This window comes from Lygodium microphyllum, chromosome 19 (genome assembly GCF_053477565.2).
Source record: "Lygodium microphyllum isolate KBCC chromosome 19, Lygodium_microphyllum_v1.1.10, whole genome shotgun sequence".
Taxonomy (NCBI): domain Eukaryota; kingdom Viridiplantae; phylum Streptophyta; class Polypodiopsida; order Schizaeales; family Lygodiaceae; genus Lygodium; species Lygodium microphyllum.
In genome coordinates this window covers 100313472-100385560 of record NC_141153.1, presented here as the reverse complement: position 1 = coordinate 100385560, position 72089 = coordinate 100313472, and the positions used below count along the sequence as shown (strand labels likewise).

Below are 72089 nucleotides of genomic sequence, written 5' to 3'. Positions count from 1 at the left end.
CACAATGATGAAACACCATTCTCTCTTACTTTAGAAAATATATCACACATAGTATCAACCAACGTATCACCTATGGGAAGTTTCTTGAGAGCCATATTTCACAAAGAAAAGTAACTAATCCTAGAAAAGGGTATAGTTATCCAAACTTTAGAGACTACTTGGTGGATCCATTCTCATCTAGACTTCCCAAATGGCACGCATCCACCCTATACCCTTAACATTTGACTTTTGCTTTACTTTTGGAAGAGGAATGTTATTTACAATGTAAAACTTAAGCCTGAACATGATAGTAAGCAACGATGACGTAGGCCATCAACCCTTCCATATTGTGATACCCTTGCTAACAATGGATTAGGATAACTTTGGATTGGCATGAAATAATGATGGACTTCTTTGATTGAAAGATGGTTGCCTTAGATCGACAACAATAAAATTGCATCACCTTTGGTTAGATCAACTTTGGTTGGATGGCTTCCCATTCCATCTTAGAGATTCACTTAATCCAAGCATTGATGATGTTATCAACCGCCCTTGATTGCTTAATTTCTATTTCATAGGGCATAGACATGTTCCTATCCTACCAACTAACCATGAACCATTGGCCGAGTTGACACATGAGATATTTCAATCCAAAATTGAAGTAGACTAGCCCAAGATTGGAGGAGTCCAATTTACATAATAGTTTGCACCCAAAAAGTTTAGCTCTCTTGGTCAACTTTTGGAGCATGGCCCACCATACTCCTAGCTAGAAGTGATTTGATTCCAACTAATACAATGCCAAGCCTTCTCAACTTCTCTTGTGCCACACAAGCACTTTGAACTAACTCTCAATTCTTTCTCATGCAAATTTATAGAAAGGGAAATAAGAGGCATAAACACATTCACAAATTGAAGAACATGCTTTAACATATCTTACCGAGCAATGATAAGGGTAGTCCACCCCAATGCTTGAGCTTACCTTCAATCTTCTCTTTCAAAAAATCAACCTTTGCCTACATGTCAAACTAATCCTTGGATGTCCAAGGTATCTTATCACCCTTTCTAGTCAATTTCCTTAACCTAGAATTTTGAGAGCACATTATCATCATTACTATGGTGAAGCCTAAGCACCTCTATTTTGGCTAATGATGGAGCTATGCACTTCATGCAAATACTGATGAACTTGGAATAATTAATTTGAGGCGTTGCCTTCATCCTCACTAATTATGTTTGGATTATCATTTGCAAAACACTTCTATGGTGAACATAGAAGCACTTGATAATGGCATTCTCTCCAAGGAGCCTCCAAGGCCTTCTTTTGGATCGATGAGTCAACATTTCTTAGTAGGGATCCGTACACTAGTGTAAATTAGAGAGGCGATAGTGGACACCCCTATGGTATACATAAAAGACTCATAAAACTAGCCATTAATACAAAAAACATGTGTGCATTAGACACTATATTGGTAGAATCAAACCATTGAAGTAATTGCTAGATACACATTCAAGAGTGCATCCAACATTGCATGTACAATTGTCGACATCGTGGACTTTTAATGCTAATACAAACATGTAGGTAGACACATGAAAAACTCAAAACCTAATGTACTATTAAACATGCATATAAATGTGCTTAAAACATGAAGAAATATTCAACCCTACCATCACTTTATTTTATTTTTAAGTCTCATTTCAAGACATGCAATGCTAAAGGAGGACTAACAGAAAAAGTGGTTGATAAGTAAGACACAAGATGAGGCCCAAGAGCTTCCATGTGAGAGATGCCATGGTTGAGAGTTATCATGGAGAAAGCATATTTTATTTTTTACACTTCTTATCTACACAGAAGAAGGTAAGTTACTTTTATTATTCTTCTCCTCCTCTTTTTTATCTTATTTTCTTTTGCTTCTTTTCGATTTCCTCTTCAGCTCTCTAAGAGAGAAAGTAGGAAACAACTAAGAGGAAGCAAGTTGAGAGCTTGTGTAGAAATATATTTTTCTTTTTCTTTTTCTTTGGTTTTACAATATGTAAACTAGTTTTTATTTGTCTTAATACTATGCTATATTTCAATTCGGATTTTTAAGTTTAGATTAGTTATAGGACCAATCTATGCGGAGCATTCTACACAAGCGTTATTATAATAATTGACACAAAATGCTGTTACAATAAAAAATGTTTACAAGTGAGTGTAATAGTGTGAGAAAACTATAGACATGTAATTAACTATGCTAGTAAATATGCTAGTATACATACCCTATTCAAAGCTTTGTCCCTTGTGCACAATGCAAAGCTCAATGATATGTATGTCCTTTGTATTTAAACACCTATAATTTTTTAATGCATAGTTTGTAAAATATTATTTAGTTTTGGGTTTTTTCATTTTTATTTTTTGCATACAAATATGGAATGCATTTTTTAAATCATTTTTTTCCTTTAATATTGTTTTTGCATACAAATATGGAGTGCATTTTTTGGCAAGCTTGCTTAAGTGAGCTTTTCAGACATGTTATTAAATAGGTGAGCTTTTACATCCATTCTAAGCCATCTAGAGCCAATAAACATTAAGTAATTAGATCCACTTGCAAATGGGAACATAGGAATATGAAGATACTATTTATACTAGAGCAAGAAATTGTCCTTGGTCACAAACTTTGCATGATATGTGTTTTCATGCAAAAGTAACTTCTTGTTTTATGCATAATTATCATAGAGACAATCACACTCACCTTAATTTTATATAGATATAAACTATGATAGAGATGATTATATATAAGGGCAATAAGTCATAATCAACACTAATGGATTTAGGATTGTAGGAATGTAAGTATGAAGCTTAGAGAAGAGGAAGCTTGAGAGAGCACAACTTAAGGTCTATGGAGAAGCATCAAAAGAGAGGATTTACAAGACTCATTATACCCTAAAAGACTCATTATACCCTAAAAGTCAATATACAAGCCCTAAAATTCCATGGGCACCCACCCCTTTTTACATGATCAGCTCTTGCGGCAAGGTCCTTTTTCCTATTCTTGTCTCTCCTAGACTACGAGTTCTACATGGAAGCTGGCCAACAAGTCACTTGGCCATGGTGGAAGAGGTGCGGACTGCTGTGCCATAGGTTTGGCCCTCAATCTTTGTCTAGCTTCTTCCACCATTTTCTTTCTCTTTTCCCTCAGGGCGGTTTTTCTTTCGGTGGATGTGTCTGTTGATGACTGCTGTTGTTCTTCAAAGTGGGGTGAAGAGGGTTGCGGGATCACTTCTTCTTCAAATCTGCCCATGTCAAATTGTAGTTCAGCTTCACCCCTTTGGCGATCTTCTTGCTATACCTCCTCTACAAACCCCAGTGCATTAATCTCCTGGGGGGTTAGGCCATCCAACAATAGGTACTTGCATTGTTCATCAAGGCCCAACCCAACTACAACGGGTTGTGGTGGCATGTGTAGCCCTATTTGTAGAGCTTTGCATGCTATGCTCACCTTCTGAAAGGTGAGAAGGATCGAAGCTTGCTTGGAAGTGAGCTATGGCGGAGACCAAGAGCAAGAAGAGAGAGAGACACAAATAGGAACTCCAATAGTCACAATGTGTGACCAAGCCTTCCTTTTATTCAAACTGTCACTAAAAGAATAAAGAATAAAGTGACAGTGGCATGTGCCCGCCACCTACAGTGTGCACTAGCGAGTACTATCAGTGTAGTAATACGTAGGCGGCTAGGCGGAGGCGCCTTTACCCCCAACAACCTCCCACTTAAAGGCGAATCTGCCCTAGTGAGGAGTGAAAAAAAAAAGTACAATGTACACACGTACAACACGATGAGAAAAAATGTCATCTCATCCAACACCCACCATCAATCTCCTAAGGAAGGCAAAGTGCTCAGTAGTGAGGCTTTTCGTGAGCCGATCTACATGATTTTTGTTAGTGGAGATCTTGACAAGGTCAATAGACTTGTCCTCCACGACCCCACTTATGAAGTGATACCTCACCTCAATGTGTTTTGTCTTCCAATGGAAGACCAGATTCTTGGCTAGCTGAATAGCACTCATAGAATCCAAATGCAGCGTAGGTATAGTATCAATCCCAAGGTCATGAACCAAATGGCGCAACCATATGGCCTCCTTGCAAGCCTCAGTGGCTGCAACATACTCGGCCTTAGTGGTAGAGAGAGCCGTACACTTCTGAACCTTGGACATCCAAAAGATAGCACCTCCAACATAGGTGAATACATAGCCAGAAGTGGGCTGCTTACTATCTGCATGTCTTGCATAATCAGAATCTGTGTATCCCACAACTCCAGTATCGTGGCAGCCATAGCAAATACACATATATACTTTACCTTTCAGGTAACTCATGATACCCTTCACGACATCCTAATGTTTCTTGCAAGTTGTAGCCATATAGTGTGCCACAACACCAACTGCAAAGGCAATATTTGGATGAATGGCTATCATGGCATACATCAAACTACTGCCCACAACCGATGCATAACGAATCTTGGTGGTCTCGACCCTATGCTCATCTGTCTCTGCGGACAATCGACTTGTGAAACCTTCACATAAGAAGGTAATGGACAGCCAATAGGCTTTACGTCCTGCATGTGGAAACGCTCAAGGACTTTATGAATGTACTCCCTCTGGGAGAGGTAGAGTAATCCCTAATGCATGTCGTGGTTAGTGCACATACCAAGAATGTGAGAGGCCTGTCCCAAACCCTTCATCTCAAAGCTCTTCTTTAGTTGAGATTTAAGAGCATCCAGCTCAGCATGAGCTTTCATTGCGATCATCATATCATCCACATAAAGTACTAAAATAAGCAATGAGCCATCACGGGCTTTGTTCGTGTAAAGACACGGATCCATAGCACTCTTGCTGTAGCCTGTGATTGCATAAAGGCATCAAACTTATGATACCACTCCCTAGGTGCTTGCTTTAAGCCATAGAGACTTTTCTTCAATTTGCACACTAGGTGCGCCCTGCCAGGTTCTGCAAAGCCCTTAGGCTACTCCATGTAAATCTCATCATGCAAATCCCCATGCAAGAATGCAGTCTTGACATCCATCTTATACATGTCCAAGTCAAGTTGCGCGACTAAGGCCAAAACCAAGTGTAGGGTGGTCATCTTGACCACATGAGAAAAAACTTCATCAAAGTCAACTCCATGCTCCTATTTGAAACCCTTAGCAACAAGTCTTACCTTATAAGCTTGCTTGGGATGTCCAGGGGTACTTTTCATCTTGCACACCCATTTGCATGGCAAAGTCTTCTTGCCATGAGGCAATGCAACCAAATCCCAAGCAATATTCTTGTGCAAGGAGTCTATCTCAGACTGCATAGCCCTCTCCCAGGAGTAACTGTCACCCATGCATATAGCCTCATCATAGGTGAGAGGCTCTCCTACATCTGTAACCAAGATATAATGCATCGAGGGCTCAAATCTATCAGGTGGACGTCTATCTCTAGTAGACTATCTCATAGCAGGCTTTGCGGCCGAGTCAACACCCTGGCCATGTGTACTGACTGTTGTTGCAGGTTGTCCAATTGGCTGTGCAGGAGTACGTGGCTGCTCCTGGAATATAACCCTGCATATCTCTACCACCTTCTCAGGCTACCTATGCATCTTGTCTTCATGAAAGACTACATCATGGCTACGGATGACTTTCCATGCTTGCGGATCCCAGAGGTAGTAACCCATCTCGCCTACATCCCCATAGCCAAAGAAAATGCATTTAACACTCTTAGGATCCAACTTAGTATGATTGTCTTTGGGCACATGGCAGAATGCCTCACATCCAAAGACACGTAGATATGCATAAGATGGAGGTTTCCTAGTCCATACCTTCTCTGCAACTTGGAAATCCAAACCACTTGAAGGTGATCTATTTATGACATGCACAACTGTACTAACTGCCTCAGCCCAAAAGATCTGTGGCTACATGGCTAAGTATACTGTGTAGACGCTCCCGGACAGTTCTATTCATCCACTCAGCCAAACCATTCTGGGGTGGGGTATGGGGGGACGGTCAACTGATGCTTAATACCCCTCTCGTCAACACATAGTTGCTCAAAAGCACGTGACACATATTCTCCCCCATTGTTAGTCCTAAGGCATTTCATCCTATGCCCAATCTAGTTCTCAATCAATGCAAGCCATCTCTGAAACGTAGCCAAGACTTCTGACTTAAGCTTAATGGGGTAAGCCCAGACTTTATATGAAAAATCGTCAATGAATGTCACAAAATACTTTGCACCACCCATAGACTGACAAGGTATGGGCCCACAGACATTCGAATGTACCAATGCCAGGGGCTCACTCATGCATGTCCTACCAAACTTATTATGTGTATTCCTAGTCTGCCTGTCTGCCATAAAGCGCTCACATGAATCAAAACATGTGTAGTCAAGGGGGGCGGTAAGTACTGCAAACTAGAAAGCATTTTCATTCCTTTCAAGGACATATGGTCCAAATGGGCATGCCAAAGAGATATATGTGGGATGGAACCCGTTGACAAAACATGGTCGACAGAGGACCCATCAACTACAAGAGGATAGAGGTTGCCAGCTTTGGCACCTCTAGCGAGCACAAGTCTACCATGGGTGATCTTCTAGGCAGAATCCCGAAATGAAAAATGAAACCCATCATCATCAAGCTACCATGCAGACATACGACTGTGTGTAAGCGTAGGTACATAACGTACATCCTGTAACAAAAAAGTACTGCCATTAGAGAACTGCAGCCGTACATCCCTAATGCCAATAATAGCAAGTGACTTATCATCACCCAAGCGAACTGAACTAGAGATAGTGTGGTAGGAGTGAAACCACTCACAGCATGGTGTAACATGAAATGAAGCACTAGAATCCAAAAGCCAGCACTGCGTATACATAGAGTGAATATCGATCAACGATGTAGCATCACAAGAACTAGCTGCAAGTATGTACTCCCCATCAAAGTCATCAATCTTTTCACACTAGATTTTGTAGGTATAATGTTGCGATCAAAGGACTTTTCCTGTACTTTGTATTTCCCCTTCTCTTTGCGCTTCTCATTGCACAACTCATGACACTGTGGGCATATATGCCCCTTCTTGCTGCAATGATGACATGTCACATTAGCATTTCTCCCGCGAGACTTGCTACGTGACTTACCACGTGACCTAGACCTAGACTTCTACGAGTCTCTGCCACGGCCATTCCCAAGGTCATTCTTGCCATTACCATCTCTACCTCTAACAATCAAAGCATGCGACACACACGAGAGACATCCAAGTTCTTACGGTTGATCTATTCCTACGGAAGAGCACTCTCTACATCAGGCAAGTTCAAAAGAGTAGCATGAGCACATAAGGCAGTGCGGAATATATCCCATGACTCACTTAGAGTCCCAAGCAAAAATAATGGAGTTACCTCATCATTAAAGGTAATACCCTGCGAAGTCAAGTTCTTGAGAATAGCATGGAACTGGCTCAAATGAGCAAACATTGTCATATTCTCCTTCATGCGTACATCCATAAGTTGCTTCAACCAATACATCTGACTTGCTGGACTTTTCTTGTCATAGAGGTTCTTAATTTTATCCCAAAGCTGCCAAGCTTTCTGTGCTTCCTCAACCACATTGTAATGCACTTGTTCAATGAGAGACAAGATGAGGGTGGACTTGCATTACTCATCAAGCTCATCCCATTCGTCATCAAACATAGTTTCAAGCTGCTCGCCATGCATCCTTAGTGGCTTTATCTGTGATTTCTGTACCAATACCTGCCAAACTTGGCTCCTCCAATAGGCATAATTCGTACCATCAAGCTTAATGATATTGAAGATAGCACTGTTAGTGGAAGAAGAATCCATAATGCAGTCCAAAACAGTGCAGACAGTTAAAAACTGCTTGTTGTTTTTTGCTATAAATAGCCAAAATACCACCAAAACTAAGGCAAAATGACCAAGAACTGATAGCTAATGATGCTGCCCACCAAGTACAATCAAAAGTACATAAAATCAGGATGATTCAACATGAAAATTCCACATTATTCCATGCATAACTGCTTGCTATAATAAATTATAGCGAGGTACAATGAGAGCAAATTGTAGACAAAATCAATACACCAAGTCAACCATTGACTGACAAAGCATAACCAGCATCAAGTGGGCATAAATCAACATATGATAGTCATATGAACATCGAGCAAACACCCAAGCATGTCAAACGAATCCATCAGTAAGCCGACACACCCCCTGTGTAATAGGGAAAAATGTACACAACACTGGCAAGACCTAACACAAAGAGGTGTATGCTCAGTGAGAGTGCATAGCCCAAATGAGCCCAAGTACATTTATGCGGACCATGACATATCAACCATGCAACATCCAAGTGAAAAAGATCCTAGTCTCAGAAGACTCAAAGCTCAATAGCATAAACCACTTGCTCAATGTCTGTCAAGCATCCAAAGATGCTCCCACTGGCACAAAAGCCATACAGATCAAGCCAAGAAGCTCAAGAAAGGCATATGAGAGTAGCAGTGACGAAAGATCCAAGACCAGACATCAATAAGACATCATGAGCATATAGGCTATGTAGCCTCGAATTAGAGAATCCATAGACATCAACTGTATCCCAAATACAACTCTGGCAAGCCAAGAAATATCCCAAGTAAGTTCTGGGAATCTAGATGTAAGCCGAGAAAAGGCACTAGTAGCAATCGGCTCCAAACAATGTAACTAGCATATAGTAGTGGCATAGGCCAAGCATGTCAAGACTAGTTAGACATAGGTAACATGCGTGTCATATGTACATCCAAGACGGAGCATCAAATGAATTTCAAAGTCAAGCTCAAGCTCAAATGAAGATCCAGAACCAAAGACAAGCTTGATGTTGTACTCCGAAGGTCAATACTTCATTGCATATCCCAAAGACATAGCCCGAAACCAATAGGCATAACCAAACATGAAGTAATAGGCTCAGCCCATTGTTTTTCAATAGTGATTTACTATTCAAAATTGAGTATTTTTAGTAAGAAAATCAGTCCAAAATGATGGCATAACATGTGCCTTGCATCCCCCAAACAATCGAGCATCAATAGGTACCAAACCGGTTAAGTAGAAGTGCCCAAACAAGCATAGCATTAGATGCCAATGTTACTTCAGCATAACATGACTATGGGACTGTTGTAAACAGTCCTGGAATGTAGAGATCAGACCCAAATCCGATGCCAATGATCAAGGAGGCTTCAACACATGTTAGAGACTATTGCCAAGTGCATTGCCAAGCCCGAAGAAGCATGACATAGCCATCACTGAGGAGTAGGTGTGCTACTATGTTATGCTATCCAGATCAACCAAAAAAATGGCACAAATTTGTTGATGTATGCTTCTACTACTGTACACCTACGAGGACTTAATGGTAATGATTAGAGGCTCCAGGGGGTGCCCAAGGAGGCACACAACAAGCCTCAAGTGCCCAAATGCAAGAGGAAGCAAGATACAAGCTCCAAGGGTTTAAGCTATGGTTGCCTTGATTGACTGCAACCTGAGAATTGAATAAAAGCATTGAAAGAACACTTCAATACCTCTGTAGCAATGCCCATTGCCTTGAGGGTGCCTCAATAGGTTGAGAAGGTGCTTCAAAAGTCAGGGAGTGACGGGAGCTCGGGAAGGTCGGCTATGGCTGCCGGGAAGGAGACCCAATGTTGTAGGTATTTGAATGGAGCTAAGAATGCCATGAACCAAGGTCAAGAAGTTGGGAAGCCTTGCTCTGATACCAGTTGAAAGGTGAGAAGGATCGAAGCTTGCTTGGAAGTGAGCTATGGCGGAGAGCAAGAGCAACAAGAGAGAGAGACACAAATGGGAACTCCAACAGTCACAATGTGTGATCGGGCCTTCCTTTTATTCAAATTGTCACTAAAAGAATAAAGAATAAAGTGAGGGTGATGGGTGCCGGCCACTTGTAGTATGTAGTGGCAGGTACTTTTAGTGTAGTAATACATGGGCAGCTAGGCGGAGGCACCTTTACCCCCAACAACTCCTTTACCACCTCAAGGGACTCCCCTTCCTCTGTGTGAGTGGAATCCATCAGAGTATTCAGGAAAGCACGTTATTGAGTATTGAAGCACACTTGGGCTACCTCTGTTCTGCTTTCTGCTAGGACTTTCTTTTTTTCCATGAGAGCCAGGCGACACGCCAAGGTCTTCACTCTTTGTTCATTTTGGCATGCCCACTCTTCGGCTCTCTTTTTCATCTCCTCCATACTTTCTCCTTGTCTTTGTACCAGGGCCATGAGTCTCTACTCCTGGTCTTTCGATTCCCTGCTCATTCTCCCCTGCTCTTTTCTTTCAAGGCTCAACTTTTCGGTCATGGTTTCCATCTCTCTATGGTGTTTCTCCTCTTCTTGCTTCCTTCTTCCCTTATGGTAAACTCTTCCATGCCTCGTTCGATCCGATTTGTTTTTGTTGCCAAATCCTCATGTTGCATGATTAAAAGTTTATATCCTCTTTGCATTTTCACTAGCTCTTGATTTTCATCTTCGAGCCATTGTCACCATCTTTCCTCCTTGTCATCTTTGGCCTTTAGTTTTCTGTTTTAGATCAAAGATCTTTTGTTGCATAGCTATTTGCCTCGTCTTTTCAAGTTGGAAGGTTGCCACTGACTCCTTTTCCACTTCCAACTCGGCCGCCGCTATCTTTCTTTCCTCATTTGCCTTCTCTAGCTGAGAGAACAGTTCAACAACATATTCATCATAGTTTGATGGTGGCATCATAGTAGTAGGGATTGGAGTGGTCGAAGCTTCTACCTTTTGGCGTTTTGGATCCTGCCTAGACTCAGCATTTGTGGCCGGTCTTTTCTGCCCAGTGGCCATAGTCTCCACACTCTTTCCTTGGGCCAGTTCCTTATTAATGAAGTACTATATCCAAGCCACAAAATTTTTTACATCGGCGCTAGGTCGGGATGGTTGGAGTGAGAGTGGTTACTTCACTGGTGGGCACCAAGAGGGGCAGGATGGGATGGATGGGAGCCTTGTCATTGCCTTCAATGACCACAAGTGGTATGACTTCAGGTACATGAGTGCTTGAGCCAGGCCCCTCATCCCTGGGTGGACTTAAAGCCCCTAGGTCATCAAGTCAGCTTAGTTGTTCTATGGACCGGTGAGTTGCTTCGGCCATGTCTTTCTCCTCAACTCCGCCTCCTTTTTCACAGCTCTTCTCTCTCACTCTTTCTATGTTTTCCTTGATTCTTCTGCCAGCTTTTCAACATCTTCCTTCTCTTTCTTCTTCCTCTCTTTAGCCTCTTTTAGGGATTCCCTTTTGGCTCTCTCTAGATCTTTTTTTTCCTTCTTCCTACCCTCATCATGTTTCTTCTTCTGAGCTGTCTTTTTAGTGGGCTTCTTTGCTTTTTTTCCTTTTGGATTGAGCCTCCTGATCCTCCTTCCCTGTCTCAGTTTTTGTCCTATCGCTCGATGGCTCTTTCTCCTGGTTAATCGGTGACCTATATGGAGTCTCATCCTCTCCTTCTTCTCCTTACTGAGCTTCTTTTACAGCCTCCTGGATGATGGCTATCAACACACTTCCATATCAAGCTATGCACCCTGTAGCACAAGGTTTGTTTACTAAATATAGCAAGGCTTGATGGTCCACAAAGAAAGTGAAAGGTGTGGCTAATAAATAATGCCAAAAAATTTTCACGGCAAATACCGTGGCCAGACCTTCTCTTTCTACCGTCAAGTAGTTCATCTCAATTTTCAGTGAGTTGTCTGCTACCAAAGCTCACTGGACAGTCGAGATTCTGTTTGCCAGGTTGGCACAACACTGCCCCCACAGTGAATTTTGAAGCATCAATATGCACGTGGAAGGTAATGGTCCAATCTGGGCTCATAGAATCTGTATTGTGGTCAGAGTCTTTTTCAATTCCTCATATGCGCATTGGCATTCTTTAGTCCATTCGAATATAATCATCAATTTGTACAGAGGTCTAGCAATCAATGCATAATTCAGCATAAACTGCCAATAATACCCTATATGACATAGGAAGCATTGAACTCCCCTATGGTTGGTTGGGATGGAAGATAAATAATGACCTTGAATTTTGAAAAGTCCGTGCCAATGTTGTTCTTTGACACCACGTGCCCTAAGATGCATCTGTGTTTTACCCAAAACTGGCACTTTAAGGGATTTAGAGAGAGACGATATAGGCGACACCGTTCAAAGACTGCTTGGAGTTTATCTAAGTGCTCTCTCTAGGTCGAGTGAACACACAAGTCGTCTACAAAGACTTCTAACTCTTTCTTGAGGATGTCTTTAAATATAGTGCACATAAGGCGTTGAAAGATGTCTAAAGCATTAGTCAACCCGAAGGGTATGACTATGTAGGCAAAGACACCCCACTCAGTGGTGAATGCAGTCTTATGCCTATCGTCAGGATGCACCTACACTTGATTTTATCTAGAGAAGCTGTCTAGAAAACTGTAGGCCTCTTTGCCCGCCACTCTTTCAAGCATGTGCTCAGTGTACGGCAATGGATAGTTGTCCCTCTTAGTGGTAGCCTTCACCTTCTTATAATTGACGCACACTCTAATCTTTCTGTTTTTCTTCATTAAAATGACTATGGGTGATACCCAGTCTGTGTGCTCAATTTCCTAGATGAATCTCGCTCTCATCAGCTTGTTCGGTCAAATACTCTAAACTCTCATGGAGTTCCTTCTTCTTGTTTGGCACTTGGAAAGTGACAGGGTTGGGTCTTCTATGGAGATTTCTTGCCATCATGCATATCGGGTATCGAGGGTGTACCCTTGGGCTTGCCAATCATTTTAATAGCCTGTTCGTACTTTATTGTCTGAGAACGGCAAGCCGATGGCAGTAAGGACATGCATCCAATCTCTCTCATCTTCAGGACATGGGATATACTTAGTCAGGGGCCTGTAGGATTTCTTGATCTAAGCATCACCCTTAAGCATCGCAAAAATGGCATCAAGGTCAACAGGTGTAGTCTTCCAGGAGTCCATTTCTACCCTTACAGCTTCTATTCTATTGCCTAGGAAGCTGAGACCATTCCCTCAATCTTCGATCACTCTGGCATTGCACATCCATTGTCGGCCCAATAGGATATCATAGTCCACTCCCTTCATGCCTATAAAGTCAACTGAGAATTGGACTCTTGCAATTTTCATTGGCCAGTTTTTTTAGCACTCCGAATGGCTTCACTTTCATTCCGTTAGCTAATGTGACATTGAACCTAGCAATCTCGACAAATCCGACTGTTTAATTAAAACAAAGGATTGCGATGCCTCTAGTTGGCACTTCAGGTTGGGGTACTCCTCGACCTTAGCACTTCCCTTTTCAACTGTCTTTGGGGCTGATGTCGATGCATCACCATCAGTGACTTTCTTTCCAGCATGTAGCATTGTGGTACTCTCAGTTTTGAGCGTGAATTTAGCTTCGGGTCTCTTCTTCCTTCGCCTACGGCTCTTCTTTCCTATCGAGGTTGCATCAAGCTTGCTAGGACCTGGCAGTGATATGACGGCTTGCTTCGTTTGTGCATGAGTCATGACATGCAATGGGATAGGTGTAGCCTCCCCATTGAGATTCTCGACACCGAATAGCCCCAATGGGACAGATGGCACATTAGCCAAACTCGAGAATGGTTTTCGCTTTGGACAGTCAATGAAGAGATGAGTGATTCCACACTCAAGACACCTTAGGTCAGTCTTGTCTCTATTTTGTTGCTCCCTTTTAGGATAGTATGATAAGATGTGTCCTGGGTGACCACAAGTCCAACATATGATTGGTTCTTGGGTCTACCCTCCTAGGTCTCTGCCTCGTCCCCTACCTAACGCCATCACTGATACTGGTCGATAGTCCATAAGGACTATGTTGCCCTCATCATCGTGCAAGACGTAAGGGTATACGTAAGTCTCTTCCTCATTTAGCTCTTCCATGTAGTGGATTGGAGCGTCGCTCAGTGAATGGGTCACATAGGGACCAGGTGGTCTAGGTATTCCAGTAGGATTTATGTCTATTCTAGAAATAATCGGCTTAACGTTGTTTGGCACGGGAAGGGCCGATGGGTCTCCCCTTCCGAAGAATTGTTGTAGCCTATTTGCTAGGTAAGGTTGACCGTATGGTTGTGAGTATGGAAGTCTTCTAGGCAATCTACAATGCGCAACATCATGACCAAAGCTATCGCAATTAGCACAAGGTCATGACCAGGGGTCTTGACACTAGACTGGCAAGTGGTTTCCACCACACTACATGCATTGGATGTGTGGGCGCGTTGGTCATCTTAGCATCTCCTATATCTTGGCTATTTCCATTTTCATGTCAGTTAATTCCTCGTTGGTGTTCGTGGTCTTTCCCTTATCTCGGGTACTTATGCCTGATTGCTCACTGGATGCTGAAGCTCTCTCCGAACTTCTAGAGTTGGTCTCTTCTTGGTTTGAGTTCCTAGATCTCCTCTCCTTCAACTGGTCATCTATTCGAATGGCTTCTTTAAACACCCTAGCTATAGCGCGTCTCGTTGCAAGCTCAAGTTGCCTGCCAAGTCTTTATTGTTGGGGGTAAAGGCGCCTCCGCCGTGCCGCCCCGTGTATTACTACACTGACAGTACCCGCCACTGCACACTGTAGGTGGCGGGCGCCCGTCACGTCACTTTATTCTTTATTCTTTTAGTGACAGTTTGAATAAAGGAAGGCCCGGTCACACATTGTGACTGTTGGAGTTCCCATTTCTTGTCTCTCTCTTTCTTGCTCTTGCTCTCCCGCCATAGCTCGCGTGCAAGCTTCGATCCTTCTCACCTTTCAACTGGTATCAGAGCTTGGCATTCTCTTGCTTGAGCTCGACTCGGTGCTTCCCGACCTTCGCATCGACTCGCTTCACGCATTGGATCTCCATCCCGGCAGCCATATCCGATCTCCCCGAGCTCCCGTCACTCCCCGGCTTCCCGAGCACCTTCCTGGCCTATTGAGGCACCTTCAAGGCATTGATACTGAGGTATTTGATCATTCTTTCAGGGTTTTATTTCAGTCTACAGGTTGCAAACAGCAAGGGCAGCCATAGCTTCAAACCCTTGAAGCTTATTCCCCTCATATTGTGCCTTACACTTATCAAGGCTCAAAGAGGCTTGTCATAGGCCTTTGATAGGCCCTTCTTGAGCCCCCCATTACCCCCTTTTCAGCCCATGTGGAGCAGCAGCAAGTTCAGCACCAACAGGGCAGATTGCATCATTTTTTTCCAGGTTGTGAGCACTCATCTACTTCAGCTCCACACTTGGCCATTGCTTCTTGCTCTCTACCTTGATCAAGAGAGCTATAGACTTCATGTTTGATGTCATTCAAGCTTTGGGCATTGGTCTTGATCATTCGGGGCTGATCTCTTCAGATTTGGGACTGTCATAAATTGTCATAACAGGCTGAAAACAGGGCAGCACCATTGGCATTAGCATTTGTTGCTTATACTCCATTCCGGTTGTGCTATTTGATGCCCGTATGCGGTCTACATGATGCCTAGTGCCTTGGGAATGTATGCACATGATTATGCCATGATTTTGGCCTAAAATACTGGCTGATTTGGGACTGTTATTTACTGTTATATAGCGCTGGAAACAGGGCAGCCACACTTGGCATTGGCATTTGATGCTTATACTCTACTCCGGTTACCTTATTTGATGCCCGTATGCGGTCTACTTCCTACCCGGATGTATTGGGGATGTATGCATTTGGTTTGACCATAATTTTGGCTTGAATTCGGGGCTGAAATCTACTGTTTAGAACAGTAAATACATGCTGGAATAACAGTGGGCTGAAGGTACTTTACAGGCTTTGGCACTTACCTACCGATACCGGATGTATGCTTTGAGATTTGGCATGATGTCACTGACATTTGGGGACGGCTTGGAGCATATGTATGAGATTATGGGATGCTTTTGAGCTTCGCATTAGCTCCGTCTTCACTGGCATTTGGACCGACTTGGCATGCTCGTGGACCGCCTATGCCTCATGTCTCTGCTTGACAGTTAGGCTTTTGCATTACATGCTTTGGTTTGTGACATATGCTATTTGGTTCGTGTATGCCATACCGACATTTGGAGCTTGGATTTGGATGTATTTGAGCATTCCCGGCTTACTTGATCACTGATCTTGGTTGCTATTTGGATGTCATTGAGTTGACCGAGAGCTTATTTGGGCTTATGTATTGCTTCATGGTTAATACGACCGGTGCTTCATGTATGTCATGCTCTCTTGGATGCGCTTGATGCATTGACAGGGTCACTTATCACTGGTGCTTTCTCTTGGGTTGTTTGAGCTTCTGAGCTTGCTTTGTACGCCTTTTGTGCCAGTGGGAGCATTTTACATGCTTGCTTGACCTTTGACAGTTGCATGCTATTGGAGCACTTACATGTATTTGGAGCAGTTTATGTCTTGAGCAGCTACATACGCATTGAGACTTTGGGATCATACTCCGATCTTTATGGATATGCATTGATGTACTCTTGGTTCACAGGATGCTTATGAGCTAAGTCTCATATTTGGATCTTTCTTTTTGAGCAGACACCTATTTGTGTCAGGTTTTGGCAGTTACAGGAACACTTTGCCTAGAGTGTCTGGGGGTGTGCCTTTCACTGGCAGATGTTATTTTGACATGCTTCGGTGTTGAGCTCATGTTCTTTTCACTGTCATTGGCCTTGCTTATGTCCGTTTCATGCCGGCTTTGGACCTAGCATTGTTTGCTTGACATTGGATCCTATTTTGGGACAGTTTGCTCTCTAGACTGCATACCTGCAATTTATTACAGCAAGCAGTTATTGGTGGACTGAGGTGTACTTTTCATGCTGAAATATCCTGATTTGGTGTACCGCACCTAGTACTAAGTGGGCAGCAACTTTTGGCACACTTTGCTCGCCCTTTGGACCCCGTTTTGGTCATTTTTGGGCAGTTTCTGCAGTAAAACAGCAAGCAGTTTTGGACTGTTTGGGCATTTCCAGCCTGCATAATGGCGTCATCTTCGCATGATAGTGCCATCTTTAACATTACAAAGTTGGATGGTACCAACTACTCTTACTGGAAGAGTCAAATTTGGCAGGTCTTGGTGCAGAAATCTCAGATTAAGCCACTTCGGTTGAGTGGGGAGCAGCCTGAAACTATGGACAATGACGACTGGCTTGAACTTGATGAGCTATGCAAGTCCACGATTGTATTGTCTCTCACTGAACAGGTACATTATAATGTATTTGAGGAATCACAGAGTGCATGGGATCTATGGAATAAGATCAAGAATCTTTATGATAAGAAAAGTCCGGCGAGTCAGATGTACTGGTTGAAGCAGCTTATGGATCTGCGCATGAAGGATAATGCGACTATGTCTGCTCACTTGAGCCAGTTCCATGCTATACTGAAGAACCTGACTTCGCATGATATCACCTTTGGAGAGGAAGTAACTCCTCTTTTCTTGCTTGGGACTCTGAATGAGTCATGGGATGTATTCCGCACTGCTCTTTGTGCCTCTAGTGCTACTCTAAAATTGGCAGATGTTGAGAGTGCTCTTCTTCAGGAAGAGGTGAATCGCAAAAACTTGGATGCCTCTCGTGGTAGTCATGCTTTGACAGTTAGAGGCAGGAATGACAGGTATGACCGTGGTAATGGCCGAGGCCGTGACTCGCAGAAGGGTCGGTCTAAATCTCGTGGCAAGTCACGTAGTAAGTCGCGTGGGCGCAATGCAAATGTCACTTGTCATCATTGTGGGAAAAAGGGCCATATTAGACCACAGTGTCATGAATTGCGCAATGAGAAGCGCAAGGATAAGGGGAAAGATAAAGTGCAGGAGAAGTCCTCTGATCGCAGCATAGTACCTGCGAAGTCCAGCGTCAAGATTGAAGAAATTAATGTCATGCAGACCAAGGATTCCGATGGTAGTGATGAGTTCATACTTGCAGCTAGTTCTTCTGATGCTTCACACTTGACTGAGACACCTAGTATCGTACTGTATCTGGATCAGTCAGACTTGGAGATAACAGGTCTCTTGATATTGTGGGCTGTGGAGATATTCAGTTGCAGTTTTCCATTGGCAGTTCCTTTTTGCTCAGGGATGTACGTCATGTACCTGCGCTTACGCGCAGTCTTATGTCTGCAGGACAGTTGGATGATGCAGGGTTTCATGTCTGTTTTGGGGATTCTGCCTGGAAGATTACCAAAGGCAGACTTGTGCTTGCTAGAGGCGCCAAGGCTGGCAGCCTCTATCCTCTTGTTGTATCTGGGTCTTCTGTAGACCATGTTTTGGCAGTGGGCTCTATCCCACATGTATCACTTTGGCATGCCCGTTTGGGGCACATGTCTTTGAAGGGAATGAAAATGTTATCTGGTTTGCAGTATCTTCCGCCTTTGGACTATGCACGTTTTGACTCGTGTGATCATTGTCTTTATGGTAAGCAGAATAGGTCTACGCATAAGAAATCGGGTAGGCCATGCATGAGTGAGCCCTTGGCATTGGTGCATTCCGATGTTTGTGGGCCTATGCCTTGCATGTCTATGGGTGGCACGAAGTACTTTGTTACCTTCATTGATGATTTTTCTAGGAAAGTGTGGGCTTATCCCATAAAGCAAAAGTCCGATGTCTTGGCAGTCTTTTAGCGTTGGCTTGCTCTTGTTGAGAACCAGACTGGGTATAGGCTGAAATGCCTTAGGACTGACAATGGGGGAGAATATGTCTCACGTGCTTTTGAGCAGTTTTGTGATGACAGGGGTATTAAGCGTCAGTTGACCGCCCCTTACACCCCCGCCCAGAATGGTTTGGCTGAGCGCATGAACAGGACTATTCAGGAGCGTGTCCGCTCTATGCTTAGCCATGCAGGCCTACCACAGAGCTTTTGGGCTGAGGCAGTTAGTACGGCAGTGCATGTCATAAACCGATCGCCTTCCAGTGGATTGGATTTCCAGGTTGCAGAGGAAGTTTGGGCTGGTAAGCCACCCTCTTATGCGCATCTCTGTGTCTTTGGATGTGAGGCATTCTGCCATGTGCCCAAGGACAAGAGGAGTAAATTGGATCCAAAGAGCATTAAATGCATATTCCTTGGCTATGGTGAGTCAGGAGAGATGAGCTATCGCCTATGGGATCCGCAGGCGCGGAAAATAGTACGCAGCCATGATGTCGTCTTCCATGAAGACAAGATGCACAGGCAGCCTGAGAAGGTGGTTGAGATCCGCAGAGTGATCTTTCAGGAGGAGCCTAGAGCTCCAGCACAGCCAGTAGAACAGCCTGCAGCAGTTCCTCCACAGGGCCAGGGTGTTGGACAGGCAGTTAGACAGGCAGCAGAGCCTGCGGTGAGACGGTCTGCTAGAGACAGACGTCCACCTGACAGATTTCAGCCCTCTATGCATTATGTTTTGGTTACAGATGCAGGAGAGCCTTTCACTTATGATGAGGCTATGCGCAGGGGTGACAGTCACTCCTGGGAGAGGGCTATGCAGTCTGAGATAGACTCCCTACATAAGAATGAGACTTGGGATTTGGTTGCCTTGCCTAAGGGCAAGAAGGCTTTGCCATGCAAGTGGGTGTACAAGCTGAAAAGTACCCCTGGACACCCCAAGCCGGCATACAAGGCTAGATTGGTAGCAAAGGGTTTTAAGCAGGAACATGGTGTGGACTTTGATGAGGTCTTCTCTCCTGTGGTTAAGATGACCACCCTGCGCTTAGTCTATGCAGAAGATGTATAATATTGGTTTGGAAGATGCATTGAAGTCTAAGTAAGCCTAGAGTATTGCCCCATACTTGGGGACCCAAACCTTGCTAGCCTTCTTTCTTGTACATATGACATATATTAATCATTTGGAAGATGGATTGAACTCCAAAAAAGCCTAGAGTATCAACTCACACTTGAGATCCACAATATTCCTAGGTTATTATACAAATATTATGTGAGTACATGTACATACTTAGGTATTACTTACTTAGAAGATGTTACGTAAATATTGTGTGAATGCATGTGCATACTTAAGTATTACTTAGGTTGTTGTGCAAATATTATGTAAGTGCATGTGCATACTTAGGTATTATACTTAGAAGATTGCTCCATTGGATCTTCATAGAAGTGTAGTTGATAAAGCAATGGATCTCGGTAGTCAATAATAAAATGTTACATTCAAGAGTATAAACTTTGAAAGATATAGTCCCTAGAGGATGCAACATCGTGTGGCAATTGGAAAAATTGGTTACTTTCTCAAGTTCCTTTCCACTTTTCTCTCACTACAGTTAATGTGATGACATTGATGTGAATAAGAAGTAGAGAGAGAAGGTGCAAGTGACTTAGTGGGATAGCTCTAACCATAGGCAAGTCAAGCTCCTTAGGTATGTCCTACCATTGATGTGCCTTGAGTAAGTGTGGGCACCAATCTTCACAAGAGATCACCATTGACACATAGAAAGAAAAGTAGTAGTAAGTTGAGTTCACCAAGAGCACTGACAACCATCCATAATAGTAGGGAAAAGTGGGTGGACTAGAGGCCTTGGAGAAGATCTACAAGGAGCTTAAAAGAGGCAAAGTCGAGGTGCTCAGAGAGAAGCAAGAGTTGTAAGAGAAATTGGAAGATACACAAGAAGTGTTTAAGAACTTCATCATTTAGGTAGCAAAGAAGCAAGCTTTAGAGTTTCAGATGAAGTTGGAAGTCTCTTGAGGGCAGGGCTGAGGAACTTGACAAGAAGGAAGCAATGTTAAGAGAAGAATTTCAAAAAACACTACAAACTAAGAAAAACTCTCTATAGGAAGAATTCCAAAGGGCATTATAAGAAAAAGAGAGTGACTTGAGGGAAGAAATTAAGAAATAATTGGAAGAAAAGGAGAAATACCTATGGGATGAAATCCAAAAGACCAGTAGAAAAGGTGTAGCACTAATAGAGGACCTACATAAGGAATTGGAAGGAAAGGAGGTTGCCCTACAAGGAACCATCATTGAGCTTCAAGAAATAAGGATAGGTCTGAAGGAATATAGAATGGAAAATGATACATTGAGCAAGCAAATAGTTGAATTGAATTGCTTTTGTTAACATAAAACAACCTCGAGCTTTCTCAAGAGAAGGTTAAAGTGCAGCATAAGGAGAGGGAACAAGAGCAACACTTGCAGGAGAGAGAACAATGGAAGATCACTTTTGATACCCTACAACAAATAAGAACTAACTAACTATCCCAAGTTATGAGCTTTGTATAAGGGGAAGCACAACGACTACGTGTGGAGATGCTCTTGAAGCTGTCCAATGATCTAGACATTACTTTGTATTGTGAATCCCAGTACAAGATTCGGTTGGACACCTATAAGTTCATCCTCACTTAGAAGTAGGAAATACATAGAAGTGGCTTTCAAAGCTTACACACCCTGAACATAAGACAGACCCTAATGAGCTCAAGACAAAGCTTGGAACCATGCATAGTATCCTAGATAGCATGAACTAGGTCAAGGAAGTCTGCTTAATGATGGCTATGCTGACCAGACAAGACCTCATATGAAACTATTAACCCTCAGATGAACAAGGTGGAAATTCCAAAAAATCTAAAGCTGAAGACAAGACCAAGGCAAAAGTGAAATGGAAGACGAAGGCGCGCCAAGAAAAATTTGGAATCACAAGAAGTGCAAAAAAGTTCTAAATCAAGGAGAGAGGTGCACAAGAAAAAGCGCAAGTCAATACTTTTGTAAAAGAGCGCAAGGCGCAACCATGATTTATTTTGTAAAAGAGTGCCATTTGTGCAAATTGTAAATGGTTAGAGGCAATAGGGAAAGAGGAGGAGAAGGGTTGGAGGAATGGGCCAAGCCCAGACCAAAAAGGGGATGACCATCGAAAGGGAATTAGGGTTAGGGTTTTTGTATGAAAAGTTGAAAAGTGAATGAGGAGCTCATTCTTGTGTATGACCAAAAGTAGCTCTCCTCTTCTTCTTCTTCCTCTTCTTCTACTTCTTCTTATTGTTCTTGCTTGCTTGAGCTTATGCTTGAGAGAGGGAGTGTGAGAGTGTGAGGGAGTGAGTGTGTGAGGGTGGGGGACCATGGTGGAGAAGCTCTTCATCTTCTTCTCTCTTCTTCTCTTCTCTTCACTTGTCTTGCTCGTAGCAATGGAGCTTGAGGATTGAGCTCACTTGAAGCTTGCACTTGGATTGTGGAGCTATTGGAGTGCTCGAGAGAGGAGGCAACTTGATCGGGCATAGAGGTAAGCTCACTGCACTTGGAGAGAGAGATAGCGCATCGGCTATGTGAGAGGTAGCCATTAGTGCTCAGCTTGAAACACTTGAACAATAAGCAGTCCATGGGTCTTGGCGGTTGAGCTCGTGGCGAGTTCGGTCCACATTCCCATCACGGTTACTTAGAACCCCCTTGGATAGGGTTGGCGGCCAACTGGGGTGGTTTGGCACCCCCTCCATGAATTTAACCTGATTCATTATAGCAGATTCTTATGAGAGCTTGGATCAAGCAATCCTTTCACAGACAGTGCTCCTAAAATTACAAGCACAAACAATAATGTGGGCAAGTGCTCAAAACACCTGCTAAGGTGGAGTTCCTTTTTGCACGCTTAGCATTCAACCTTGGAATTTTCTTGCCTCGGCGAGATTGGCCATGATGCATTAGCATCGAATCCTTGATGTTATCATCCTACACTTGAACAATAAGTGGTCCATGGGGCTTGACGGTTGAGCTTGAGCTCGCCTCTACATTTTGGTTCCATTGCCAGGACCAACGGATTCAAGCCTCAAGTGCTTGCGCACTCCGAATCAAGCATTGAAGTAGGGTTTTCCCCGAACCGGTGCTTGAGGTAGATAGGTAGAAAGGGAGGGAGTTTGAAGAGGTATTCAATCTCCTTAGCAAGTAAGTTTTTGGTTTTTTGGATTTGGAAAAGTAGGTTGGAGTAGTGTAGGTGTTTTCTTTGTGATTTGGATGCATCAGGGTAAGAAAAAACAATGAAAAAGAAAAGGAAAATAAGCATTAGGGTTTCTGTTGTCATAACAGGGCAAGAGGGTTTGATTTTTTGGTGATTTATATTTTGGAGTTTCTTTGCTTCCAGGTATACACAATCCTTCATTAGGGTCTATTCTTACATTATGGAAGGTTTTGTGACTCCTCATAACCAAAATCATTAGAAGCAAGTTAATTTTCCTCATTTGTGGAAACTCGTCTGCAGGAGTCGGAACACTGTAGACTCCTATGATCAGATCAGTCGAACAATCCGATTGGTAGAACCGGACTTGACTCCCAAAATTGGACCACCCAAAAATCGAATAGTCCGATGTTGATAATCGGACCTCTGAGGCTCTCGCTTCTGCCCATTTCGTGAGAGGTAGTACGTGGCCACAATGATGTACTTGGCCTGCGAATACTGTGCCGCATGACTAATGGGTCCAATGAAGTCAATTCTCCATTTTTCGAAGGGTTGTCGAGCAATAACTCGGGTTAATTCCATTTGATCCTTGCGAATCGGAACCTTCATCTGCTGGCACTCGTCACAGTGCTTGACAAATCGTGCTGCATCGCGAAAAAGCATGGGCCACCACAGTTAAGACTGCAGCACCTTTTGTGCTGTCGTATCTCCACTAAAGTGCCCTCCAGCAATGCCGCTGTGTGCCTCTGAGAGCACATCGTGCATCTCATGCTCGCAAACACATCTATGCAGCAATCCATCTTGCCCCAGCCTATAGAGTTGGCCTGCAATCAGCTGATAGGGCTGGATCTGAAGGATTAATCGTCTAAGTCGGGATTTTTCTATTGTTCGGTCCGGTAGTCTATGCTCAAGCACTTGGACTATGTCATTTGCCCAATATGGCATTAGATCAGCCTTAAATAGATCTCTCTCACTGGAAAGGTTAAATAGATGGGCGTTAGGTAATTCATCAACAACACATTGTCCAGCGGCTTCTCCGATGGGAATGCGTGACATGTGATCAGCCATGTAATGCTGTTTTCCCTTTCGTAGCATTACGGAGAAGTCAAACTCTAGAAGCAAAAGGAGCCATTGAGCTATGCGTCCTATAGCGCAAGGTTTGTTTACTAGATAGAGCAAGGCTTGATGGTCCACGAAGAAGGTAAAGGGCGTGGCCAAAAGATAATGCCGAAATTTCTTCACAGCAAATACCATGGCTAATCCCTCTCTTTCCATCGTCGAGTAGTTCATTTCTGTCTCAGTGAGTTGTCTACTAGCAAAGCTCACTGGATAGTCTAAATTGTGTTCACCAGGTTGGCACAACACTGCCCCCACGGCAAACTTAGAAGCATCGATATGCATGTGGAAAGTAATGGTCCAATCTGGGGCTCGTAGGATTGGTGATGTGGTTAGAGCCTTCTTCAACTCTTGGTATGCCTGTTGGCATGCTTCGGTCCATTCGAAGACAATAAGCAGCTTGTACAAGGGTCTGGCGATCAATGCATAATTCAGTACAAACCGCCGATAGTATCCAGTATGGCCTAGGAAGCATTGAACTCCCTTATAGTTGCTTGGGGATGGAAGGTCAACAATAACCCTGACCTTCGAGAAGTCAGTGGCAATGCCGTTCTTCGACACCACATGCCCTAGGATGCATCCATGCTTCACCCAAAACTGGCACTTTAAGGGGTTCAAGGAGAGACGATATAAGCGACACCGCTTGAATACTGCTCGGAGTTTGTCTAGGTGTTCGATCCAAGTCGAGTGGACACAGAGGTCATCGACAAAGACTTCTAACTCCTTGCGAAGCATGTCCTTAAAGATGGTGCACATGAGGCGTTGGAAAGTGGCAGGGGCATTAGTCAACCTGAAGGGCATGACTATGTAAGCAAAGACGCCCCACTCAGTGGGGCGAAGGCAGTTTTATGCCTGTCCGCAGGATGCACTTGCACCTGGTTGTACCCTGAGAAGCTGTCCAAAAAAATGTAGGCTTCCTTGCCTGCCACCCTCTCAAGCATGTGCTCGGTGTACCCACGACACGGCGCACCCCCCACCCCACCGCACCCGCCCACGACGCCCCCCTGCACCCCACCTCGAAAAACCCCGCTCCCTCCATGCCACCCCACCACGCCTCCGAAAACCCCGCTCGACCCACCCCACCCCGCGTCACCCCCCACGACACGGCACACCTCCCGCACCCCCCCACGATGCCCCCCGCACCCCACCTCGAAAAACCCCGCTCCCTCCACGCCACCCCACCACGCCTCCGAAAACCCCGCTCGACCCACCCCACCCCGCGTCACCCCCCCACGACACCGCAATGGATAGTTGTCCCTCTTGGTAGCAGCATTCACCTTCTTGTAATTGACACACACTCGGATTTTTCCATTCTTCTTCATCACGATGACTATGGGTGATACCCAGTCTGTGTGCTCAATTTCGTAAATGAATCCCGCTCTCATCAGCTTATCAATCTCTTCTTTGATAGCATGAGCGTGTTTTGGATTCATAGGATACGGTCGCTGCTTGATCGGCGTTGCGTCTAGCGTCATGGGTATGTTGTGAGTCAGGACACTCAGATCTACCCCCTTAAGCTCTTCTAAGGACCAGGCGAACACATCTATGTATTCTCGCAAGAGAGCGACAAGACTTTCATCAGTCAAGTCATTGGCAATGAAGACTGGTCGGGGTGTTTCCCCTTCTTGGGCTAGGTCCACCTCCTTGACCTTGGCTGGTCCCTCGATTGGTTCGCTTGTTTGCGCGCTTGGCGTTTGGCACCTAACAGGACTACTATCCTATCCCCTTTTTTGAATTTTGTAAATCGTTTAGGGAGGTCCTACGGTTTTCGCTGTTCTTCCATTCGTGTATCCTTGGGTTGTTTTGCCTTTTCTTGCCTTAATCGTATGTGCCTCAAGTGGACGGGTAGGTCCCCCTTGGTATGTCTAGTTGTGGGCGGCCTAGGGATTTCTGGATCACTATCCGAACTAACCTCCAATTCAGAGTCAAACTTTCCGTCTTCGCTAGAAGAGGTGGTCTTCCCCGGTGGGCGCAATTCAGATGGTGATTCAGTCCTAAGTACTGATGTCATTCCTGGCTGGGCTAGGCCTGCTTGCTCAAGGTATATGGCTCCTATGTGTTCCAACTAGGCGCGATCACACTCCATGCGCATGTCCTCACTCCATCCTGAAGATACTCTTTTTCTGCGGCTTGGAGTCTGCTCATATTTGCTCTATTTCTTGTCCTTCAGTGTCGTATTCCACGGTATCTACCTCACCCTCACTTTCATCACTGAAGGATTGGCAGTCTTCGTATTCATCGTTAGAATCCTCTTCATCAGACTGCTCGTCGTCTCTTAGGGCTTGGTATATCTCTTGTCGTTGGTCAGGAACTAAGGCCTAGTTATACATGAGGTTTAAGTCATGCACTCTGGTCCATTGCCACTTGGATTCATCTAAGAGATCCTAGAGTGGTTTGAAATTTGCAGCTGGATTGCCAACTAGCTTGTCCATTAGGTATTCCAATATCTCCTGGAGTTCCCTTTTGTTGGTTGGGACTTGGAAGTTGACGGGCTTCAGTTTCCCACGACGGCTTCGTGCCATCATGCAGATTGGTACGGAGGGTGTGTTATTAGCCTTGCCGATTGTTTTGATGGCTTGCTCATACGCCTCACGATCTGAGAACGGCTGGTCGATTGTAGCGAGGACATGCATCCAATCCCCCTCATCCTCTGGGCATGGGATATACTTGGTCAAGGGCCCATAGGACTTCTTGACCTGAGCATTACCCTTGAGCATAGCGGAGATGGCATCTAAGTCGACTGGTGAGGTCTTCCTGGTATCCAACTCTACTCTCACGGCGTCCATCCTATTGCCAAGGAAGATCAAGCCATTACCCCAATCTTCAATGACTCTAGCGTTGCGCATCCAGGGTCGGCCTAACAGGACGTCGTAGTCCACTCCCTTCATGACTATAAAGTCAACGGAGAACTGGACACCTGCGATCTTCACTGGCTAATTCTTAAGCACTCCGAATGGCTTGACTCTGATACCGTTTGCTAGTGTGATATTAAACCTAGCAGTCTCAATAGGTGGGTTTCCCCAAGTTTGAAGCATTGTGTGGCTAAGCACACTAACCTTAGCTTCCGTGTCTACAATTCCCTTTCTTGTTGTGTCACCTAGGGCTACAACCGATAAGACCGCATGCATCTCGGAACCCTCCCAGAAGGCATTGACGTGTAAGGATTTAGGCATATCGTGTAGCGTCAAACTCAGTATTTGCGTCTCTGCATCATGGTCATCATGAGAGCCTGCCGTGACCTGCTCTTGTGACCCTTCAACCCAATGCTTAAGATCTTGCCATAGGGTGGGATGCTGCCTAAGCAGATCTCGCAGGCTAAGTGTTACAGGGGTAGTCATCAACGTGGTCAAGAGATCATTGGGTGGTCATCTCTCTCCTAACCTGACTTGTCCTGGCCAATAACCGTGACTGATCTGCAGCCCTGTAGCATCAAGGCTTGGCCTTAGCAGCACTGCTTGTTGTGTAGTTGCTTCTCCCGACTTTGGTTGAGCAGGTGAGACCGGTGTGCTTATGCTGGAGATATCATCGATCTCGTCCTCTATGATGGGCTCCGCGTCTTTTAAATACTCTTAAGCTTCCTTCACCCATTCCTTCACCTTTTCTATGGCCTCTAACTATCGCTCCGGATGCGGGTATTCCCCTACCTTAGCACTTCCCCTTGCGGCTATCTTAGGGGCTGAAGTCTTTGCCTCTGCGTCAGAGACCTTCTTTCCAGTAGGCAGAGTTGTAGCACTCTTCGTTTTTAGTGCGATTTTAGCATTTGACCTCTTCCTCCTCCGTCTACGGCTCTTCTTTTCTATCGAGGCTGCATCGAGATTGCTAGGTCCTGGCAGAGAGATGCTAGCCTGCTTCGTTTGGGCACGGGTCATGACCCACAATGGGATAGGCGTGGCCTCCCCATCGAGGTTCTCGACACCAAACAGCCCCAATGGGATAGATGGCACGTTGGCTGAACTAGAAGATGGCTTCCGCTTTGGGCAATCAATGAAGAGATGAGTGATTTTGCACTCTGCACATATTTGGTCAGCCTTGTCTCTATTTTGCTACTCCCTTTCAGGGCAGCATGATGAGACATGTCCTGGGTGACCACAAGTCCAACAAATGATTGGATCCTGCGTCTGCCCTCCTAGGCCTCTACCTCGCCCTCTTCCCAACGCCATCAACAGCACTGGTCGATAATCCATGAGGACTGCATTGCCCTCATTGCCATGCGAGACGTAAGGGATACATAGATCTCTTCTTCAGTTGGTTTTTCCACGTAGTGGACAGCGTCACTCGGTGGATGGGTTACTAAGGACCAGGCGGTCTAGAATGCATATAGGATTTATTTCCATCCTAGGAATTTCTGCACCTTGGACATCCAATAAACAGCACCTCCAGCATATGTGAATACATAGCTAGAAGTGGACTTCCTACTATCTGCATGTCCTTCATAATCAAAGTCAGTGTACCCCACGACTCCTGTATCCTGGCTGCCATAGCATATTCACATATCCGTAGTGCCCTTCAGGTACCTCATGATACCCTTCACGGCATCCCAATGCTTCTTGCCAGGTGTAGCCATATAGCGTGCCACAACACCAACTGCAAAGGCACGGACAATCAGCCTGTGATACCTTCACATAAGAAGGCAATGGATAGCCAATAGGCTTTACGTCCTGCATGCAGAAGCGCTCAAGGTCTTTATGAATGTACTCCCTATGTGACAAGTAGAGGAGTCCCTGATGCCTGTCGCATCTAATGCGCATACCAAGTATGTGAGCGGCCTGTCCCAGATCTTTCATCTCAAAGCTCTTCTTGAGTTGAGACTTAAGAGCATCTAGCTCATCATGAGCTTTCCCTGCTATCAGCATATCATCCACATAGAGGACCAAAATCAATAAAGAACCATCACGGGGTTTCTTCATGTAAAGACATGGATCCATAGCACTCCTGCTATAGCCCTGTGACTGCATAAAGGCATCAAACTTATGATACCACTCCCTAGGTGCCTGTTTCAAGCCATAAAGACTTTTCTTCAATTTGCACACTAGGTGCTCCCTGCCAGGTTCTGCAAAGCCCTTAGGCTGCTCCATATAAATCTCATCATGCAAGTCCCCATGTAAGAAATCCATCTTGAAATCCATCTGGTATAAATCCAAGTCAAGCTGAGCAACCAAAGCCAAGACTAAGCACAGGGTGGTCATCTTAACCACAGGAGAAAAGACCTCATCAAAGTCCACACCATGCTCCTGCTTAAAACCCTTTGCTACCAATCTAGCCTTGTATGTCGGCTTGGGGTGTCCAGGGGTACTTTTCAGCTTGTACACCCACTTGCATAGCAAAGCCTTCTTACCCTTAGGCAAGGAAACCAAATCCCAAGTCTCATTCTTATGCAAGGAGTCTATCTCAGACTGCATAGCCCTCTCCTAGGAGTGACTATCACCCCTACGCATAGCCTCATCATAAGTGAAGGGCTCTCTTGCATCTGTAACCAAGACATAATGCATTGAGGGCTTAAATCTATCAGGTGGACGTCTATCTCTAGTAGACCGTCTCACGGCAAGCTCTGCTGCCTACACAGTTGCCTGTCCAACACCCTGACCATGAGCATCTACTACAGCTATAGGCTGTCCAACTATATGTGCGGGAGCTCTCGGCTCCTCCTGAAATATGACCCTGCATATCTCAACAACTCTCTCAGGCTACCGATACATCTTGTCTTCATGGAAGACTACATCATGACTGCGGATGACTTTCCGCGCCTGCGAATCCCAAAGATGATAACCCATCTTGCCTGCATCTCCATAACCAAGGAAAATGCATTTGACACTCTTAGGATCCAGCTTACTTCTTTTGTCCCTGAGCACATGGCCAAATGCCTCACATCCAAAGACACAGAGATGCACATAAGAGGGAGGTTTTCCAGTCCATATCTCCTCTATAACCTGGAAATCCAAACCACTAGAAGGTGATCTGTTTATGACATGCACAACTGTACTAACTGCCTCAGCCCAAAAGCTCTGTGGTAGGCCTGCATGGCTAAGCATACTACGTACACGCTTCTGGATGGTTCTATTCATTCGCTCAGCCAAACCATTTTGGGGGGGTGTAGGGGGTAGTCAACTGACGCTTAATACCCCTCTCATCACATAACTGCTCAAAAGTACGTGAGGCATACTCACCCCCATTATCTCTCCTTAGGAATTTTAGCCTATACCCAGATTGGTTTTCAACCAATGCAAGCCATCTCTGAAACACGCCAAGACATCGGATTTCAGCCTAATGGGATAAGCCCAAACTTTCTGTGAAAAATCATCTATGCAAGTAACAAAATACTTTGCACCAACCATAGACTAACAAGGCATGGGTCCATAGACATCCGAATGTACCAATGCCAAGGGCTCACTCATGCGTAGCCTACCAAACTTCTTATGCGTAAACCTAGTCTGCCTGCCATAAAGACAATGCTCGCACGAATCAAAACATGCATAATCAAGGGGCGGTAAGTACTGCAAACCAGAAAGCATTTTCATTCCCTTCAAAGATATATGGCCCAAACGGGCATGCCAAAGAGATACATGTGGGATAGAGCCCACAGACAAAACAAGATCAAGGGAAGAAGCGGATACAATCAAGGGATAGAGGCTGCCAGCCTTGGCACCTCTCGCAATCACCAGTCTGCCATGAGTGATCTTCCATGTAGAGTCTCCAAAAGATACATGATAACCTGCGTCATCAAGCTATCTAGCTGACAGGAGACTACGTGTCAAAGCAAGTACATGACGTACATCCTGCATAACAAAACTGCTGCCAGAAGGAAACTGCAGCCTAACATCACCAATGCCCACAATATCAAGAAAGTTGTCATCACCCAAGCGCACAGAACCCAAAACAGTACGGTATGAATGAAACCACTCTCGGCAAGGTGTCACAAGAAAGGATGCACCTGAGTCCAAGAGCCAACACTATGCATACATAGAGTGTATCTCTGTCATCTGCGAAGCACTAGAAGAAGCTGCAAGGATATAATCATCATCATCAACATCCTCAGGCTAGATAACATTGATCTCTTCAATTTAAACACTGGACTTTGCAAGCACTATGCTGCAATCAGAAGACTTATCCTGCACTTTGTCTTTCCCCTTATCTTTACGCACTTCATGGCATTGTGGCCTAATATGGCCCTTTTTCCCACAATGATGACAAGTAACATCTGCATTCCTGCCACGGGATTTGCTATGTGACTTCCCACGAGACTTGGACCGAGATTTCTGAGAATCCCGTCCACTGCCACTGCCATGCTTTCCATATCCATCATTCTTGCCTCTAACTGTCATAGCATGCGACACACGAGAGGCATCCAAATTCTTACGGTTAACCTCTTCCTGCAAAAGAGCACTCTCAACATCAGATAATTTCAAGGTAGTAGTAGAGGCACATAATGCAGTGCGGAATACATCCCATGACTCATTAAGAGTACCAAGCAAGAAAAGAGGAGTAACATCCTCTGCAAAAGTGATGTCCTGCGAAGTCAAGTTCTTGAGTATAGCATGGAACTGGCTCAAGTGAGCAGACATAGTCACATTCTCCTTCATGCACAGATCCATAAGCTGCTTCAGCCAATACATCTGACTCGCTTGACTTTTCTTGTCATAGAGATTCTTGATTTTATCCCACAATCGTCATGCAATCTATTCTTCCTCGAATACATTGTAGTGAACCTGTTCTGTGAAATATAATACAATAGTGGACTTGCTTAACTCATCAAGCTCAAGCCATTCCTCATCTCGCATAGTTGCAGGCGGATGCCCGCTCAACCTCAATGGTTTGATCTGTGATTTCTGCACCAACACCTGCCAAATCTGGCTCTTCCAATAAGAGTAATTCGTACCATCAAGCTTAGTGATGTTGAAAATAGCATGATCAGTGGACGAACTGCAGGCTGGAAGACTGCAGACAGTTTAAAACTGCTTGATGTTTACTGCAGAACATGACCAAAAAATCACCAAAATCAAGAGAAAATGGCGAGAAAAGTGGAACCAAAGCTGTTGCGCACCAAGTACTAGTGAAAGCATCATTTCAGAATGTTTCAGCATTAAAAATCCATGTCATTCCATACATATATGCTTGCTGTAATAAATTATAGATTTCAGTAAATGAGAGCTAACAGTGCCAAAATCGGATCCCAAGGCAATCAGATACTGCCAAGATCAAAGCCGGAAACATGCAGGCATAACATAAGCATATGACGGTTGATAAGCATGAATCCAACACCCAAGTATGTCATACAAACATCTGCCAGTGAGTAGGCACACCCCCCAGTCAACGAGGCAAAGTGTTCCTGCCACTACCAAAACTTGACACAAGTAGGTGTCAACTCACAAAGATACGGATCCAAATCTGGGACTCAGCTCATAAGCATACAGTGAACCAAGACATATAAACCATGCATCATCCCAAAGGGTAAGAAATCCCAAAGTCTCAAGTGTCTGTAATTGCTCAATAGCATGTAACTACTTAATACATAAAGGCACCGCCTGCTCAATGTCTGATAAGCATTCAAGAATGCTCCCACTAGCACAAAAGCCGTATGTACGAGCTCAAGAGCTCAAACCAAGGCAAGACACAGTGCCAACGACATAAGTCCAAGACAATACATCAATAGTACATCCCGAACATGTAGGCAGTAGAGCATCAATATGTAGCATCCATAAGCATGTAAGACATCAAGTACATCCCAATCCAAACTCTAGGATTCACTACTCAAAACTGAGTATTTGTAGACCCAAATGAGTGCCAAACTGATGGCAAACCATCAACATAGCATCCACCAACAATATGTAGGCATCCAATGGCATACGGGCATCATCAAGCTATCACCACTCACCATAGGCATGAGATGCAGGAGGGCTACTCTATATTACAGCAGGTATACCTGTAAACAGTGTGAAGCTCAGCCAAGATCTGAATGTAGGGAGCTTAAAGCTCAATGCCAAGGGAAGGGAGCCAACACAAGGAGTCAAAGGGTAATTCCCAATAGGTAGAAGGCTACCCAAGAGCCTACAACAAAGCCAAGGGATGAAGACGTGCTGTGGGAATGGCTTGGACTACTGGTGCAAACTTTTCTGCCAACGTGGACAGATTTGTAGCCCCTCTTGGGCTCAAGGGGCAGATAGGGTGGGCCTCAAGGGGCCCGAAGGGGCCAATGGAGGGCTTGAATCAAGCCTAAGTGGTAGAGAGAGCTTCAACTCCAATGAGAGGCTCAACCAGTGGCTGCCCTTTTCCTGCTGTCAGACTTGCAAACTAAAAACTGAAGTAAAAACCCTGTGGAGAATGAGGCAATACCTCTGATGTAATGCCCTGAAGGTGCCCAACAATACCGGGAAGGTGCTCGGGAATCCGGGGAGTGACGGGAGCTCGAAGGAGTCGAATATGGCTGCCGAGAAGGAGACCCAATGCAAGTGGGGAGTCGATGGGAAGCCGAGAATGCCACGAACCAAGCTCAAGAGTCGAAAAGCCGAGCTCTGATACCAGTTGAAAGGAGAGAAGGATCGAAGCTTGGACTCGAGAGCTATGGCAGGAGAGCAAGAGCAAGAAAGAGAAAGATAAGAAATGGGAACTCCAACAGTCACAATGTGTGACCGGGCCTTCCTTTATTCAAACTGTCACTAAAAGAATAAAGAATAAAGTGACGGTGATGGGTGCCCGCCACCTGCAGTGTGCAGTGGCAGTGACTGTCAGTGTAGTAATACATGGGCGGCTAGGCAGAGGCGCCTTTACCCCCAACACTTATCAAGATGGTTGTATGATTATCACAAAGAGGCACTTATGACAAGGCATGGCTACAAAATGCACTTGAAACTCATAGTGTGCAATTGCAATGTGCAATTGAAATGGAGTGATGAGGAGGTAGGTGGATGTTTGAGGAGACCTTCAAAGGTAAGGACATCATACTTTGACATAGAGACACACTCAACCCCATGCACCCGTCTACCCAAGGTAAAGGCTACATATGGGAGTCACTTTGATAGAGGCTACAATTGGAAGTCCACTTGCCGCTCTCAACTTTCAAGCATTATTTTATGTGGATCTACATAAGGAGGATCAAAATGATGCATCGTTTTATGTTAGTATATATGCATATCAACCTTGCATGTCACATCTATGGAGGATCAAAATGATGTATTGTTTTATGTTAGTATATATGCATTCAACCTTGCATGTCACATCTATGTGGCTATATGTTGCTTTGTGTCAAAGGGCACCTCTCACACCACTCATGCAAAGGAGGAGGGTCATAGCCATATGTGAAGAATCATGCACTACGCTTTAGCATTGGAGATGTGTTCTTGGTAGAGAACTTTAATGCACCTACAAAATGTGTGCTTATTGTCGTTCTTTGAGAGTGGGTAGCACATGTACAAGGATGTAGGACCAAAGAAGCTAGGACTTCAAAATCTCCCAAGCTATAAAGGCAATAGAGGATGGAGACCATATGTTGAAATTAGGAGGGGCACATGGAATTCCCACTTTTAATTGCATCTCTAGATGGACAAGATCAAGAGCGTTCACTTTCTTTTCACATAAGCATGCACATGATAGGAGACCAAGAGCGTTCACTTTCTTTTCACATAAGCCTCCACATAATAGGAAACCCAAAGCACAATCACATGATATATATGTGTTGTACTATTTGCTGGGCTCATTATCTCTCATACAAGACATAACGTTATACAATCTCATCGATCATGCATACCTCTCCCTCAACATCTCACGTACCGCCATCAAGCATCACTTATCCAATACCATTTCACTAGAGAGACCATGCATACATCTCCCTCAACATCTCATGTGCCACCATCAAGCATCACTTATTCAATACCATTTCACTAGAGAGATTGCCCCTAGCTAGCTATGCTAGCCATCTATATATATTTTTCTACAAAACATGGAACTAAATTTGCAACTAGAGGACTTAACATGGTCCATTACAAGACTCGATCATGTATTTTCTCCAACCATTGATCACACTTCCAAGCAACAATGGCCCATAAGGAAAATTGGTACAATGGTGAATGCCAAGAAACCTATCCCCGCCCCACTTGAGAGGAAGCCTAGGAGAAATGTACACATTGCCATCACTTGCAAAGAAAGAAGCAATCCTACGAAGTGAAGTCAGAGCATGAGTTGTATGAGATTTTTCCAAGTTCTATGAGATTTTTCCATGCAAGATACAAAGAAGACCTAGTAGATATATAATCCCCCACTGCCTTAAAAGCTTAAATATATATTATGTCACTATAGTGCAGCACGGGCATGCCACCTTCCTCTATCAAATACTTGCAACCACCTCTTCCTTAACCGTTAGCAAGCACATCCATCAACTCCACCTTCTTCATTAACAACATGATTTAAACATCATTCATAGGTTGTGGAATGGACAGATAGAGAACTCTGATTGGAAACTCGTGGAGCATCTCTTTCATTCATGAGAACACCATAGACATGTTATAGAATGGACAAACACATGACCATGATGGCCTATATGGTAGAGTACTTGCATGCACAAGGTGTGCTCACAAACTCTTTATAAAGGTTTTGTCACAAGTAGTTAGTGAACACTATGGTACAATCTCGAAAGTGGGTAATCCGATGATTTTGAGTAACTACAAGGCCATTATGGTTGACCATGTTGCAACCAAGCTTTACAAATAAGTATTGGAGCATCAGTTGAATAGGTAGGCCAAGACATCAATAATGAGCACATGAATAGCCAGATCTTTGCAAGGGTTCTTGTTTGCCATATTTTCACACTCAAATATCACCTTAGACCATACTTTTCACACTCCAAGACTTGATTGACAAGAGTAGAGCCCATGGGAGGAGTAATATTACTACTTTGTGGATTTCTGCAAAGCCTTTGACATAGTGTCATGCAAGAGTCTAAAGCGAAGACTATGGGGCATGGGGTACCAATGGAAATCACATAGAGAGCATTGCCTTTTTATAGTCAGAGACTATATCCAAGGTCAAGGACTTACCGTAAGGAGAGATGTTTATTTAGGGGTCACCTTTATGAGATGGCACTTCACCATAAGGATAGATTGACTAGTAGTTCTGTTGCATTTGTAACCAGGGAGAACGAGTGTATACACATCCTATTGAGGGAAATAAAGTCCTATTTAGGAACCGTCTTCGTGCTAACAAGCATGAGAATGACAATACAACTATAGTTAGAAATAATTTTTTCCATATCAAGCACTACCAACATCAAGCCTGACTATCTACATACACTTCTCTTTATTTAAAGCACATACTTTTTAAGGTCATTAATGAAGTGATGAGTGCAAAAGATGGCCTCACATCAACAAACATGAATCTAACTCCATACATCTGCACTAACAAATCTAGCTCCATACATCTCACATCGACAAACACAAATCTAACTCTATACATCTCCATTAACAAATCTAGCTCTTTAGGATTTTCTTTCTAGGTGGATGTATGCACGCATCTACACTTGTCCAACAAGAGCCTTCCGCAAACATACTCTTTTGAGTGAAGTTTTACATTTTTCCCTTCCTCACACATCTAAAATGAGTACGACAATTACTTTCATCTTTGTACTTCATGTTGGTTCTATACCCCATTAGGGGCTTCCCTCAGTAGTATACAAAAGTGATATATGACAAAAAATAGAAACTGCATCGTGTGCATGGGTAACACCCAACAATGGATGACAATAGTATAAGATCATACACAAAGCTAGCTTTTTGGGATCTCTCATCCAACAAGAACAAAAACAACTTAGTAATCAAAGACCTTTGAATACTTTTAAAACCTTGAAAATAAGATATTAATTTCTACAATTGTAACCCACAAGAGGACCCGTTCAAAAAGAGATTAGGGCTATCAAATTTCCCGAGCATAACTTGGACTATAGCCACTCATAACTCATGATATCCATGCAAGCCAAACACCTTATTACAAACATGAATACTAACTAAGAAATGGGCCAACAAGTTACGCTTTTACTGTCGCTACTCTCCAAGGGTGAAGGGCAAACTCAAGCCATGGTGAAGGCTAATACCAAAGATAATTATTTTACATCAAGTTGGTGTGAGTAGATGTTACAACACCATTTACATTAACTTTGTGTTCATGTATGCGTGCACAATTGGTCAAGTTTCTCAAGTCTCTCGCCAATCGTACATGCGTACAAAACAACCACCCCATGTCAATGCATTGCTCATGCTCATACATTCTTCATTGTATAAATAATCGATTTTCATGAGAATGAACACACATCCTTGCCACGAGATTAACCAACTCCATTTGCAAGGAGTATTCGATTTTGATGCTTTCCCCACCCATCTTATAAGAAGAAGGGTGTGTTTTATACCTATGTTGCATATAAAGCTCCTTTGGGTTGGATGCAAGCTCCATGCTCAATCACACAAGATAAGCCTATATGGCTCACGTTGCCCAACACTTTTTGCTCTTTTAATGCTCAAGCTATGCCAAAAAGACTCACCCCCCCTGTTCCTAAAGTACCAATACCCACAATAGCTTGAAATGGCACACACAAGCTTTGAAAGAATTCTTGAGAACACAATTAATCTTCTTAAGGTCAGTACGGCAATATGAAGGGGAAAGTGTACTGATGTCCCCAAGATGTGTGAAAATAGCAAGTGAAATGCCAGAAGCAAATATTTTCAAATCTGTGTATCCTACACGTTGAGGCAAAATCCAAACTTGTCACTGCATGTAGTAAAGATTTTCAGTTCTGCATATCCTACACATCGAGATAAAAATCCAGCCTCGTCACTGCATGTATAAAATAAAGCACTTTATTCATGTAGCCCACCTAATTTGGCCTATAGTACTTTATGCTAACATCCTAAAAAAGTCCATACAGCCTACGCATTCATACTAATTTTAGAGACTATAATAGTGCTAAGCACCCTACAACCTTCCATTTTTCTTCGACCATTTGAACTCAAATGAACAGCCTAACTAATGAATTTAAGTCTCTATACCCTGCACATCTGCAATAACCCACCTTTCAAAATAAAATGCACAATAAAGCACCTATTATCACATAACCCAGATAATTGACCACCAGGATCTTGGAATTTAAATTCAGCACATTAAGTACCTGACTTTGTCAATGTATAAGTTATAATAAAATACCTCTAACTTATAACCCACCTAAATTGAACACCAAGATCCTAAACATCCTTCCTAACACTTGCAAGTTCACGCTGATCTTTGAAAGTAGGATATAGTCCTAAGCACCCTGAAACTTTGACTTCACCCTTGACCCACTTGAAATCAAAACAGCACAAGGTTGAGATAACATGCAACTTATAAGTTGATACTGTCATTCAACAGAACAATATGGTGCAAACTGAATGCTAGAACAAGCATCATCGAACATAGCAAGTACCAAGTAAACCTCAACTAGCCACAAATAGTAAACACAAAATGATGCATTCCATTGCCAATGGGACTATAGAATAGCCAATTGAGCTCAGCTTATATCCTCCATCATGATGCAGGAAAAATGGGAGTGTCTTTGTGCCCAAAAAACGCAGTTCCATCCATGGTAAAAGTTACCATAGCATAGCTAATTGCCACCATGATGCAAAAAAGTTTGTGAAGTCTCTCTAGGCCACAGGAAACACAGTTCCATCTCTTCTGTTAAACAATATGCAATTATGAGCTTTTTTCAGCCATAACCAAATCCTGACCAAATTGCCACATATCCCACCAAATTTGCCTAGGCCCATGTTAGCCCTGTCAAAACTAGGAGCCTTAGAAGGCTTTTTTTATCTCTACTTCAAAATTAGTTGGACAGACCAGGGGCAACATGTCCACATTTAGCACTTCAAACTGAATTTAAAAGCTTGAACTTACCTTGAATTGTGGCAAAATGTCACATGTAATATTGCGATGTCTCATGCATACAAAGACGCAGATGTCCACTTTCAGATAAGCCTTTGCACCTTTACAAAATTGACATAATGTGGTATTACACTAATATAAAAAATCATAATAATGAGAGCATTTTATAGGCATCCAAGGAACAAAATAATGGGATTGGCTCTAAGGGCCTTGAAAAATAGTCTCCCCTACAGGCATTCAAAATTTCCTTCAAGCACAGGAAGTTATAGAGCCCATCGTTCCTCAATGCCAAAAAAATCATGCTACAGCCGGCATATGTCAGGGTTACAAGATGCAGATAAACCAGGACTGAAGTCTGCAGGGCTCCATTCCATGAAAAGGTCAGCCCAGCCTAACAGCTAATCATTCCAATGCACCATTGATCACAAAACAAAACTAATATCTGTACACACCAGCTCCACCAGAAGATGGGGGTGGAGGTGGCAAACGTGACGGTGTTCTTTTACTTGAACTTACATCACCATTCTGTTCTGGATCACTAAAGCGACGGCTGTGTCCACCATTTGATCTGTCAGAAATAATATTTTGATCCAAAGAACCTCGATAGCCATCAGCTCCAGCCTCTTCAAAAGCAGAACGCCACTCTTCCTTTGCCGCCCCGCCACTGCTTGTTGGCACTACTAACAGTATCAACCAATATAATGTTGCTCAGCTGGGATCATCACTGCTTACACAATTGGATCACTAAAATGGTAAATACTCACTGCCATTTGCAGACCATCCTGAAGTAGTGCCAGCCCGAGCTTCATGAACACTGAGTTGTCGAGTAAGCCGGGATAGTAGTGAAGATTGCCTCCTGTATCGCTCCCGCCGTTTTTTGACATCCTGGTCTTCTTGCAGAAGCTCCTGTACCTTCTCATTGGACTGTGCACTGTTTTGAACAAACGAATAAAGTAGCTAAAATGTAGTTGCATGCCATTCTCTGCACCTGAAAATATTGTCAGATCTATTTTAATCTGTAGCCTAAAATAAATCTCTCAAAATATACCTGATGGAACTATACAGCTGATTCAGCATAGCATCCTTTGCTCTTTCAACTTGACACAAGACTACAGCCTGTGAAGAAACTAAAGGCATTAGAATTTTGAAAAAGAACAGCTAAAATTCTACATAAAATTTGCAATGGACTGCAATGGACTGCAATGGACTTGCCACTTCAAACAGCAGTGTATTTGCATCATCACCTTTGGCACATTTGCTGCCAAACTATTCAATACAGCTTCCACATAATCCCTGGCTTCTTGAGCCATAAGCCTTAGATCTTCATCCGGATCCACTGGCCTCCTCACAGCAGTGTCCTGAAAATGTGAGGAAACCCAAAAAATCAAGCTTTTTTTTGTGTCTGTTCCCATGCCAGGATTAGCTCTAACACAAATCCTACCATTGAGAATAAATTTCTCAGTTTTTCAAGCTATCTTATTGCACTATGATGCGAGCTTTTCCATAATGCTGAGTATGGCATGCTTCAACCTCTTGAATTAAATAGCTCCCATCTCTGTATCATATGTTTCCCAAGTGCAAAAAAATGTACCATTTTATGTGTCATATACTTTCTGTGCAACATATTGTTACAAACTATAATCATTGATAATTCTTGATCTCAATTTGTATCCTGCACTTGGAAAAGTGTGTGTCAAAAGTTAAAACATTGGGTACCACATTCAAGAGTAACGTCTGCACAACCTAAAGTACTCCAGACTAATGGCCTATTCAAAAGGGGTTAGCATTTTATTCTTTATTTGGTTGCAATGACTTCCCCTGAATGGCTTTTGATGCAGCTTGATGGAGATTTATAAAAGGCTCCAGAGTTAACAGATATTCAGGAGATCGATGCATTGAATCAACTGGAGAGTTTGAAAACTCTTGACGGACCTAAGAAAGAGTTTCCTCACATTAAGTGTCGATGTCGGTATTCAGAAGTATGTTTGTAACTGGTAAGGCCTTAAGAAGCATACTGGGAGCAGCCTTAGGAAGTGTGTTTTCTTAATCAAGCAGGTGCAACATTTGTGCTGCAGTCTCAACACAGCCAATGAGTCATCACGTGAATCAAACAGGTACTGGGCTAGAATTAGCTGCAATATATGATTTTATTAAGCTGAGGAAAGGTTTATTGTCAACCCAGTATCTTGTTGTCACTTTAGGATATTTGACAGACACAACATAGACAGTGTAACTTTCACATGATCTGCCAGACTCCATGCTCAGTTCCTGGTTATTAAAAAACAACTTGCCAAATCCCAGATTAATAATGAATCCACAAGAAAGCAATCAATGAATTAACCCTCGAGTATATTACATGCCCCAAAAAAAGTAACTTCAGCATCTGCCCTAATGAAAGACCTCTTCGGTGATTAACTATGCAAACAACAACCAAAGCTAATCTCTTTGCACAAAAAGAAAACCATTAAGGAGTTAACCCTGGAGTCTATTAGATCTAAGAGCAAAACTATCTTTAGCATTGGCAAAAGCTGATAAAATGCCATTTCAGCATTCAACTCTGCAAACGAAAACAACAGCTAACCTCTTTGCCAGTGTGCATGAAAAGAAAACCTCTCAAACGGACCACCTTACATGCCAACTCAAGGAAGTTAAGAATCAAAAACAGAAATCAGATGACAAGGAAGAAAGCTGTTTGTGAAAAATGTGACAGACCAAAGTATTAACTGAAAGCAGAGGAGGGTTCTTTTAACAGTGTCATGAAGCTGCAGTGAACTTTATTTTTGACTAAGTATGCAATCACTACCATCAACATGTCAGCTTCCTTTTATTACAAGCTCCAGTAAAGAACACCCTTAGATCAAATATCAAAAATCTTTATGTGTGCAGCATAAGAATCATCTTTAATGCTGGAAGCATATAGAAGGATTTACAATAGTCTTACCAAAGACCCCTCTGACAGGCTGGTTCTCATGGTGGGACTTGTCTCATTTGGACCCTTGGCAGAAGAAACCCCTTTAGAGCCTTGTGCAGTGGAGGACAGCTTGCTCATCCATTCTGTTTTCTCAGTCATGTTTTCTGCCTTCAAAATGATCACATGGTGTGCTGCAACACAACCCAGAACTTTGACATGTAGCTCGGTCACAAGGCCTTAATGATCAATTGACATGTAAACCATACCTTTCACAACTGTCTTGTATGAGACTTTGTTGCTAATCTTGAAAGCAAGGCTTGGGCCTTTCTCCGGTCCGTTTGCCCGTTTTGAGCTTTTAGACTTTGAAGGTGGTGCCTCATCTACATCATCTTTGTCTGTAACTTCTTCGACAATACATTCCTGGCATGCAAATTGTGAACATGAAGTTCAATTGCTAGAGATGACTGTTATTATGTCAAGTTTAGGCCAATGCTTGTCCCCAGCACTTCAAAACAAGTATCAGACGTTTCGTGCAAACAATAACACCACCTCCATATTCCCATTTTTTCACATTTAAACAATAACACCTCCAACAATAGCTAGCAGGGTACAGCTCCAATTAAGGTGACATGCATATTTCTACTGATGCCAACTGTAGCAGAACCAACTCATCAGGTTAAACAACATGGATGACTAACCTCCAAGTTGATAATACCTCGGAAAAGCTTCTCGTCTGAGTTTTTTGTGTAACCCAACTGTGCCAATAAACAGCAGATATTTTGATGAGACTGTGACCAACTCACAAAAGAGACTGTCGCATGAAAATTTGATACCTTTCCTGTCTTCTCATTCAGGACAAACCACCGCTTGCTCCATCCATTGGTCTTTGAGCTTCTCTTCAGCAAATAGCCTTCACATAATATTTTGAAATGTTTCAGCAACCTATCTAGAACAAAACTAATAGAAGATGCTAATTCATTAGCCATATCCTAGGCAAAACATCCTCAACCTGTGTATGTGCCTACCCAATAACACAAAAACGAGTCCCAACAAACCGGAAAAGACAATGAAACCCTTTCATCAACTTAGAAACTCCAGGAAGCACTTACTGAAAAACCATAACACATTGAACTCCTTGTCTAGACTCTAAACACATTGCTTACACCACCAATTAAAATACACCCATAAACTTCCTAGACAGAAAACCCAAATCCAAATTCTGTGCTTAACTTCTCCTGCTAAAATCTGAATAGCAAAAATATTTTGCCTGGGCTCAAACGGTACTAAGACAGATACTGTGTACTAAGAGCCAGCATATGCTGTACGGTACTAAAGAGGGCCAACTTTTGGCATCAATATTATAATAAAGTCACATTTTTTAAGCCAGTGAATTCTAAATGGATGTTTTGCTGCATTGCACAAGATCCAATCGTATACCTGCAGTGAGCTCCCCAGCAGGCCCTGCACTCTGCAATGATGAGGTCTCTTTTGCATCTTTATCTGATGATCCTTTATCCTTCATAGACTTCAAGCTCCCACCTGTTTGGGGTGGCGGCGTAGTTGACTGAACACAAGAACTGGTCAATTACAAAAGACTTGGACCAGAAACACATGTCTCACAGAAGAATTCAGTTCTATGGGCTAGTAGATTTATTGTTTCTTCAGAGCAATACCAAAGATACACGATAGTTAACTTATACAATAGAACCACCAACCCTGTTAAGTAGCGATTGTTCAGATTCCTGTGCTTTGCGGGAGCTTCTTTGTTTCTGTTCATCCTCCCTCCGTTGCCTGTCAAGCCTGTATTACATGGACTAAGGTTATAAAGTGAATTTAGCATTGTTCTCCACTGTACACTCGTTTCTGCTGTAGAATCACTCTTCAATTATCAACAACGATTAAAAGAGAAGTTGAATTATTGTTGGCCTCTCTGCTGTAGTTCAAGGCAATACGAAGATTCTGTTGCAAAAATTCTGCATGAATATCATGTGCTGGAAAGCAACCCCAACTTCTACTCTTCCATATTCAAACTCAATATGTATTTCTCAGTATTTAACATACACACTGCTTCTCATCATTATAGAAAACGTGCTGTCCTATGGGCTATGTTCAAGCATTTGGCACCTGATAACAAAGTCTTAAAATTAGTTTTGACCCAGTATACACTACAACACTTGAGTATATGCTGCCTCCCTGCAAAAGCCAAAAGATGCATGCTTTCAACTTTTGAGCTAGCATCTACCTGCGCTGTACAAGCCGAATGAAATGTTGAGGCGGTATGAATGCACGTTCCATGTCCACTAATGCAACTACCATCTTCTTTGATTCCGCACGATATTCATCAAGAGCTGCAGTGGCTATACTAACAACCTGGAAAAAAGCTACGAATATCACGATTTTTCCACCAAAACAGCTCTCACAAATAAAAGATAAATGCTGGAAATGTTCACCTCACGCTTAAATGGAGGAAACCTTCCAAGTCCAGGAGTGGCTGATGCAGCTGACGAGACAATATCAATGAGGATGCGATGAACCTGCAGTAATCCAGGAAAAAATCTCTCTCTCTCTCTCTCTCTCTCTCTCTCTCTCTCTCTCTCTCTCTCTCTCTCTCTCTCTCTCTCTCTCTCTCTCTCTCTCTCTCTCTCTCTCTCTCTCTCTCTCTCTCTCTCTCTCTCTCTCTCTCATCGGAGATTTTACTGCATGCACAGGTTCTGAACAGACAATGACGTATGGCACACACGATGCCATGTATCGCGAGATTGCCCTAGAGGACACAAACATGTATTGAGAGATTGCTCTAGAGGACACTAGAGAGATAACAAAGTATGGCACACATTTCATCGCATTGGGGAGTGCACACAAGATGGTCATTTTTAACAGCATAATGCAATGGAGGGCTCACATTTTGGAACCCCAAGGGGTAATTGAATACAATAGACTATTTGATGGTGTCACACTCTTTGTTGACATATATCATTGACTCTACTCATTCAGGCAGACATATTGGTTTAGTAGCTGATCATACATATTTGAGTTTTACAACGGCACAAGGTTGCACCAAGAGCTCACTTGCCACTCCAGTTTCTAGATACCCTAGATATCAGTTTTTGCAAGAGAGTGCTCATGTATATAGAACTGCATTATTTGATGGATTGTTTACTATGGCCATATTGCTCTCTAGATGAGATCATAACAAAGTTGGGAGAAATTTGGCATGCATCAGCGACACATGCCTTCCCTCATACTGTAGCTTCTTCCACCCCACCACAAAATACTGCCCCACAAAACAGTTGGTATGATGATGATGTGTTGTAAGATACAAACAAAGTTAAAGCGTGAGATAACTACTAGGGATACTACACATGCAAGCTCAATTAATCTTTTGATGCCTAGTGCGAAGAAAGAAACAAGCGTATTTGGCTGTACTAGAGGTAGAGATATACCAGCTGTTTTTAGGGTGAGACAGCAAGAGGGCATGGGAGATTTTTCAAGAAAAGCAACTAGGTACCCCAATCACAGCACCAAGGCAGGTACAACTCTGAAAAGAACCTATATGAGGTAGAAGGCCAGCCCTCTATGTCTCCCCTGCAGGGACACGTCCTTCTTGCAGTTCATACTTTACTATAGGGATGGCGATAGAGGCAATCCATAGATTGCGAGCTAGAAAAGCACAAGATCACAATGGCCTGGTTGGGGCACATTTTATACATGCAGGGTCACGTCCATCTTGCAGTTCATACTTTACTATAGGGATGGTGATAGAAGGCTGATCCCCCTATGTCTCCCCTGCAGGGTCACGTCCATCTTGCAATTCATACTTTACTATAGGGATGGTGATAGAGGCAATCCATAGATTGTGAGCTAGAAAAGCACAAGATCACAATGGCCTGGTTGGGGCACATTTTATACATGCATGTGAAACTCTTGCTCCTTTGTTGAGGCACATTTTTAATCGAGTCATGTGTGAGGACTGTCTAGCAAGCTGGACAGAGCATCCCATTGTACCACTCTTTAAGAATGAGGACCCTATGGTACCCAAAAACTACAGAATGATCATGATAAGTCATTACTTGGCCAGGATGTATGGCTGCATTTTAGAGCATGAGGTCAATACATGGGTAGAGAGACATGGGTATAGAGCATGGGGGCAAGCACACTTTAGGAGGGGGTTCGCAATGCTCGATCATATATTGACCCTTGTTGCTTTCCGAATTTCTGCAAAGCATTCGACACTATGCCCCAAGCCAGGTTCATGCAAAAACTACAAGATGGTGGCACTCCAAAGGATCTACAATGGGGGATTTATGACTTGTATGATGAGTCAATGACAAGGAGGGTGCATACTTCCAAAGGCCTCTCCAATATGATTGACAATATCATCAGAGTAAGGCAGGGATACCCACTTTCACCTACTCTCTTTGGTGCTTATGTTGATGAGCTCTTAGATCATGTGGATAGATTAGGGGGACCAGGTGCAAGCTCAACTACCATATTGATACCCATCTAATTCTTATTGTATGCAGATGATGTGGTATCGATCATGCACTCTCCCAAGGTTTTGTAGAGACACATGGATGCATTGCAAGTGTTTTGCATAGATAGAGGATTGGCAGTGAACCTTCAGAAAACCAAGGTGGTGGTATTTAATACCACACAAGCTTGGGTGATCCGAGTGGGACATCAATTTACTATCAAAGGGGATGTAGTTGCGTACACTAGATCCTATGTATATATCGGGGTCACATTATCCAATAGGATGTGGTTGAGTATGCTAGATCCTATGTATATTTGGGAGTCGCATTTATAGGACCTGCATTTCATTGCAAGATGCACCAACTACTAGGTTGGATAAAGGGGCACTTGGAGCACTTCAGTGAAACTGTGCATATGCTTAGTTTCAGGAATCCCAAACTAAACTGTGGTCGTTTGATACATTGATTACTTCGATCATTTGATATGAAGAATGCTGTATAAGGATGCAGAAATATACACGGGTGCAAAGAGAATATCAGCGTATGTCTCCACCTTGAAGATCTTAGTCTCCGTCAGCCCCGAGAGCAGTCTCCACAGTTTGCAGCCTGAAATCTGTGAAAACAACTGATTGAGACTGCTAAAATCAGGGCAGGCTGGGAAAAACACGAAAAATAATGCAGGTCGGCTGCATTAAATGCGGCCGACTGCCTGCCATGTGTCACCTGCACCTTGCTGACCTGCCACATGTCATCTGCCCTGCTGCTTGCGCTCTTGCCACGTGGACTGCCTACTGAAAACTGCACCTGCTTGTCCAAGGAATGTCACTCTCTAACACCTGGGCCGAGTCCCAGAATCGGCCCTCGGTCCTTGTCACTCGGCCCACTCGCCCAAACCCTAGTTGGCCCTTGGCCTGTCTGAGGCAACTATCCGAGTCAACCCACTCAGCCATCCGAGTCAAAGCTTTTTGCCACATGGCACATCTGGCCTCGGCCCGTCCGAGCTACGCGTCCGAGTCTCAAATTCGGCCCTTATCCACGCCCGAGATTCGGCCCTCGGCCAAGGGCCGTTCGACCCATCCGAATCATCCTGTCCAAATCCGCCATTCGGCCCGTCTGAATCAAAATTGTCCGAGTCAAATCCGGAAATATCTATGGTCATGGAGGCATTATTTCAATCACTAACTTTTCTTACAAAGAATATGGGAGCTCCCTATATATAGACATCCATGATTGGCATTATTAAAAATGGATGCGCTACTACCACTACAGTACAGCTTGGATTGCCCCTACTTAGATCTCACTCATAGAGTGAAACAAAATTATTAGGCCAAATATTATCAAGATAGATACAAATCATACATAGTCGCACCCTTTGGAGCCCCCTAGTACGAAGATGGCATAACATCAGTGTCATTTCTTACATGCGTCCATAGAGGGAATCGTTGTCACACCATCCATCTCTCCCTTGGAATACGTAGTGCTATTGGACAAATACAAACACCATCACACTAGCTTAGAATTGAGGTAGGGCCATATATACACATGTTTGAGGATGCATGCATCTATCAATTATGACACCAAGAGGTTGTGTCTAAGGAGCACTTTATTTGCAGATATATTGTATTGTTTGAGAGGAAAGGGAGATTTCATTGCCTTTTCCTAGAGGAATTTGGGCCTCTCCGCAAGGTGATGGAGTATGAGGATCAAAGTATGGCTAGGATTATTCTTATTAGAGCCCTGAATACATGCAGAAGCTTCTAAGCAATAGGACTGTTGTGAAGACTGTTCCTGAGCTAAGAGTGAAGGTGCAGAGAGTTGAGAGCAGTAGAGTGAGAGAGTGAGCACGAGACTTGATGTTTTTGGTACAAAGACTTGTGTACCACATTTTAGGTTTTGAATATATATAAAGTACAACAAGTGAAAGGGTGCGTTCACACCCGAACACGGTAAAAGGCACGATGAACCTTTATTCCCAACAATCTCCCACCTAAAGGCAACGTGCCTGAAGGTAGAGGAAAGAATCAACTAAGTCTATGTATGTATAAAGTTGAAAGACACATATACTATCCAACCCCCATCATCTGACGACAATGAGCAAATCGCTCCACTGGAAACCCTTCATAAGGTCTACAGGACTATCATATGTATGTACCTTGACAAGCTCAATGCCTTTGTTGTTAAGTACATCCCTGATAAAGTGATACTTTACCTGTATGTGCTTTGTCTTTGCATGAAAGACAGGATTCTGTGCTAGCATGATAGCACTCTATCACAGTGGAGCATAGGAACCTCTGTAATCCCAAGCTCTCTCACCAAACGTGAGAGCCATAAAGCTTCTTTGCATGCCTATGTGGCAGCCACATATTCTGCCTCTGTAGTAGACAATGCAACACACTTTTGCAGCCTAGATATCCAAGAGACTGCTCCTCCTGTGAACATGACACGTATCCTAAAGTAGACTTCCTGCAATCAGGATGGCCATCATAGTCTGCATCCGTGAAACCGACAACAAATGACTTCTACTTACCAAAGCAGATACACAAGTCCTTTGTGCCCTTAATGTATCTTATGATACCCTTCATTGCTTCCCAGTGCTTTTTGCCAAGATATGCCATGAATCTGCTAACCACTCCCACCGCAAATGCAATGTCAAGACGTGTAGCAACCATAGCATACATCAAGCTACCAACTGTTGAAGCATAGGGTACCTTGGTCATTTCAACCTTTCCATCATCTGATGTAGGGTTGTCATTTGCACTAAGTTTTACATATGGAGGCAATGGTACATTCATAGCTTCCCCCCCCCCCCTCTTTCATATTGAAACGCTGCAGAACTTTCATATTATACTCCTGCTATGACAGATAAAGAAGACCCTTTGATCAATCTTTGAGCTATTGTGTAGACTCTGCTTCAAGGAGTCCAAGGCATGAACATCCTTGCCTGCAATTAGCAAGTCGTCCACATATAAAACCAAGAGAAAAAGGCTGTCATCTACTGCCTTCTTGATATATACGTAGTGATCAACTTGAGAACAATGAAATCCCTAAGATTGCATGAATATATCAAATTTGTGATAACATTCTCGTGGTGCCTACTTCAGCCCATACAGACTTTTGTGAGTTTACATACCATGTGCTCTTTTCCCTTTGCAACAAAACCGTTAGGCTACTGCATATAGATTGCCTCGTACAGATCACCGTGTAAGAATGCAGTTTCTACATACATCTGTATGAGTTCCATGTCCTCAAATGCAACCAAGCCCAAGATGGTTCGCAAAGTAGTCATTTTGACTACAGGAGAAAAGATTTCATCAAAATCAATTCCATGTTCTTGCTTGTACTCTTTAGCAACCAAGCGTGCCTTGTACTTTGGCAAAGAACCAAAAGTGACTTTCATTTTGTAAACCCATTTGCAAGATAGCACTTATTGTCCTTTTGGTAAATGTACCAAATCCCAAGTGCCATTCTTCATGCGAGATTCGATTTCTAATAGCATTGCTTTTTGCCATTTTTTACTATCTTGTCTGTCACTTGCTTCCTAAAAGCATAACAATTCACCACAATCTGTTAACATGACATGATCAGCCATATAGTTTACTCCAAGAACAAATCTATTTGGCTGTTTTTGCACTCTGGTCGACCTACGAACCCAGTGGTCAATATTTGCTGGTTGTTCAACCTGCAAATCTGCATTAACAGCTTGTTGTTCTGCAGGTACAACTTGTTGTATCACTAGTTTAGGCATGTTCTTACTGAATTTGTGGGACATCATGGGCAAGATCCTGCTGATCATTTACAGCATCATTCCCTACATTTTCAGGGACATTTTTTACAAGCTGCTTTCTAAAGTGCATTCTTTGCTATCCAATTGGTACATCCTCCCAGAATACAACCCTTCGAACCTCCTCTATTCTTTCAAGATGTTTGTGCATGCGATCTTCCCGGAAGATGACATCATTGCTGCGTACTACTTCTCTTTTCTCGCGATCCCATAATCTATACCCCATTTCACCTTCATCACCATATCCTAGGAAATAACATTTACAGGACTTTGGCTCAAGTTTGCTACGTCTTCCTTGTGTATGTACACAAATGCCTCGCAGCCAAACACTTTCAAGTGTGCATACAAAGGTGGCTTGCCTGACCACGCTTCACAAAAGTCTTAAAAGGCTTTGGACACATATTCCCCACCATTGTTAAAGCAAAGGCATTTTAACATCTTGTTAGCCTGATTTTCATCAAGTGCCAAGAACTTTTTACATTTATCCAAGGCCTCGTCTTTTTGACGAATTTGATAAATCCAAACTTTGCGTGTGGCATCATCAACAAAGGTAATAAAATACTTCTTTCCCCCTAGAGATGATCCTAACATTTGACGTACATCTGAATGTACTAACTCTAAGGGTGAAGACTTTAGAGAGAGATTTTTTGTGTGACATTTGAGCATGTTTACCATAAATACAATGATCACACTGTTCAAAATCAGCAAACCTCAAAGATAGTAAATAACCCAAACGAGAGAGCACTTTCATTCCAGATTGACTGTGTCCCAATTGACTATGTCACAAAGAAACACTTGGCTACTTAGTTGTGGCGACAACATGGCCACGTACACTGGATATATGCAAAGAATACATAGTATCACTTTCGGACCCCCTGGCAACAATGTGGGAGTCCTTACATATTTTCCATTTGCTATCCCCAAAGATGGTGTGATAGCCTTTATCATCTAGTTGCCCTATGCTTATCAAACTCTTCTTGAGTTAAGGTACATGTTTCATATTATGCAAAACAAACACGAAGCCATGCTAAAATTCCAGTTTCACACCGCCAATGCTTGTAATTTTACATGCATAGTTATCCCCCAAATGGACAATACCACGTACAGCTGTCAACACCATTGTAGTCAAAGAACCACTCGTGATGGGGTGTGATATGAAAAGATACACATGAATCAAGTATCCAAGTGTGAATATCATCCTCAAAATCTACAATCAATGCATGTGCATCCAAAGAAGAAGCTAGAAGTACATCACCATCACTGTCATTATCATGAGTGACTACTTTAACCTCTTCTATTTTCACATTGCTCTTTTTGCCAGGCTGGTTGTCCTTGTTTTCAGCCTTATTGGCTTCATTGTTTTTGTCTTTGCCCTTCTCTTTCTTCAGTTGAAAGCAATCCCTTTTGCAGTGTTCTTTTTTGCCACAATGATGACACTCCACATTTTTTCCACGAGATTAGTTGCGTGCTTTGTTTTCAGAACTGCTCTTATGCTGAAATCTGCCTCTAGTGTGTAATGCATTTGAAGACTTGTTTGCTGAGTTATTCTACCTATTGAGTTCTTCCATCAGCAAAGAACTCTCCACATCAAAGTATAACAGCTGAGCATTCGAATTACTCAAAGTTGTCCTAAAAGTATCCCAACTTTTAGATAGAGTGCATAAAAAGAAGGTAGCTTTGAACTCTTCGTCAATATGAAAATCCAAAGCAATCAGCTAACTGAAAATTGAGTTAAACTCATTCAAATGTACAGACATGGCTGTACCCTCTTTCATGCGACAGTCCATAAGTTTTTTCAGCCAATAAACCTTGTTGGCTGCACTTTTTTGAGCATACAATTCTCCAAGACTTTGCCACATTGCATATGCTGAATTTAGCTTCTCAATGTTGAAGGGCAAGTTGTCTGACACTGAGAGCTCAATGGTAGAGCGAGCAAGCTCGTCCAAGTCATCCCACTCGTCTTGTTCCATGTCTGCTGGTTTGATTCCCTTTGTTTTGATGGGCTTTACATGTTTCTTCTGCACCAATACATTTTAGCATTGTTTCTACCAGATTGCAAAGTTATGGGCGCCCTCGAGCTTCTTAATGTGCAAAAGAAGATTACTATTGTCACTATTTCCAGCCATAATTTGCAGTCCCAAATTGACTAACCAATCACCAAAGGCAAGCCCAAATATGACACAAGTGACCACAGCGCACAAGAGTACCAACCAGCAATGAAATATCCCAAATTGCAGAAATTTCAGATCTGCAAATGAATTTTCAGAATTAAAAAATGTCGTTTGCTGCACTCCTCAAGCAATTTCCGACACAATTAGAGACCAAGCCAACAGTTACAACTGAAATCCCCAAAATTTCGCCGCAATTTCTGCACCAAAGGCATTCCCGAGCACAAATTTTACAATTTGGGTCAAAAGCCCCAAATTTTTAGAGGATAATCTGTTCAGATTGCATCAATTCAAGTACCCAAGTGCATATACCAAGCAATTCTTGCACAAATTGATGAAATTCTGCAAAAGCCCCAAATTTCTCAGGTCCGGTGTGCACAAATTTCATTGAAATTGAAAAAATTTCACTAAAATGTGAAAAGCCCCAAAATTTCATAGGCAAATGTGTATTGATTTTGCAATTTCTGAGTCAAATTGTCCACTTTTGCATTAAAGTCCCCAAATCCGAGAAAAGCCCCGATTTTCTTGGGAAGAATTTGATTTTGTGTCTTGGTGTGTGAACGCCCAATGAAGAAGAAAACAAAAAGAAGAATATTTCTTTTTAAAAAACATTGATCTCTGCCCGTCATTGCCTGGCCTCGCGTTCCACGTTTGTGGTGACTGGTCCTAGTCACCAACTGCATGTCGTCGTCTGGCCTCATGTCTGATTAGCTGCCATCTCGTCAACAGCCTAAACCACCAGGCTGCATGTCGCCTAGCTGATCAAATACAGGCCATACGAGCCTGGTCACATTTGCACAGGTCGTGTGCAGGTCGTGCTAAGGTTGGTCGCGCCAACCTATCGCCTGTTGACTGCCTCTCTTGCACCTGCCGAATACTGACAACTGGTGCCTGAAGCTCCTACTCGCCTGTCACGTGGCTTAACAACCGTCACTAACTTTAGGAAGCGCACACAGCCTATGTGCTCTGATACCAGTTTGTTGTGAAAGTTGTTCCTAAGCTGAGAGTGAAGGTGCAAAGAGTTGAGAGCAATAGAGTGAGAGTGAGCACGACACTTGATGTTTTTGGTACAAAGACTTGTGTACCACATTTTAGGTTTTGAATATATATATAAAGTACAGCAAGTGAAAGGGTGCGTTCACACCTGAACACAGTAAAAGACACAGTGACCCTTTATTCCCAACAAGGACAAAGCCAAAGCCAAAGCCAATGAGTTGGCGAGTTTTTGTAAATTTTTCTAGTGCTAGCTCACTAGATGCTATCACTACAGCAATGCCACAACACTATCCATGAGTCAAGAGCGTCACGACTCACAACGAACCAAGCACACACACTATATAAAGCACAATGCCCACCACCCTGTCACCATGCATGGCACCCTTACCTTCAATAAATTCTAGCCATCATTACTAACCATCGCAGACAAGTATCTCCCCATAGTAGACTTGATGTCTTCGACCACCCCATGACAAATATTCTTGCCCAAGAAGGTTACATTGTTTCTAGAGAGTCATTTTGATCATGATGGGAGCCTACAAGTCAACTTAAGGGTCATTGAGAGATCATTTTGTACATGGTGATAGCATGTACTTACAATCAACATAGTTAGTTGTTTTTCATTTTCATGGTTATTCTTGAGTCAAGAGGACACCTTCAAAAATAATCATTTCTTTGTCCCATAGGCCATTTTGACTTTTTGGAGACATAAGAACCTCTCTCTCTCTCTCTCTCTCTCTCTCTCTCTCTCTCATATCACCAAATGCTTGGCTTGACTATGGAAGACAATTGTACGATGTTTCATGAAAGAGCGCATGGCATACCCATACAATTTCAGGAGCCTTGAACACGAAGCTTTGGCTCTTTTGACACTTTGGTCACACCTGCACTTCTGTATGGGGCCCCCATATGGGGATCGAGCCTCTACCACACGAGAAGAACCACAAGATCAACCACTACCCCCGAGGGAGGAGATATATAAAGGATGGGAGCAGCTAGAGAGACCCCTAGTACTAATAATTTCATGGATGATTAGGAATAGGCCCTATGTACCACATAAGATTATCAAAGCAAAAATGGGAGCACCACCCATTGTAGCAAAGGCCCTCTTCTAGACAGTGACTTTCTCGCAAAGTCTCTAGACCTTGCCAAGACAAAGATCCTCCCAACTTGCACTAGAGTGGTCTAGACAACTAGCATTATAGGGGGATACTCAATGCTGCTATGTTCGCACAGAGGCATGGCTATGGCTACATAGATTACACATGGATCACCTCCCATCACTCCGGTACAGCTCGGACTACCCTCACTTGGAGCTCAACTAAGAAAAGCTAAACCGCATCATCATGATGGACGTTTTTCAGATACACACAGCCAGGACATGGGTGACACCTACTGAGAATCTGGAGACAAAGATGGCTTTTTACAGAAAGCATCTTCTACACATATCCCCTGATGGCTTTGTTGTCCGCTCAAGATACATGGATCCATGCTTGTCTCATGGTGTACAATGAGTCATTGGACAGCTCTGTATATCCTCACACTAGCTCTGAATTGAGACAGGTAGATATGGTCCAAACTCCCTCCCCCCTAAGGACAAGATTTGCCAACTCTATCAACTTGAGCTAAAGACAAAGGAGCACTACTTATGCAAATGCCCAACGTACTATGAGATCCAAGGGTGCTTCCACTGTCTGTTCAAAGAGGGATTTGGGCCATTATCCAAGGTGATAGATATCTTGGATCAGAGATGTCTCGAGCTCTTTTTACTGGAGCTACGCCGCCATAGAGAGCACCTCTTATGAACCTAGGAGCAAAGACATGGAGCCACACACTAGCACACACTCACGGAGTTCTACAGAGCATCAACCACTCCCTCCACTATAGAGCCCTCATTGAACCAACTAACGGCCCCACCACAAGGGACCACCCTAGAGATAGCCACAAAGAAATGCAAAGCCCGTAGCCCACACCCAACTCATCTAGACCCTCACAGGAGGTATCATCAGCCTCATTGGGGGACCATAACTCGCCACTTCAACCTCTCTATGCTAGATAGACACACGAGAGATATCTTGGCATGAGAGTGCCTCCTGAGCAATTCCACATTGTATTGACATCATTTTGTACTCATCAGCTATGTATCGTTTACTATTTATTTTCCATTTAGTTAGTCATAGCATTAGATGACAGCTATTTTGGGACTTGGGAAATATGCCAATTTGGCTTTTTGTAGATGTTAATATAACTTTCTTTTTTTCTTTCTTTCTCCCACCCCCCAAGATGGAACCAAAAGTCTACAAAAGACACAAGGCCACAGTAACACAAGAAGGGGATCACGAAGTAGGCTATAAAGAAGCAAACCTTCTCCAAGATTTGCACCCCTCACTGCTATAAAGAAGCAGTGCACAATATCCAGTTATAAGAGCCAAAGCTCTGGCATTCAGTCATGCAAGTTACCCTGGCCTTCATGTGTAGAGCTACTTTCTAGGAACCTGACCTTCATAATGGACAGCAGAGGATGGGTTCTAATGATCACCACAATGGAAAAACCACTGGTTCTGATGATCACCAAGATGGAGGCGCCACCAGGCACTCCCAAGAAGATTTAATTCATCGAAGCCCCTCCCTCCCTCTTTTATCTGCCATTCTAGAGAACCCCTTGCAAGAGTGTCATCCATGAGAGGTCAGCAACAGACTCACATACTCATACACTACCTGCTAGTCTCAGCCTGAAAACCCGTAGCAAGGACATTCTGAAGTATCATTCATGAAAGGTCAAGCAACAAACTCATGTACTCATTCCTACACCACCTACCAGTCTGGGTTTGGACTTTAATCCCGTGTGCATACTCATTCCAGCACTTCATTTATATAGCCAGTTCCTCCCTCACATACAGTGCATTTGACTTCTTGTGTGTTCTACACCAGCAGTTTTGTACCAAGTATTCCATGGAAGATATACAACTGTTTCCATGGTCATATAGCCGGATGGGCCCCTTTAAAGGCATTGATGTGCCCCTCTCCATCTCTGTTTCTCCACCTCTGTCTTATGAGCAGGCACCACAGAAGAAGCACATATCCCTTGACAAGCCGAGAATCCTTGCATTGCTCCATATGCCACAGTATGTCTTTTCTCAATATAGCAATCTCACCTGTCCCAACTCTCAATCCCTCTTAAGTTTATGTTTCTATTTATGAATACATTGGCTAAAAACCTGCATTGTATCTCCAATCAGGAAGAGTTAATTCTGACCTCATCAACACATTGTCGAGCAGGATCTTTTGCCAGCTCTAGAACTTTACGAACAAGGGCCCGCAAACCCTTCTCCGGGGAAATCAGGTAGGGTTGATATCCATCTGCTTCAAGTACAACCTGCAAGATGAATTACATTGAGAGTTTTGTAAAAGGTTATTAAAAACATGGGGAAAGTAAGTTATGCTCTAAACCCTTACCTGACCAAAGAAAAATACATATTTAACTTAGCACAATATATGCTCAATGCCAAAGGAAAACACAAAGTTTCTTATTCACTATGGTCATCCGCAAAGACAGAAACAGGAATGCTTTCTTTTGCTGAAACCCAAAGTACATAGAATATGAGGGCCTATTGGTTTTGGAGCATGGAAGAAAACCTTCTTACTGGAGTGCTACTCTTTTATACTCGGTCTATACTGAGTAGGAAAGAGTAGCACTTCAGTAGAAAACATAAACTACATTATACATAAAATGAGGAAGCTCAATTCAATGTCAATATAAAACCATCACCACCCACTATTTATGTTTGTGGTGATAAAGCAAAAGCAGGCATCTTCAGCGAGGCAAGCAAGCACAGGCATTCAATTTAACCCAAAGAACTTGGGCCAGATTCAATGTGTTGATAGTGAGAGTAAAAACTGATAAACAGTGAAGGCAAAAACGAACAGCACAACAGATCATTTATGATGAACAATTGTCTGAGGTATGCTACCTTCTTGACACTGCTTAGTTCGAATATATCGTTTAAAGGAAGCTGTTTTATCCTGTTTGGAAGGGCACCTTCAAAGCTTGACACCACTTTCCAGCTACCACCCTGTGAATTTGTTGTCTTTGAGAATATGACATTTCTAAATAAAGGATACTCGGAAAAAGCATAATGTTACCACCACATGAGTAAGAACAGATCATGCATAAGTCCTCCAGAACTCACCTCCCCTGTATTGATATGCTGAAGAAACTTGTCTTCAAATTCCCTACACAACTCAAGTGCAATTGCACGGGTTCCCTCTGAAGTTTGAACCAACTGCTCTCCCAACCTCACCAACTCATCCTCAACCACTTGAGTACGACCTTCCAGCCTGACAAAACAAAATAAGAAGTTGGCAGGCAGAGTGTCATTTAGAATCTGTTGCTCAAAGCAATACTCTCTAGTACCCTAAGAAGCTTCTAAGCTCTCATATAGTTAGCAGGGATGAATGACATTTCCAGTAATTCACCAACAGATGCTAAACACTGGAGACTGTGATTGTTACATCCATGCCAACATCATCTATATTGAGTTTGTTGAGATTCAGTAAGAGGCTTGCATCAAGCTCATATCAATGACTAATCTATGAACAATACAGAGTGCAAAACATCCATGCCACAGAATTTTGTCATGGACCATGTTAACATAAATCTGGCATGTAATCAAAGCTCATGTGTTCACTTAAGACAAGTGTAACTGCCCCAGGCATACCAATGTATACAATCCTGTACTACTTCTTGTTCAACCTTAATGAAGCATCCCTTCTCACCCTGAAAGAATACTTGGCAAACGTAGCTTCAAACGCTTTCGAATCTGACGTGACAAGGTATCCATCAGAGCATTTCTTCCCAGCTTTGTTTGAGGTGCACTACTGAGAATTGATTTCAAGCTCTCCATCTCTGCCCTCCATGCTGTCTCAAGGGTGTTATCAGCTCCAACTGAACCAGTATGAGCAGCAGCGATGGAAACAGATTGACCAATCAAAGCCACCCATGGAACATCAAGAGTGATTGATGGACCCTGGCCCACAAGAAGTGCTTGAACAGCCGCCAGACATCGTTGATCAGAGGCTGCTTGGTCAACTTTGCTGATTACCCCAACAGTTCTAGATCCTGAAAATAACAAAACATTCTCATCACAAATACAAAACTTGATCACACCATTCACAGAACTCGCAGAATCACCCACCATCAGGATCAAGATTGTGTGCCATTCTAAGACCCCGGGAACTTGAAATTTCTGGGGCTTGGGCTGCAGGTACAACTACCAATAAGATTGCATCACCATGCTCTGTATATTCATTTACCTGCAAATTTACATTTAATAAACCAATTTAGTTGCAATTCCTGATTCAGTGTTTACAACTCGCTATATACACTCAAACTGCACATATGCACAAATGCATGCACATGCAAAAGATATGATCACATGCATACCCTCAAAAACAAGTGCACACACGTCTATGCTAGAGCATTGCCCTTCTGTTTCTTCTTCGCTCCCCCAAATCAAGGAATCCTTAAGTACCTAAAAGCAGAGGGCTGCTTTCCAAAATAAATAAATAAGCTTTACTTAAAAGTCTACCTCTTAGCCCAATAAAACTAAAGTGGTTTTTAAATAACTATTCCCTTTGCCATCAACCCATTGCTAAAGCATATGCCCTTATGGGCAGTGCTACATTAACTAATCTGACCCAAAACGTGATAAGGTATGGATTGTTGTAGCTAATGAGTACATGGTGCAACCATTGCTAGATGATATGGGCCTCTCTACAAAATGACAGACTTGGAACAAGTGATGATATGGGCCTCACTACAAATCATGGTGACCATGAAACATGCTTTACCACAGTTGAAATGTGAAATGCATTGCATTTCTCCAGGGTTGAAACGGGAAATGCATTTCAATACTACAACACTTCAATGTGCACCGTTTCACCTATCTGTTTCACTCCAAGAGAAAAGAGCAATTCCTCCAATTTGCCGAACATGAGCACTTTAAATGTGTTATTATGCCATTTCATGCGGGGTTTCACATATGACGTATGTAGGGGTGAAACATTTCAGCCTGAAATGTAAGTTTTTGGAAGTGAAACATTCCAGAGGCGAAAAGTTTCACCGTCACATTGCTACAAATAGAGTTGAAACTACGTCATCACCTATATCAATGTCAAACTCTTGTTATCATACTGGCTGTCAGCTGAGAAACACCTATATCTTATATGTACAGCTCATAGAGAGATGAAGGAACAAAAGCAACAGATAACCTTCAACTTTCCAAGTATTGAGCCATGAGATACAACACCAACAAAACTGTGTTGCAAATGGTATGTAACTGCTTTACCAATTGCAATAGAGCTCACAAACCTCCATCCTCCAGATGTCTGCGAGAACTCAGGTTACCCACTGAGTGCTGCTGCCAACACATGCAGAATGCTGCAAATCCCTGAAATGCAATCTGCTCAACAAAAGTCTCAATGTCATCAAATGAACTGGTTGACTTCAATCTGTGCTAGTTAGGCTCTGTTGACAGAGGGAATGTGTCCCTCCTTGTAGAGCTGGACTAGCAGGTCAACCTAGCATGAGACAAGACTCGCTGACCTTTCTGACCTGCCAATTGGCTGATCTGGTCAAAGCCCAGGGTCCATCTGCACTAAGTGGCACATTTGTGACCATCATCCATTGCTCACCACCTGGTTACTTACATGTGTGTCTACCTTCCAAGTCTAGCTGGCACATGTCCAGCTGGAGTAGTCCAGCAGAGAGACAATGGAGACACTGAATAAGTGCCATTTTCAAATTAATTTGTCAACTGATATGGACCCTTGGGGTTACTTTTACATGTGGCAACTAGAACCCTATAGTGTGACATTTTTCATTTAGTAAGCCCCTTACTCCCAAGCTAACATAAGATAAGTCATGATGTGAAACACCAAAACTATCCCTCAATCTTGCCAATAACTCAAGATATGGCATAATTTATAATATGCTTTCAGATATTGATGTTCACCATAAATTATTTTTACAATTGTAAGTTTTTCCTCAATGGGGCTTTTTCTATCCAGAATGTCACAATTGTAAGTTCTTCCTTGACAAGGCTCTTTCTATCCAAAATGTCATAGGTGAGTTCCAGATTATTGCAAGACCAAAACAATATTTAGGTTCCAAGTATAAAGGTGTGAATCTGTTTTCTTAGGTTCAATAAGAAAATGTGATCTTCCCTCGTATCAAGGTAGTCCACATATCTCCGAAGGAGAGAACTGGTAACTCAAACAATGATATTGTAGCAAACCTTTTGTATATCAATTATTACCAAGACATATTGGCTCGATGATTTCAAATTAATTTGATGCTCATGTACTTTGAAAGGCGATTTGTATTATTTAAGGGTGGCCAATGACCAAAACGCCCTATAATTATACTTGGGGTCATCATTGATAAGATGCCCAAGAGAAATCAAAAGTTTAGTCGTGTGGTTAGATTGACCAAAAAGCTCATATGAGTAAGACTTTTACACTCAAATAGTTACATTGACTAGAAGCCCATATAATGAGTGGTTTCAAAAAGTGAAACCAGATGCTCATGATAGAAGAAACAAACCATGAACTAGTGAACCTATATAATGAAGCGCTTCAAACCCTAAATTTGGCGACTCCTAAAATTTACCAAGACATATTGGCTCGATGATTTCAAATTAAATTGATGCTCATGTACTTTAAAGGCAATTTGTATTATTTAAAGGTGGCCAATGACCAGAACGCCCTATAATTATTACTTGGGTCGTCATTGATGAGATACCCAAGAGAAATCAAAAGTTTAATCGGGTGGTCAGATTGACCAAAAAGCTCATATGACTAAGACTTTTACACTCAGATAGTCACATTGACTAAAAGCCCATAAAATGAGTGGTTTCAAAAAGTGAAACCAGATGCTCATGATCGAAAAAACAAACCATGAACTAGTCAACCTATATAATGAAGCTCTTCAAACCCTAAATTTGGTGACTCCTAAAATTTAAGAGGTTCTATTTTTGAAAGTTACTCAAATGAAAATTCCGTTTACGACAAAGACTCCAAAATTTCACAAGGAACGATTTTGTCTTGAGCAACTATCTCAAATTCTTGACCATTTGAGAGATTTTTAGAGTAGAAAGTTTAAAAGCTTCTTTCTCTAGAAAAGTGACATGTGGCATCTAGAAGAGGCTATGTGTAATTTTGAAGAGACAAGTGTCCCTAACACTTGTTATTTTTTAGCAAACACTTGTTATTTGTAACCTCTACTTTCCAATTGTGAGCACCCAAGCCCACACCTATATATTCGAGATCTCTCTCCTCATTTGGAATAAGCTCTCATGTTGAAATTTCAACCACATGCTTTGTATTCTTCTAAGCACTTTCTACTTAGTTTGATCTAATCCAAGCACTAAAGAAGAAAAATCAAATTACTGCTCGAGTTTACAAAAATTAGGGTTTTAACAAAACCCTAATTTTCACAATTCCAAATCAACCTTTTGTATATGGTTCAAGCACTTGGTGCCTATGATTTTGTTTCAATAAATTCCTATAAAGGAGAAGGAGCAAGTTTCCCTCTCAACGTGGTATTCTCTCTCTCTCTCTCTCTCTCTCTCTCTCTCTCTCTCTCTCTCTATTTTCATGGTGATAATTGATCGAGGTAGTTCAAGTTCAAAGTATTGTCATTCTCACGTTCTTTCCCACGATTACAGATACAAAGGACTCTTATATGTTAGCAGCTATTGTGCATCTACTATGCACATTCAGGAGAGTAGCTTTCATGCTTACTATTTTGTCACACGTGATCTATAATTTTCAATACAACCCATTTTTAGCGCTAGTTCTGAATGTTTGAGCATGTGCAGCTCTCTCTCCAAATTCTGTGGTACGATAACAAATGGGCAATTTGGAGGACTACCACACGTTTACGAACACCTCCAAAGATAAACCTCCTTTTGACCAACTATTCCATGTTGCTGTAATGGTACCTCACCCTAATCTCGTAGTAAACAGGGCAGCAGCAAATGTGGTGCTCCTCCATTGCAGCCTCTAGTCCACAAAGCCAGTAAATGTGTTCCTCTAGTGCAATGTCCTCATATATCCCAGCTTGTGCCTTTAGCTGGTGTAATAAGTGTGGATCTGGCCACTATGTTTCTTCTTCTATACTAAGCATAGAAATATACTCTCTTCGCCGGGTTGTGGTACATGTGGCTGATAAGATGTATTTCAGTAATCTAGTCCTGGTCTTACAACATTCATCATCATACGAACTATTTTGAGGTGCTGTGTTCCATGGGTGTCTATTTGGAGAGGTTTTTCGATGTGGGAATGCATACATTTCTGCACAAGGTTGTTTTGAGCTCTAGCACTGCGCGTGTCCAATGTACTGATTTCAGCATGTCTAGCATGCTGGTCTCTTGACAGTCAAATCTACACGATCTAAAAGCCATCCAACGGTAAGACGAGTCTAGTGCTCTGAAGTAAATGCAGATGTGATATTTCAGTCCTTGAAGCTTTTAATTTAAGTAAACCAATATTCTGAACCGACTTTCTTTGCCTCAAGCAAGAGAAGAAAAGTGGATGAAAGAAATTCATCTTTAAAACCACATTTCCAACTGCTTGGAACTCAAATAAATCAAGATACTGACCATGGAATCATCAGACACACGTTGATCAAGGCCAGGGAGATCAATAAGCTTCAATGGCGGAGCTGCAAAAATACAGAGAAGCTTAGTACAAGGTTCATTTTTCTGAAATAATAAATAAATCTGTCTAATTTCAAACAGGAGGGAAGATCCAATCCAGACTGGTGTCGGAAGCAAAGTTTTTAAAAATATACACTGGGTATCCTCCAAAGTCCAGACTTGTGACTGGATAAGTGAGCAAACAAAGTGTTTAGCTAGGTATCAAAAGCATTGTACTTTTGAAAGTTCAAAACAGTCAAATCATTCTACTCTCTTAATCTGGTAAAGATGGTTCCTCTTTCATCTGCTCGCTGGCACTTGCACAACAGTACTATGCTCCCACTCCTTTCCAGAGAGATTCTATTGCGCTTTCAAGAGCAGTTTTAGGCCAAGCTCTGTGTCTCACCTTGCAAGTGTGTGTGCACAGGATGTGCTTGAAGCAAGATGCTAAACGCCAACTAGATCACATGCATATACATAGCAATCCAAGGAACATATGATGTTAATTTTGCACTCTGGCTCAAGTTGACAGAGAGAAGAGGCACAAAATACTGTAGGTTATTTCACCCAAATATTGGCACCACTCAGGGATCAGTTCATGTATACAAGGTCTATCTTATGTGAAGGCATTTTTAATAATGTATTCTTTAGGAATAGAGAATAATACATGGAAAACATACATCAGTCACAAATTAACAAACCCATCTCAATTGTAGGCCCATACATGGCAGGGAACACCATAGATACATGATTGTTATAGCAAATGGTGCTGTTTTTGAGACTACTGCAACTTCAGTACAGAGAAAATTTGAGGCAGTTGACCTTGGCAGAAGGCCCTGAAATCTTTGTATGAACATTGCAAGAGTCATGCAATGACAGTGACCTCTATCCCTTGGCTTGAGGGAAGGAAATACTAACCCATTGAAAAGATAAGAGCACTATAGGTTATCTTATCCAAATATCAGCACAACTAAGGGATCAGTTGATGTACTACATATGGTCTATCCTACGTGCAGGAGTTTTTAACAATACTTCCATTGGGCATAGGCAATGGTCATTAATTAAGCCATCTGAATCATTGGCTCATATATGACAGGGAGCACTATAGACACATGATTATATGCAGCTGGAGCTGTTCTTGAGACTACTGCAATTTGAACATAGAGACAATTTGAAGCTGTTGACCAGCATACTATAGACACATGCTAAACTGGTCTGAACATTCCAGGACATCTATAGATTACATGAATAAGAACAGGGAGCATTCTTAATATCAAAATCTGTACTGCAAGCAACAATTATGCTCTATTTCCATTCACTATACAAAGTCATGCAGAAACAAGAACACTCTTAGACAAGACCAAGATACTGTTACCTGCAATTGAACCAACTTACACATGGCATGAGAAAATTTGTAAAAAATATTAACTTTTAACCCTGAAAATGTTGGAACCCCATAAGACTTACAATTCCCACAAACAAAGAATATATCACTGCCAGTATGATAACCTTCAAGCTATAAGATTCAATAAAGTTGCATTTCAACATGGTGAAAGGAAACCTGTGCTTGAACGAAGTTTCAGGCTAATTTCTTCAGGACGCCCCCTCCCTGAAGATGACATTATTGCTTTACTCAACTTATCTTGCAAGGAATGACGGATTGCACCTACAAACATAAAATATATGAGTTTATGATTGCACAGCTAGGAAATCCAAAAATATAACTATAGTAAACCAAGTTAAACTTGTCACTCTCTGTCACATGAATACTCAAACTGGACATTTATCTTGATCCAATTGATGCTATCCAAAATTGGTATCATACTCTCCAGTTTGAGCACTTAACTAGAGACCTTAGAGAACTCGAGGCTTCATCTATTAAGACTTAAGTAACACAACTCCACTCTTTCACGCACAAAGTGTTCTAGAAGTGTTCTAGCTGGACCAGTTTGCTTGTCCAAAATAAAGTTTACACTCCCAAGCACTTCCAGTTCAATTACTCCCCTATGCTGATGAGATTCCTTAACAGCCATTTTTCACCTCCTTTATAGAGCTGGCAAAATTTATCCACTCCTGATTGTAGCCTTTTGTTATACCTTTTGAGTTGTGGACCTTACTAAAAATCTGTAGACACTTGGGCCTTGGGATAGCTGGTATGGCCTGAATACTTGGGTCTTCAGGTGGATTACAAATCTAACCAACATAGCTTCTGATTCCCAACTGACTTGACAAAGACAAATGATCAAGGCATAGGAGATGCTAATATATTCCCAAAGAGTTAGACCGAGATACAGAGAGAGAAAGAGAAGCCCCAAGAAATGATGCACATAAGCTGTGTCTGCAGTAGGAAAGTACAAGATCGTAGCCCTAAAAGGAAGGGCTGAGATACACCAAGGCTGAAAAATGAGAAAGTAGGGAAAGCAGGATGGGGTCGCAAATTTTAAAGCTCCGCATATCAATACATCTACAGCTAGCTTGGGGCCACTCTCACCAGCTGTCTAAACTGCAGCAAGTTGGCCCACCATGTAAAACAAATTGGCATGCAACATTGCAATGTCACTTGCAGCCCATCCACACTTGTCACAGCTCAATAATGCTGCTCCACCCAAGTCCCTCAAAATGTTCCAAGCTCCACTATTGAGGCATGACCATCCTCTTTTTGGTACAAGCCTTGCTTTTCACCTTAGCATATATCATGGATGACATGCATGTCAAGGTGATACACTTTGAACCACTACCATTGTAGCTGTCCTCTGATGGAAAGCTCCAATTAGAATTTCATGATCTAGGAACAAGTTTGATAATTGTTGCACAGCACCAACTATCAAAAGACATCTCTAACCCATGTGTTGTTGCCTTCACACTAACTTGTTCATATCCTAGATACTTGTCCCTAGCTGATCCAACCCAATCTAACATCCAATTCTGATGCTGAATAAGAAAATAGCTGCCACTTACACCTCCACCAAATGTCCACTTGTCTCATCTGCCATCACTTCTCATTCGGCCAAAATCACCAACCACCCATCTAACATGGCAAAAAATAATTGCTAAGCCACATAATTGCTGATACGTGTGAACATTTAGCTACACCACCTCATTCTGTGACGGATGGTCTAGAGCGCCAACCATGGGATGTATTGAAAGTGCTATGTTTGAAACAAGACTTGTGCAAATAGTTCTCATTATTCCTTACTTTTGCCTTCACACTCACCGTGTTCATTCTTTCTCTACTATGCACTCCTACTCATCTTTGTATCCATCAATTAGGGTCCTTTGTCTCAATGTAATTATAATTTTGGAAATTTTCTATTAAATTTGAGGCAATAGACAATAAAAATCAAATTTTGTAGAGCTTATTCTATAAGCTTGCACTAAATCCACAATTGTGTTTTATAGCATTGATGGCACAGATATGCATTGTATCATGGTGGTATGAGATGTCATAATCCTTCCCATTCTCAAGGTTACTCCAAATGACCAAATCATGAAGAATACTGATTATCATTTTTCCAATACTATTGGACTTTTGGCAATATGGGTCATGCTAGCTTAGAGTAATTTATCCAATGATTGTCAAAAGGGCCCAAACAAAGTCCAGTGATCTTTTGAAGTTTGAGGAAGGATGATATGATAAGCATTTTTAAGTTCAAAATATGAAGACATGATAAATGTACCCTAGCTTGGAAAGTGAGGAGTTTCAATTTTGGAAGTCTTGAACTAGTCTTTTCTAGTTTAGAAAGTGGCTTCCTCTTGGGATTACAATCTCACTAGAAATTATAATTGTTCCCCAATTTAAGCTTTTTCTAGATGAATGTTTGACAATTCACAATAATCCTGAAATGATATAGTTGGGATAGAACTCTTCATGGATAGTTGTTGCTTACTATTGTTACTACTTACACTTTTGAGTTACCCATGATAACATTTGTGGCAAGGTAGGTTTTCGATTTAATTCTTGAGACTCTGGGCTTCGATCAACAAAGTTTGTTTTGCTATTGTTGCAAAGGTCTCTGGTTCTTCTAAGGTTTTGTGAGGTCAAGAATAAGCTCGTTGAAGTTGGAAGTATCTCATGTGCATAGTAAGGACATGCACACAAGAAAGGAAACTAGAGTTACGGACATGCTAATAAAGGCAGAAAAGCCTTTTGCTTTTAAATTTTCCACCTTTCCTAACTATCTACTTGTGTTTTCGCATGGTGTGGATTCCTTTGTAGAAACACAATCTGTGTAGACTCTAGAGAACTATCTAGGAGGGCAAAGAGCTCAACTTTACAAGCTAGAGGAGTTCATGGGATATAAAAGCCTTGCAAAGTTGATATGCATGGATTAAGAAGCTCTAGCTCATGGCTTTCTTGAAGACTTCTCATGTTTCCCATGTTGATGCTATTTGCAAGTCTTCTAAGTTCTAGGAATTAACTAAGGTCTTGACAAGTGGCAAGATCGCACTATGCTTGTTGGGAAAGCTTCAAGTCAAGATCCATGGCAAGAGACAAAGATATTAGTGCTATATTCATCCATGCCAAAAGTTGAAAATAACCCCCCTTCAATAAGTTGAAGGATGTAGAAAAGGTACAAATCCCTCATCTTGATTCTCACACTCCTAATGCAGCTGCTCATTCATATGTGATCGTGGCTCCTTATGACAATCCTCTTGTGCATGTTATCAACATGGAAGCACGTTTGGTACAATAAGTGCTCTCAACACTAAAAAGTTGCCTCCAATCATGCTTTTGTAAAAGGGTAGTACTCTGCTCACAAGCCAACCACCATTTGGGAGTGAATCTGTATTGGTAATTTGCACTGCATGTAGACTAGGTGAACCTTTGTGAACCAATCTCTTTAACTGCACACTTGAGTAAATTCAATTGCCTTCTCACTCCACAAGAGGTGGCATGACATGAACGGTGTGCATCCATCCCTGTGCATTTCTAAACACATTCACATGGCATTGTGATCTATAAATGCAAAGCCATGGGCTACCCACAATGGCATCCCATGCCCACTGGTGCAACCTTAAGGAACTAATCACCTTTCTAGTTGCCTATACTATACCATCTTTATAATAGCATGACTCCTGTCCCTAAGAGCGGCATGCGCATGTGAAGAACACCATACATGTGAACAGAGACTATCAAGTAATAGTAACCATGGGGAGACTAAAGAAAGCACGGCTATTTTGCAGCCAAACTCATTTCTCATGCAAAATGCTTATCAGCTCACCTGTTGGTAGGGTGACCATTAAGAACGCACTGAGGGCCAATGAAAGCAAATAGGCAATGATCACACTCATCAAAGTTCAGTTATCAGACAACACGAACATCTGCATACTCTCACCTTCAAGCATCTATGCTGCAAAAGCCCCACCTCCTGTATGACAATTCGGCCACACTCTGTCACACTCTTCCCAAAAATTCAGGCACATGGAACCATGTATGATGCGTGTGTTTGCTACAAGGTACTAAGTTCTAGCAACCATTTATGTTCAAACAATACCAGAAGAGTATTTGCCTTGTTCAACAGCATATACATCTATTTAGAACTATAGAGTGTTCTTTCTTTGGGAGTCATTTTAGTGCCTGATTTCATATTTCATCTAGCTGTGCATTGCCAAAATCTACAACCACACTTTGATGGACTTTCCATGGTTAGGAGAAAATGGGAAAGCTTTGCAAGTCAGCTGTTAGTGCCTGTACTCCCTAACCCAATTTTTAGTAATAGATTGCGGTCTTGTTCAGTCAAGCTAACTGGAAAATCTGTAACAAAGTCATGTTTTCTATAACTCTTTGGAGACCTTTTGACTGTTATCATGGAGAAGCAAAATCACGTTGCAATGAGATCAATCCAGGTAGATGAAACTGACAGCTCATCGCAAAATCAATTACTTACTGGCAGAAACTTGTTGTGTTTTATTCTCAATCTGTACAACCAACCCTCTACTAGCTACAGATTCATCGCGTTCCATATCAATCACAATAGGTGCTCTGGTTGCACCATTTTCCCCTGTTGGCTGCATGATCCACCAAGGTAAGATCAGGACCTTACTGGAGGATTTCAAGTGAATAAGATCTTATGAAATCTTCCAGCATGCAAACATACCAGCACCGGATGGCCTATTAGACTGTTCAACACTGCTGACTTCCCTGCACCCTGGAAATCAATCCAAAAACAAGTTATCAGATATCATAAGTCTGAAATACAGCTACCAGGGCTCATAATAAGAACAATGATAAAGTACACTTGCAAAGAATGATCTAACTGATACATAGAAGGCTTACCACATTGCCAAGGGCGACAACCCCCAAAAAGCAGGCACTCTGTCTAGAAGCATCTTCTGTATCTTCATCTGCCAAAAGTGCTGAGGCTTGACGCATAGAATCCGCAAGCTGTATTAAGTTCTCCATTCTAGCTTTTGATCACTATACCAGTTGAACCTTAAAACCGTGCCTCAAAGGCCACACCGCAGCACTGTGTTTCGCTTTGAGATCAATGCATCCAAAATGAAATGCCAACAGGCAATCCAATGTCTTTGTTTAAGCACAATGCTGTGCTGCAAGCTTGGAATTGGATGATCCCCTGAGCCTAACGACCCAATGGTGCAGCCTGAGCTCCCTTACCAGGTAAGATCTCGAATCAAGATGGGAATGATCTAATCTGATCGAAATTCCAAGGTTCCAGACAGCTGTAGCCGATCAATAGCTTGTCTAGAGGCTTGACGGTGTCTAACGCCAACGGCGGCAAAATCTTTTCAAGGAATTCGCCACAAGTGAGCTCCAGGGATAGTTGCAGATGCGAAACGGCCTTCGCTTTTCTCCCAATGATATGACGTGAAGCCCGGAGAATCGATGGAAGCACCTGGATAAAGTGGATGACGGGGGAGATACCTGCTAAAGCTCTGCGCGAGCTTCAATCGGAGGGAGGGGGCGTATGGACAGATCTAGGGTTTCGATGAAGCTCCGGCTGCTGCGAGCTGCAGGCTCCCGTCAAGCGATGGCGATCTGGTGGAAGAAGGAATGCTAGGAGAGGGAAGAGGAGAAATGGTCGAAATGCAGAGAGGCAAAAAGAGGCAGGCACCAAAATTTTAAGTTTTCTCGTTCGATTTTCATCTTTGTCTTTGCGTTAATGGTGTGCTGAAAATGTTGGTATATTGCTCTCTCTCAGTCAAAAGGAAATGCCGTGTGAAAAGGGTTTCATCCCTTCATAAGAACTTGTAATTGGATTTCTAGTTTTTCTTTTACCCTTGTGGGATGGGGCTTGTGGGGGGAGGGGGAGGGGGAGGGAGAGGGAGAGGGAGAGGGCCAAGGTTTTGGTTTTGTGTGTGTTTTTTTTTCATAGAAGGGAGGTAGAGCATTTTAACTACAATATCTACATCCACTTAGAAGCTTCTCTCAAAAATGTGATACATGGCTTTTGGATCACGGTTAAATCACAATGAATCCTTCTATTGGGGCTTCATGCATTGTATTTAAATATATTTGTCATGCAACACACTCGATGTAGTTGCACCTTAGGCATTGGGAATCAGGAAGCTATTTGCCAATGTGTTCAAAGGATTCTTTGCACTGCAATACAATTACACCTCAAACATTGACACTCAAGTGGCTACCAGCCAATATGTTAAAAGAGATCTGTTGCACAACAATGTGCTCGTACCTTATTTGTTATGCTTCTTTCCCAATTTTTCTATTCTTTTGGCCATGGGAGCTTCCTCATACATGCCTGCCCCATTGTTTTATCATCATTGACAAACAAACTTGTGTGCTCAACGGCACCCATTTGCATGCCCATGTTGATGTGTAATATTTGTGATTCTCCATTTCAACTCAAAAGTATTGTGTGGACTTTGCAATGTCTAGACCAATGTCACTACAAGAATGTCAAGTTTCCAAGTTGCAATCTATTACCCTTGTAATAGCATATGCCCTAACAAGAGATGCTAACAAAGCTTGTGATGATTGTTGAATGTTAAATATCCTCTGGATTTTAAAGAACACATGCTATTGCATCTTTGATATGATGCTTGGCCAAACACAAAGACCCCTATGATGGGCTCTCTCCCAAAAGAAAGTTGGAAGGGTAAGTTATTTTACAAAGTAGTTGCATCGAAATTGTAGTGCTCTCACTTTTCAAATATGCAACAAATATGTGTGCTTCCTCTAAATCCTTCTCTGTTTACCCTAGGTGTTGGATGATGTCCAACATGTATGGTGAATGTCTTACATTTTTGATTGATGAGTCAAAATCATTTTTCTAACTTTTCTTGAATCCACGCTTGCGCTTTATTCTTCTAACTTTTCTTGAAACCACACATGCACTACATGGGTTTCTCAATTTTTCATTATGTAGAATTCCAAAAGCAAGTGCTTGAACCAACTTTTACTAACTCCTTGATATCTAAGAAAAGGGTAGCTTACAAGCACCACACAAATGATGGTCTTTCCATTATGTTTGACTAGCTTTGCAAAGTGTGATGTAAAACTATGGTGAGGGATCAAGCACTTAAGCTTGGCAATATTAATGTAATGCAAATGTGGTGAAACTTCTTTAAGCATTCCACAACACCAAAATATCAATACTTGATGGCTCAATGTGCATTCACAAAAGCTACTAGGTATATCTACTTAACAAAGCTTATGTGGAGTAATTTGAGGGCTTTGTGCTCACAAAATTAACACTTTCATGCTCAATGGACAAATTTGATCTTCTTATTTATCAAATTCTCAAGGCGATAGAAAGTGGTCAAGCATTGCTCTATCTTATGAACCTCCATCACCCTACACTTTCTCTCAAACATTAATTGTGTCCACAATTGTGCAACTTATCAAGGTAACTTCATTAAACAACTACAAATGTCATGCATTACATGATGGTTCTTGGTCAATTTACTTCACATTATTAGAGCTTTGGATCGGCAAAGACCATCAAGTGTCTTTTGTAGGCTTTGTTCATTTCGAGCTATTGATGTCTTCATATTATGTGTTCCTTCCCTCCCTTTTCTTACATTGATTTGAAAGGCCTCGACAAAAAAAATAACAAACGAAACCCTTGCAATACTCCAATGCAACAAGCGCACCCTTGTTTGACTTTTGGAATTGCTAAACATATTCACGAATCATATGCATATGTTTGTAAGGGTTGTTCTCAATGGGCCAAGGAGAGCAAGCGAGAGATGTACACACAATCAGGCTGATATTCAAGGTAACTTTATTGTCTCTATTGCAACATCCTAATTAGAAAATGAACTTTGGAGATTACTTCCTTGTTGCA

At 42.5% G+C, this 72089-nt stretch overlaps 1 protein-coding gene across 2 annotated transcripts; it reads right to left on the bottom strand.

Annotated features, from left to right (window-relative positions):
* Positions 1–38817: 38817 nt before the first annotated feature.
* LOC148020203 (dynamin-2A-like) lies at positions 38818–69937 on the bottom strand. Of its 2 annotated transcripts, none has more exons than XM_087700513.1 (22): positions 69101–69937; positions 68922–68972; positions 68712–68832; positions 64385–64489; positions 62788–62849; positions 58321–58438; positions 57902–58244; positions 57316–57463; positions 57097–57198; positions 56382–56501; positions 44159–44242; positions 43951–44078; positions 43424–43508; positions 43146–43272; positions 42542–42618; positions 42407–42463; positions 41975–42128; positions 41739–41899; positions 40042–40155; positions 39846–39913; positions 39562–39728; positions 38818–39474 (listed from the first exon to the last, which is right to left on the bottom strand). In XM_087700513.1, the coding sequence occupies exons 1-22, from the start codon at positions 69224–69226 to the stop codon at positions 39233–39235; spliced, it is 2760 nt and encodes a 919-aa protein (XP_087556639.1). In that variant the 5' UTR covers positions 69227–69937; the 3' UTR covers positions 38818–39232. The 2 variants fall into 2 exon arrangements, with proteins under 2 accessions (XP_087556639.1, XP_087556638.1); XM_087700512.1 differs by having other exon boundaries at positions 38818–39477; positions 69101–69936.
* Positions 69938–72089: the final 2152 nt, after the last annotated feature.

Excerpts from the sequence above, each read along its gene's own strand:
- LOC148020203 (XM_087700512.1), bottom strand. The coding sequence starts at position 69,226 with ATGGAGAACTTAATACAGCTTGCGGATTCTATGCGTCAAGCCTCAGCA. Across the intron at positions 64,490-68,711 it reads AACACAACAAGTTTCTGCCA|GTGCAATCCGTCATTCCTTG; the intron begins GTAAGTAATTGA and ends TTATGTTTGTAG. Across the intron at positions 56,502-57,096 it reads AACTAAGCAGTGTCAAGAAG|GTTGTACTTGAAGCAGATGG; the intron begins GTAGCATACCTC and ends TTCATCTTGCAG.